Here is a 72,089-nt window from a genome sequence, read left to right on the forward strand (position 1 = left end):
TAACCACTACTACATTGCTACTTAACTAGCTAGCCAGTCCCATAGAAGGGGATTAATAGAAACTTAATTTGGAGTCGGGCTTAATGACCGTGATTTAATCCCAAAGAGGGAGATCCATCAAAACTTCAGTCATATCCAAAGAATCGTCGGCCATCAAACTGTAGTCTCCTGCCTCCAAATTAGAGCTAGACAAGTAATTTGGACTCGTGAATAATCTTGGTGAAAATAGCACATCATGGTCGAGACAAGCAATTTCATCAGCTAGCAATGGCTCCATTATTGTCACCGAATCAACGGGTTTGGAAGCCGGATAATCAATTGTAGCCATTGAAGATGATGCATTTAGGGCAACGTTATTGTCCAATATTTCCTGCTTGGGGTGAATAATAGGGTTTTTGGATTCAAAACTTATGAAATTGATACAATTGTTTTCAGAAGAATAAAACCTATTGATGTTAGGGGCGTTGTTGTTGTAGAGGTGAGGTTGGCATGTATGTTCGGTGTAGTAAGTGATCCTATATTTTGTTGGATTATCCGATATTTTTTGGACTTGTTTGGTCGCGTGGCAATTCTGATCTTCTTTGTATGCACACCTATAGTATTCCCTATTATATCATGGATCATTAAGAAACATAAATAATTAATGATTAGTGATTAATTGTGATTTGTTCTTTAATGACAAAAAAAATCCCCTTTTGTTCATATACAAATTCTTAATTGCAACTATAATTTAATTAGGTGATGTGATCAATAAGGTAAAAGACTATGTCACACCTTTATTATACCTGGGGTGATTTGTGTTGAGAATTGACTTCTTCCCATATTTTCTCCATAAATAGCCATCTGGTGTAAGATTTGGAGTATCAATTGTTCGTAACCTATAAAATCACAAATGAAATTTTAGAACTTTTAGTAAATTTCAGCTTCTTTTTTATTGTTATGTGAAAATCAAATTAAAACATTAATCATCAAAATACGAGATTGCCTCAAAATAATATATGCAACTCTTAATTTATCAGATAGTTCATTAGAATCTTCTTAGTAACACATACCTCCCGAAGTTTTCAACCAACTATATTATTCGAGATACACTGAGAGTGAGGGATAGCTCAAGTGATTAGAGTTTCTCTCCTGATTTCAAGACATCATGGGATCGATTCTCACTCCGTCCTTGTGGCTCTCTTAACACCAAAAAAATATTATTCGAGATACACTCACATACATGATTATATCTATCCTATGTGTGTTTTATTATTGGCTAATTAAATGTCCAAATACAAGAAAATTAAAGCAATAGGTCTAGTCAAACCTATATAAAACATAAAAACAACAAAATGTACTAAAATAGTAAAATTATCGTACCTTGTCTTTTATTCAAAAAAAAAAAAAAAAAACCGTACCTTGTCTTGGGTTGTTGACTTGTTTGTTGAACAAATGATGCATCCATTTCCATAGATTGAACAATCTTATTTAAGATGGAAATAGAAGTATCAAATGAATTAACAATGGCGGTCGAATAGTTTTTCATACATACCATTTTTGTTTCATCATTGAATTGACTTGTTTCTCCCTCACTAATTAGTTGATCTGGTTGACTAAGTAAGCTTCGTAGTTGACTTGTTGCTTCCCATCCTTTTTTCAATTCTTCTTTTACAACCATTTTTAGATCCATATTTTTCTCTCTTTTTTGCCAAAAAAAATCTAGCTAGTGAGAGTGCGAATTTTAGATGAGTTGCTCTCTTCAGATATATATATAAACATATAAGAAGTATAAACCAACGTGCGAAATGTAATTAACAAATCAGTGGCAAAGCAGTTACAACTAGCTTGTATAATAGTAGAAAGATAAGATAATTATTAAATAAATTTGGTATAATAAATTACTCCTTGATCATAGATAATTATGTTTACGCGCAAATGATGTGACGAACTCCTTTAATTTACAACTTATTTGTGTTAAAGGGTATATTATAATTTATTAGCAGCCGCCTCCTTGGGTCCTTCCTCACCTTCTCATCAGCTCTTTTGTTAGGTTCTAAAATACTACGTAAGAAATTTGGCCACATAGGCTTTAAATAGTCTAATTCTAGGATAGTTTTCAAATGGTTATAATAAAATTGCAGTCATTATACTAGATTAAATCTTAACCATTCATTAAATTTTGACTAATCCAAACCGTTTATGGGGTGATTTTGTAAAATATTTTGATAAAATAGAAAAAGGGGAAAAAAAACCTACCTTTAATTAGGGCTACCTTTAAATTTTGACTACACGTTTTTTTTTTCATTTTCTATCTTTCAATCTTACTGTGTATCACCCCCTCAAAAAAAAAAAATCTTACTGTGTATCAATCCCATATTGTTCAAGATTTTCCCAAGAAAAAAAAATTAGGGCTAAGATCCGATTACCGTACCGGGAACTGATAATTTGCGATTACTTTTTTAATAAAACAGATTACTACTCCTCACACATCCTGGGAAGATTGGAGTTGGGTGAATTTTTTTAAGGCATGATGATGATGAATGTTTAATTTGGGTGGGGAAAAAAATCCAATTGTATATTTGATGGAGATATATTGTCCTTTGTTTAGAGGTAGGGAAACCATTAATGGCAAATTAAATAATTTTTTTTTTTTTTAGTAAAATCCATTTTAAGTTCCCTCAAAAAAAAAAAAAAAAAAATTCATTTTAAGTAAGAAATACAAACATTTTTTTTTTCCAATTATATTTTTTTTATATCAAATCATTACATGAACAGACTAGATTGATCCCTAAAATTTGAAGGGTCAAGATTGAAAATAGTTACAATGACTACATTTTTATTGTAGCCATTGAAAAGTCTTCCCTAATTCTAGGGCTAATTAAATCTTATCTTTTGATCTCAATAAATCTATACAATATGAGTGTAATACATCGTTCGTTCAATCCATCTCTTTATGGGAGGATCAAATAGACGAAGGATGATTAGTCCCTCTATCCCCCGAGTGGTGGGGGTTTGGTCCTCATTGACCCCCCTCTCCCTTCCTATGATAGGAGGGCCCCTTCGTCGTATGATACAGGAGGTTGTCTGATTTCACCCTTATCATCGTATCATCAGTCTTGCCATATAAAAATCCTCATACCTTTTTTCTAGAAAAGTTATGTATTCACCAATGTGTTTGTGATAGATGTCTATCCTTGTGAAATTTCTTAAAATTTTCTGTTATTTTATAGTAAATTATAATTGGCTGTTGGGTATAATGATGATTGGGACTACACTTGTTAGAGAGGACCGCGTGTTCGATTCCCAACAATAACAATTGGGATGAGACTAGAACCCATAACTAATCTTCAAATCCGAATTAGCCCTAAGAGTGATCCGAATAGAACCCCAAAATAGTACACCCAATACAAACAACGTAGTTTTTACTTTTTAGGTAAGCAAAGGGCTGAGGGACCAAGGACGAAGATGCAGTTGTGGATTCTAAAACTAGGATAATAAATGGCTAAATTCTGTTAAATAATTAGATGATGACTCCTTAATTATAGATCAGTACGCGCATATGATATCTCGAACTTACTCGAATTAACAATTAATATTCAAGTCAATGATGCCATGTTTATTTATTGATATACAAAGTGCATCGTAAGAAATAAGACACGTATTTGCATTTGCACGCACTACATACCTCCCTTCGTCCCATAACACAAATAAAAGTATGATTCAATTATACTTGGTCAAAAATAGAATTTATATATAAAATAATAACTTGGTTTTTCCTGTTTAAATATGAGGGTGTTGACTTTTTACTTTAATTCTATCTTGAATTTTTGACTTGTTGCTTTACATACACCTTTCGTTTACTTCTTCATTCAATCACTCTTGAGAGTGAAAAGGTGAGCTGTCTTTATATAAAATCAAAGGGGCAAGTTGGGGCATGTTCACTTCAACTTAATTTCAGTTCAGTTTAGTTTCAATCACTTTAATTCAGTTTAGTTCACTTCACTTCACTTCAGCTCCTAATTTCGTTCTCTCATAAAATGTTCATTTCAGCTATATTCAGTTCAGCTCCAATTCAGTTCAGCTCCAGTTCAATTCAGCTCTAATCAGTTCCGCTCCAATCAGTTCAGTTCAATTTAGTTCAGTAAATATGAACAGGCCCTTGGAGTAGATGGAAAGCAACTTTTCTTAAGGGAAACCCTTAAACAAATATTTGGAAAAGGGGACAAAATCTATAATTCATATAACTAATGACATAGTTACATTGATCCAAAAGAACCAACACCATTTACATGACAGTTAATCCAATTACGGAGTAAACATACAAGTAAACGCTAGAGAATGTCTAATACTCTTAGGGCCTGTTATCTTCAGATTATTTTCAATTCAGTTCAGTTCAGCTCCAATAAGTTCAGTTCAGTTATTAATTTCCTTCTCTTATAAAATATTCAGTTCAGTTCAGTTTAGTTTAGTTCAGCACCAATAAGTTCAGTTCACTTCAATTCAGCCAGTTCAGTTCACTTCAGCTCAGGCCCTTAATTATATGCGACAATGAGTGAGTGTAAAAGAGTGTAAAAGATATAAAAGAGACAAATTAAATAAAAGATAAGTGCATACAAGAAAAAAGTGATTGAATTAAGATAGCTAACTACGACGTCAACTCTGAATGATCAGATGATGGTATTTTTTAGGCGTTCTAGAAATATCTATCTTTAGGTCGTTTAGCGGAGGATTTGAGTGGACAGAGTGGTTTTACTCGAGCTAGATTCAGATTGGAGGATCAGATTGTTCCTGTTGCTCGGGAGTCAGGACATATAGGTTGAGTTTGGAGTAGTTTAGGTTTTTTTAGTGTGTGTAAGTTTTTTTATTCATTTCAGTGATTTCACGTTATTGGTTTTGGTCTTCAGTTAAATTTGCTCTTGTTTCTTTGTGACTTGCCCCTTTCTTTCACTTGCACCTTAAAAAAAAAACTATTTCTGCCACTAAAAATTGTAACTATTTTAATTTTATTTTTTGAGACAATTATTTTAAAAACAAAGAACTTTTCCGGATGAAATGAGTATTTGTTTATAACAATAAGAATCTACGATAGATCTTGTAAAATAATTGACTATGACCATTCCTCGTAGCTTTTTCATGATGAGCATAAAAGCAATATAATCATCTTGCCATCACAATCCTCAGTTGTGAACATCCTGACTTGTGTTCTAAATTCTTGTGCAGCATACACCGTACCTTGACTAAAGACTAATTCAAACATCATGTATATTAAGTGGAATGACTATTAATATTGTTTCTACATATTATATAATCTAAAATGTTTTTAAAATTATTGTACATGTTATGTGCCTATGTCTTTACTTACCTTCCTTAAGACTCCCAAAGCATAACTTCAATATATATACTTAGGGCCTGTTCACATTTACTGAACTGAGCTGAATTGAACTGATTGGAGTTGAACTGAACTGAACTGAACTGATTGGAGCTGAACTGAACTGAACTAAACTGAACTGAATATTTTATGAGAGAAGGAAATTAGGAGCTGAACTGAACTGAACTGAATTGAACTAATTGGAGCTGAACTGAACTGAACTGATTGGAGCTGAATTGAATTGAACTGAACTGAAATTAAGTAAATGTGAACAGGCCCTTAGTAAGCATCATTAAGTATTAAAAGGCTCTTCAAATACTATATTAAAAGGCGTTTAAAAGAATGTTTATGTACTACACGTGGCGCTCTTCACTATTTATTTTTATTATTGCATGCGCTACTTGTCACTCTCCTCTTTATGTTTCTTATTGCATGCATATCATCATTATAAAATTTAAAAATAAAATTGTCAACAAGATTCAAACATGCAACCTCAAGTCCTCAACCTCTTAGGGCATGTTCTCATTGACTAAAATGAACTGAACTGAACTGAATATTTTATGAGAGAAGGAAATTAGGAGCTGAACTGAACTGAAAATAATCAGATAAGAACACAGCCTAAGTGTCTTACAACCAAGCTATGCCACATTTTATATTCTATATTGAATGCAAAATATTAATATATAGTGGGTGAAATATGTAAAACAAATTTAATACACAAAAAAAAAAGAAAAAAAAATCATTAATTTAAATATATACTAATAAATAGCCATATGTATGTATCAATTACAACAAAATTAAAGATATTGATAATTAATGTTCCCTCCGTCCCTAAATTACATTCCTAGTTCTAACATTTATTTCTCACATAATAAAGAGAAGTAGGAATGCAATTTAGGGACGGAGGGAGTACGTCTGTAGACACCCAAATGTGTCTCCCCAAAACCAAACCCAGTGATGAATACCTTTTGCGTCAAATGATTATCGAACGAGGTGAAAGTGTGAAAGGCCAAGTGTTGCGGTTGGTTTTTATTTAAAATTCTTTCTTTCTGTTTTCGAAAACAACTCTATTTTGTGAAAACAGCCAATCTAATTTAGTTTGGTCCACGACAAGGGTCCAATAATAGTGTAGTTGGAAGGGGCTTGCAAAGAGCTTTCCAACGATATATTATAAGCCCAATTCCGATAAATAATGAGGAAGTTATGGCCAAAATACTAAACTGAGCCCGGTTTGATCTTTACATGCGGCCCAATGATCTAGGGGAGCGCCCAATAGTAATTGTTATTCCTAAAGTTATTAGAATTGATTACAGTCTTCTAGAATTCTCTAGAAGGTTCTCTTTAGTCCTAATAGGATTAGAATTACTAATTATATTTTGATAAAGTTTTATTTGGAATAAAATATTATTTTATGAAAAATACGATTTCGATTTTCATACGGACTTTACAAATCAATTTTAATTGATAAGTGGACTCCGTATTTGAGAGCGTGTAAGCGACAGCGCCTGTCGCCACGCGACACGCCTTGTCGCCACGCGACAGACCCTGTCGCCTGGCGACAAGGTCGGTTTTGCGGCGACAGTGTGGAGTTTTATTGCTTATCAAATTCTACCTATTTCCGGACTGTATTCTTATAAATAGGGTCCTGAACCTCCGTTTTTATTCATTCACAACGATCTACAATTCACAATCAATCATCAATCAATTACAATCAATCATCTTTCTCTCTCAAAAGCTTTCTCTCTCTATTCTTTTTCTAAACCTTCCCTCTATCAAAATTCTGCATTCACGAGATCTAGACACACCTAGCCGAGTTCGAAGTTGCTTTCGCCCTAGACGTGAAAGGTTTAATTTCTGAGGGTTTGGTCCCTAATCTCTATTTCAATTATTTGATTTAATTGTTTGATTTTATATTTTCCTTAAAGTTACTAACGCGTGTATTTTGTTATTAGAAAGAGGTACGAGGCACTAAAGTATGTAGTCTTATTGATCTATTCTTGTAGAAAGCATGTTTAAATTTGTTTAATTCCTAGTATCATGTTACGATGTCTTTATTGCTTTCTAGTATCATGTTTAGGGTGCCTTTTACTCTTTTCTAATATCATATTAGTACCATGTTAGGGCTAAAGCTTTGATTTTTATTGTTTAGTGACATGCTAGGGTTTGTTATTAATCTTGTTAGTATCATGCCTAGGATCTTGCTAATAATATTTAGCTTTAACATAATTATGATTGTTATTATGATTATGATTATAATTATGATGATTGTTATTATGTTGCTTGATATTGATTATTTATTGTTATTACTTGATCACGCCTTTTATGCATGTTTAAAGGGAATTTGTACTTGTAATCACGCTTAATAAGATAATTAATAATCTTGTTTAGGGCTAATATGATTATAATTCAAGTGATCGCCAATAATAGTTTGTTTGTGCATTAAATTCAACCAACATAGATAAACAGGTTTAGGGTTAATCTGTTGATTGCATGTTAGTCAGAAAGCGCACATGAATACGAGAAGAATGAAGTAGAGGCCTATTTAGGGCAGGTTCAATCTCTTTTAGGTTGGATTTGTACCTTCATCCCCGAACCCTATTTGGTTCAAGACCTTTTGGAGTTGACGATCTCATGGATCGTTAAGGGGTGTAATCTTCACCTTGTGAACGGTTTAAAGTTCCTAAAACTTGTTGGCGACTCTTTTGCTTTAGCTTCCTTCCCTTTGGACACCACCATGCTTAAGTGTATGATCACAGTGGGGTTCAAGCTTGGGGTTAATTGGCTTGAAATATTCCCTACAGTGAACAAGTATGAAATAACAAATAGATACATCAAAATAAGACAGGATTATTAGGGAATTTTAAATTATACATGAAGACCATTATATTACAAAAAATTTAAATAAAACAAAGTTGTTACATACCTTCTATTCACTCCCTCTTTTTTTTTTTATTATTTTTTTTATTGGTATATATCTTTCTTCTTTTATTGACAACAATTTCACACACTTCCATTGCTGTACAAGTAATTTTAACAAACGATCGATTGAATGGATTTGACATTTTGACTCTTATAAACATTGCTAAATTTAGTAACCCTTGATTGCTTCCTTTCCCATGATAGGATAATCGGTATAACCCAAAACAGGATCATGAGTATAAAATGTAGCCCTAACATAGTCATTCATAGGTGCATTAACCTTAAACCTTTGGACTAAATCAGGATTAGCTAAAAAAGACCGTCCGTAAGCAACCAAATCAGCCTCCCCTTGAGCCACAGCTTTCATTCCTTGATCCTTAGTATAGCCACCACTACTCATATAAGTCCCTTCAAATGCATCCCTCAATTTTTTCGAGTTTTGAGCATCATCCTCAGCTTTTTCCTTAGCAACTCCTAGGGCTAACCTAGATCGAGTTGTATGGAGGTAAGCGAGCTTTGATCCCAAGTCGGATTGAAGTTTGTTAAGCCCTTCAATGATGGCTAGACCCAAATCTAGTGAGTTGAAATCAGTGGCTTCAAATCGATCGATGGAAGGTGAGATTCTCACGCCTACTTTGTCAGCTCCTATAGTACCAACAACGGCTTGAGTCACTTGCATTAGAAACTTGGTTATGCCTTTAAGTGATGATTTATTCGGCTTTTCGAGTTGATCATTCAATGTAATATTCATAAATTGGTCGATTAGGTATCCATCAGCCGCATGTATCTCCACTCCATCAAAACCTATAAGTTTCATTTGTAAAAAGAAATTATTAGCTTTCTTTTTACTTTTTTTTTTTTCCTTTTGAACGGAAGAAATTATTAGCTTAGGACAATTCATGATAGGATAGTTGTTTCTAGTTTAATCAAGGATAACCTACTCAATTAAAAGGTTCTCCACCACCTTTACCAAATATGCTTCCTTTATTGATTTTTTTTTAGTAGTATTATTTAGTGTGTACATTCGAAAAATCTATAACTATTTTTAATAAGTTGAAGAAAACATATCCGTGTTACTCAAATATGACCCTTAAGGATCAAATATCCCAAAAAAGGTACACTAAATTAATAATCAATGAAAGGTGCATACTAATGTTAATTTCGTATAATAAAGCATTAAGCATGCATATATATATATATATATATATATATATATATATATATATATATATATATATATATATATATATATATACCAGCACGAATGGCATTGAGAGTTGCTTGTCGATAATATTCTATAACCTCTAATAATGTTTCAGGTTCGCCGCCTTTGGCCTCTGGACTCCATTTGCCTGATTCAATCGTAACTGTTAACAACATTAACATAACATCTTCATTTTGGTATACTAGCTATTTACTTCAATACTTGCATAGTTGCATTCAATTAACTCATACAATGACATCATAATATGACATCATAGTAATATTATAAAAAGTGGGGGATATTAATTTAATATACATCAAGACGATGCAAACAAATTCCGATCTCACATGACTATATTTTATCGTATCTAGTATATAGTGTGTGAATAATGTAAAAATCAAAGGTCGGTGTCAACTAAATATAAAAACGGAGAAAGTAAATATATTTTCAAACAATTAACTTTTCTGTAATTATTAATACTCCGTATATAATTAAAGATATTAATAATCAAGATTGTGCATTACTAATATAGAAAAGCTAAAATAGTGAAAGTAAAACAAAGAATAAAAAAATACAGATTTTTTTTGGATAAAAGTTGAACTAAACAAAGATGAACTAATTGAATATGACGATGATGCTAGATGACAAATGATTGATAATGATGAGTGATGAGGATGAGTATAATTTAATGATATGATGAACATAATTAAGTTAAACTGCGATAAATTATACTCGTAATAAATAGTTGAACTAAACTGAATTGAAATTCTGAAAAATAAATTTATAATAACATGACCTAATATAATTGATTTGATGAATTCGAACCTTGATTAAAAACCTGACCGACGTGCCACAATTGACAAAAGATGATGGCGCCTTTACCATGAACTGAGTCTACCACTTTCTTCCATGATTCAACTTGTTGGTTTGTGTAGATTCCAGGGCAATGAGGAGGAACAAATTTATTTAGGATCCCAAACCAAGCTTGACCCTTAACATCAACCATTTTAGAGTATCTATTGAAAGAAAACAAAAAATAAAAAATAACGTTGAACTTTAAAATATATATATGAATACCATAATGTTTTAATGATTATAGTCGTCTTTTGAAATATGACTACTATAATAATATAATTACCGTGCAGTTACTGGGGCGATGAGGGTGCCTTCGGTAATGAGCAAACCACCAGGAGTGGATCGTTGGGTGTAATACTTCTCGAGTGTATCATTTGGTATTCCGTTTATGGCACGACATCTACTCATCGACGGCAAAACTATCCTATAAATTAAAATAGTTCCAATCATGATCTAATTAATTAGTATGCATTAGATCAGTCTAAATTCATGCAATTGTGCATAAAAAATACATAGTGTCTTATATTAATCGACTTAGTTTGACCTTTTTTTTTTTTTTTTTTTTTTTAACTTTGGACATATACTTTTTCATATGATTTTTTATAAAGTTAGAATTTTATTACCGTACAATTAAAATTATGTATTGACATGTGCATGCAGTGTATCTGGTCAAACTATGACATATATTATGAATGAAGGAGTACAATACAATCATTTTGAAAGAATACGTAAAATGTAATGGTATGACACCAAACTCAATCAAAAATTGCAGACTTATGTAATAGAGATAGAGTGTCCTATATATATACTTCATATAACAAAATGATTTTTGACTGTGATGTATTCTTTAGTGAATTTAGCTATGATTTCTTACTATATTAGATCGAATTTAAAGGAACTAACCTGTGGGAGAGCTTGCATGAGCCCAATTGGTATGGAGAAAAAAGGTCATCCATGGCCTTGTTTTTTGCCACAACCATTTCTATATTTTGAGCAATTTTACCAAAAAAGATTATTTAAAATGTTGAGATGTGAAGTCTTGCAACTTAAAATGATGGCTTTATAAAAGGAATTTGTGATGCAAGCTACAGATAAGAATTGCATACATTTAGTTGTTCATCACATCACTGGTAGAGTTCTATTCGAACTATTTAAATCGAATGACGTCAATTTAATTTCTTCTCCGTAAAGTAAGCAATTAATTTAATTCAACAACAATAATTTTTAGTAATTAATATCTCTAATATACTTCGTAGTTGCTTTAAAAAAAAGTAGTAGAATAGTTGACCTGGATTTATAATAAAGGTTAGCACATGATGAGAGTATTTAAAAAGAAATTAAACAAAAATTTGTAGAGTAACAAATTAATTGGGGTAGGCACTGTCCAAAGGTGCAAAATTTTCTACCGATATTGACACTGTTCTTGGGGATATTCTATCGCTTTGTACTAGTTTTAAAGCTATTTCTTTTTCTCATGCAAAACGAGACGGTAATTGTGTAACACATAATCTCGCTAAGCTCCTTCCTTTTGGAGTTGAACAAACTTGGGTGAATCATGTTCCCCAAGAGATAGGCCCCTATGTACTCATGGACTACCTTTCAACTGATTAATGCAATGCTTTGCTCGGTTTTTCTCAAAAAATAAATTTTATATATATAGGCAAATCTTGTGCACATTACATGATTTCATAATGTCAATCGAAACTATTAGAGGGGAAGTTTATTGTGTTTTAAACAGCTATATTCACATTCTTTTCACCCTACTCAATTAACGTTTAGTAAAAAAAGTTAATTAGTTTAGCAAAAAAAAAAACAAATTCTAATCTATATCTAAATTATGAATGCTCCCAAATTTAATAAATTTAAAAAAACACATCAACCCCGAAATGAACCCACTTGACAGATACCGACCTGAAAGACTAGATTTCATATTTGTCATCATAAGCGCGTAATCACTTTATGGTCTATGAGCAAATCCTTTTTTAATTACTTTTTGGTCAATGAGCTAACCCTTTTTTAATGACTTGCTTAATTAATTTGCTATTAAAATAATCATTCGTATCTATCTGAACTCTCACTGCAGACTTTGGCTGTTTATATTCTAACTAAAAATCATGCAAGTTGTGTTTGAATAATATTGTTGACATTAGATATGTTGCTTAACTTCTTCCTTATAATAAAGACGAAGCATCTCTTTATTATTGTACATAACACAATTTAGTTGTTATAAAAAACAACCAAAAACAGAAATAAAAATAATATAGAGAAATTAAGAAGTAAGACTGAGAACAAACATGGATATGAAGGTATTAGAGGAAGAGTTGAAAAAGGGTTGGGAAGCAACTAGTCAACTACGATCATTACTACTTTTTCCACCCGAATTAGAATGTGGTAATGGAAGTAGTAATGGAGATTATCAAAATCAAAGCTCCCAAAATGACAAGATCTTGCCATTTTTGGAAAGTCATTATGCCACCATTATCAATTCGTTTGACACTTCCATTTCCATCTTAAAGCAATTATCCCAATCTTCAAAACCCTCAATTAGTCAAAAATCAAAAATTGGTCAAAAAAGCAGGTGCGTTTTTTTTTTTCTATTACAATATATAGGTGTGTTGTTTTACAAGTTCCACTTGTGAGGAAAGGCTCTTAATGTATGTTTTCTTTTTCTTATGTATATTTAGCGAAAAATAAATTTCATTATAATTGTTAGTTAGTGATATGTAGCTCTTATTATTTAGTTAATGTTAAAGCGGAAAAACATCCCTTTTAGAAGAAAAAAAAAATAGTTGAAACACAAATATGGGGTTGATTTTATAAAAAGAAGGATCCATGATTTGAAACAAATCCAAAATGTTTCATTGAAAGTTGAGCTTGATCAACTCAATGTCCTTTGGGAATTTGAAGGTCTAGTTTTCAAACAAATGTTTACATATATACATCAAAGTTATTAGAATCGAGATTCAAATTAGGATCGATAAGGCTCGTTGGACATAATCAAGTTGTAAAGTCAAAAGATCCTATATGTTTGATTTGTAACTTTAGCAAATGTTCTTTTTTCAAGTTCACAATATGAAAAAGCAGTCATCGGATTGAAAAAATTAACATTTGTGATGCTTAGATTTTCTTATTATTAGTTGTATATTATGCTATAAGAAGCTAATTAGTATACCTAACGTGAAAAATTAAATCTTATTAAGATCACGACAGATTTCATTTAACAGGTCAAGGATGATTGAAACCTCTAATCTTGAGCCTGATGGGTACGCATGGAGAAAATATGGTGAAAAGCCGATCCTCAACACAAAGCATCCTAGGTATATACATTAGTCTTATTGGTTAAACACAAACTATAAATCTTTGAAATTATACTTCCCTCGTCACATTAAATTGCACAATTTGACTAAAACTGTGGAATCTTGTAAGTCAAATTGTTGCAAGTAAAAGTAAACGGATGAAGTATGAAATTGGTGATGCAAATCAATAATTAATTTGTTTATTTTGGTCTATCAATATAGGGAATACTATAGATGTGGATACAGAGATGATCAAAATTGTCAAGCAACAAAACATGTCCAAAAGATATCTGGTAGCCCTACAAAATATAGGATCATTTACTACGCTCATCATACTTGCAACTCTCTCCTACACAGTAATTTTGTCCCTCAAATTCACGTGTCTGATTCTTCTGAAAAAGAATTTAGCAACCTTATAAGCTTTGAGTCCAAAAACCCTACCCAAATCCTTAAACAAAACATTAATGAACCATCTTCAGCCCTAATTTTTCCATCTTCTTCAAATAGGTCATCTAAGGAACTTTCCCCACAAAATGGTGAATGCCCTTCATTGTGTAAGACAACTGATAATCCTCCCCCATGCTTGGTTGATTCCATGAAGAACCCTAACCCACAAGTAGTAAGCAACGCAGTCATTGGTGATGTCAATCAACAACAAGGTGTGGTGTTATCACCAAGTATGCTTATGAGCCCAAATTATAGGGCCACTTCATATGTGGACATCGACGGGTGCGATTTGGCGGCGGGTTATGAACAATTATATGATATGGATGGTGCATTGCAATTGCAAGACATCCCTTTTGCGGAGATGAATGTTTCGCCTATGTGGGAGTAAACCAATTTAACTTCATTCATCGTACGATTTGCATAAAAATTTGAGCAAGAATTTTTTTTCTTTTTTTTTTCCCATAAAAATTTGAGCAAGATTAAAAAGAAAGAATGTTGTTTTAATTTACTTGGTTTTAAATTCTATATCGTTGAGCTTTTTATCCAAATAATAAGCACAACCGTTGTTATTATAAAGTGGTACGATGCAAGGGTCTTTTGGGGAATGTTGAATGAGTCTTCGACGTTTTTTTTTTCTTTTCTTTTCTCTCTCTCTAAATTTTTAAATATTACCTGAATGAAACAATTGTTTGATATCAATGTATAATTAGGACGTACAATTTATTTACGTAGTATGTCTTTTAATTTTTTATCTTTTATGAAAGCGATTCTTGTTGACAATTCAGCAATCCTTATCCATGTTATTATTGATTGAGGAAGACTAGTTAAAGAAAAATTTAATCGTGCACTATTGATAATGGCCCGTTAAACAAGTTTAATTTGTAGTTTAAACATGTGCAAATAACTCGTCAACCTAAACAATTTTCAACCTCAAAACATAGGTTCAACTACTCCATGTACTATTCAGAACAATAGTTAAAATAAGTACAGTAACGTAAATGTCAAATAGTTAGTTGATTAAAGCATTAAATGTCGTATCCAATATCCATATATCAAACTCCACCTGTTTTACTTACCTATAATAGCTCTTTCAACAACAAGATCTCCCTAACATAGTTATTTTTTCCATGAAACGTACAAACTATAGAGTATTATTTTGAAATCCATTAATTGATACGGTCTTAAAATTCTGTCTACAATTTGTTTATTTAATTGGTTTATTAACATATTCGATGCGAATGGGGGCAAGCAAGGACCTTACTAAGTCAATCATAACTTTTATTTTATAATTTACATGTATGGAGACATTGTTGAATTGGTAAAAGCTTTCACTACAATGAGCAAAAAATGCTCATGAGCAAAAATATTGAGCAAAAAGCAAAATAAAAATGTTGCTAAACTAGAAAGGCTCATGAGGAAAACTAAAAATGCTCATAGGATGACCAAAGAAATTGATGACCAGTAAAGCATAGGGCCCTCATTAAAGACTAACAACTTAATCTTTTTTTTTCTTTCCTCGATCTCTAGGGTTGTTCACATTAGGTTAACTATACCATTAAGGCTTCATAGTACGGTTAACCATTATAACGGTTACTAAGAAATACGAATCGTAACCGTCCCGTTAAGGAACGGTTAACCATAACAGTTAACCATTTCTTAACGGTATCCGGTTAACCACTAACCATTAATTAAATTGTAAATAACACTTTTTTGCTCTTCCAATAGTTCTAACTCTAATATATAATTTAATATAAACATAATAAATTCCAACTAGTTGGATACAAACCGATAAAGATTGTTTAGGATTAACTTATATAACTATATATATTGTTTTTTCTCAAAAAAAAGTAAATAAAAATACTATTTTTTTTATCTTAACGGTTAACCGTTTACTCAAAACTATAACCGTAAGCGTTAACCGCTACATTTAACGGTTCGGTTAACCGTAACCGTTTATTTTTAACGGTACGGCTAATTAACCTATTAAATGTGACGGTTACACCGATTAACGGTTACGGTTTTTTTTTGCACACCCCTATTCCACACCCCCAAAATGATGTGTTTTGGGAAGCAAATAGAATACCCGACCATGTAGTTTGGATGGTGTGAAAGCAAAAAAAAAAAAACAAAAATTGGCTTACTAATTAAATCCATTGTCCAATTAAATCCACTGTTTAAGAATATTTTTGTCATTTTTATGACAATAAAACCAATACTTTTGACGATAAAACCATAAAATTTACCAAAATTTTCTTAAACAATATATTGACTATTTTACTAATTACGTATTATTTACATTATCATTTTAATATATTTAGACTTTAATTGTTCATAAACATAATTTATAGTAGTATAACTTCATTAAAAAAAAGAAAAAATTGTCCGAAATAATCCAACTTTTGGGGCGACCGCTAAAAATAATCCCGCCTTTGGATTATTTTTAAATAATCCGACCTTTATACTCCATCTGCTCAAATTGGTCCTAACCGGTCAAGTAACACCACATGGCGGCCTGTGATTGGTCAAAAAAATAAAAATAAATTAAAATTAATAATAATATCAATAAAATTAACAAAAAACTAAAAAAAAAATATTGAAGAATCAGAAAAGCCAAACCACCACCCACACTGGCCACTGCCAGCCCCCTCTCCCTATACCAGCTGTCGACGACCAACGATAACTTCCCTCCCCCCGTCGCTGGCAACCCTATCCCCTCCCTTTTCCCATTCCCGTCTCTAAACCCAACCTCCAAACCCTAAACCCAAACCCGAAAACCACCTAATTAAACGACACCCAAACTCGTTTAGGGTGGTTTCATGGATTAAGTATAGGGTATAGAGGTGTTGTTTCTGGGTACGAAAGGGGGAGGAGGGTCGATTCAGGTGGCGGACGAGGGGAGGGGATAGTTTTTGATAGAGGAAAGGGGAAAATGGCGTTGTATCGGACTGTCGGGGTGGAGCCCGTAGAGGTTGGGCAAAGGGAAGGTAGGGTTCCGATTCAAGTGGGGGATGGGGCAGTTTCCGATGGGGGGAAATGGGGAAATGGGTGGTGTTGGGGTAGTGGGAGGGGAAACCGGCCGGGATTGGGTAAAATGGAGGGGTAGGGTATCGTGGTCACCTACGCCGAGGAATGGAGGTGGTCGCCGGCACCGGGGATGAAGGTGATCGCCGACATTGCTTGCAAGGGCTGGCAATACGTAGTTGCGGGGAAGGAGGGTGGCTGGGCTTTTTTTTTTTAATAATTTGTTTATTTAATATAATTATAGTTAAATATTTAGTTTTTTAATTTTGGCAAATCAAGTTGTGACACGTGTAAATTAAACTTAATAAAAAAAATTACCTCTTTAACCGGTTACTGATCACTAGAGACCATTTTGAGCAGATTGAGTATAAAGGTCGGATTATTTAAAAATAACCCAAAGGTGGGATTATTTTGGGCGGACGCCCCAAATGTGGGATTATTATGGACAATTTTTCCTAAACAAAAAATAATTAATATGAATATGGTAATGTATAGAGAGAGAAATATTGGTGGGGTATTGAAAAATGTAGGAGAAAGAATGGTGAGAAAATATTTTTATCATTGATGGGATAAAAATATGACCTTAAAAATGCTCTTGAGTAAGAGGAGAGAAAGAGTGGATATAGAGAGAATGAGAAAGTGTTTTTTTTCTCATGTTAGTGAATGCTCTAATAGTATTATCATTACTACTACAATGTGAAGTGTGTAATAAACTTTTGTAATATTGTTAATTTTGTGATAGTGGGAGTAAAAATTGAACAACATTAGAATTAGGAATACATAGTAGTATAATCAAACATCACCATAATCCATAACTTATGTTCAAAATAATTGATGAATGATCGAATGATCGAATGATGACGTTATATCTTTTTGGTATGATGACGTCTGTTCTCTCACACTGCTGACGTTTGCTAACATACGTCATTTTAAAAGTTTTTTAATTAAGGCTTACTGTTGACCAACTGTGTTTAGTACTTGAAATTATTGATTATTAATTAATCAGGGGGTTGATCTACATCTAGATCTACCATTAATAAATATTATTTTGTCACTATTAGGCCTTAGGCTAATCATTTTTTGGTCGAAAATTTGGCATCACTAAAAACTACTTGTATCAAACAACTACTGAATTAAATTATTAATCATGCAGCTTTCAAAAACAAAAAAAGTTGTTAATCATGCTTGACTCACTTATTAGGAAAGATATGATATATTATTTGATTACAAGATATATTTTCTTATAGTTTATCTTAGGAAAAGATAATTAGTTTCCTAAGTTAGATAAGTTTTGGTTTCCTTGTTGCTCAAGGAGAGATCTTGTATAAATATGGATGTTGGGTGGAATATTATGATCAAGAAATACAATTCTAATTCTTCTATATTTTCTAAACATTATCATGGTATCGGAGCTAAGGTTGCTTCAATAAACAAATCTTGAAATTTTTTTTTAATTCACCATGGGTAATTCATCCCCACCAACCAACCGTGTGAATGGAAAGTGGATCGTGGATACCGGTTGCTCCCATCATGTAACCGGCGATCTTTCTTGCTTGGTTGACGTTCATGATGTCCCGTCTTGCAATGTTGGTCTTCCGGATGGCCAAAGTGTTGTGGCCATGAAAGAAGGAGTTGTAAAATTGACGGACAAAATCACTCTTTATAATGTTCTTTTTGTCCCAAAATTAAATTGTAACTTGATTTCGGTTTCACAATTATGCTCTACAAACAATTGTGAAGTCATAACTAACTCTATCACTTGTACTATACAGGACCAACGCACGAGGGAGGTGATTGGCACGGGTGATCTAAGGGATGGACTATACTATTTTCGAGAGGAGGCATCCATAGCGGCCGTTTCTATTGAAGACTCATCCAACTTGAAGCTTTGGCATAAAAGATTGGGGCACCCTTCCGAGAAAGTTGTAAAACTCCTACCTTTTCTCAGTAATTCTAGAGGTCATTTAAATAAAGATTGTGAAGTGTGTCATCGTTCTAAACACACTAGAGACAAATTTCCTTTAAGTGATAATAAAGCTTCTCGTATTTTTGAAATAGTTCATTGTGATTTATGGGGGCCATACGACGAACCCTCTTCTTGTGGTGCTCACTATTTTTTGACTTTGGTGGATGATTATTCTCGTGCCGTTTGGATATATTTATTGATTGATAAAACTGAGGTGTTTAAGATGTTTATGTCTACCGGCCACCGAATTATAATATTGAATTAATATTTCTACGCTACATTTTATATACCAAGTTTTTTTTTTTAATTTTTTTGGTGTTTCACCCAATTCACCCGTTGGGTTAATCCGGATTCGGAGATCATTTCTGAGTGGTTAGGTTCCAAACCCCTCCCAATTATTGTTGTGGGAGATCGAACACGGGTCCTCCCTACCAAGTGTAGTCCCAATCACCACTACACCAACATCCAATTGGTTTATCAAAATAGCTAGCGTATCTACAATTGTATTAAACACAAAATTATAGTATACAAATCAATAACATAACAATAAAACAGACACCGAGAATGACACATGTCACTTCTTGGTGTCGTTTTTTCCCTCCAAAAACCACTTTCTTGATTTTTCTTTTTATACCTTTTTGATTGATAGCTTATTTAAGACAATAAAATTATATATATTTAATTTATATATTATAATAGAAATTAAAGATTCTTTTTAGTAATATCGACATTATTTGCTTAAAATGATTTTTTTTATAATACATTATCAAATGGATTTAATTTATAGTACGAAATAAAAAAAAATATTCACATTATATTGCATCAAATTAACTTTAACTCATAATCTATAACTATAATGCTACAACTATATATTATATTATACTAGATGAAGCACGTGCAATGCACGGTTTGTTTGAATTTTTTAAAATAAATTTTTTTAATTAATGTGCTAAAATTGGTTATATATTTAGATAAAATTCCTAATATAAAAAGATAATATTTTATATTTAATTAATTTAAATTTAAAATGACATTCGCCAATTCTGCTTACGTGGCATTTGAATCATATAATTATAATTTAAATTTTAAAATCTCATTCGCCAATTTTGCTTACGTGACATTTGAATTATTTAATTGGTTAATACTAAAATTTATAATCCTACATGGCACACTAAGAAAATTAGATCATATGTGACTCTCTAAAAACTCAGGAAAAAACTCCCCTTTATATATATATATATTAGATATTAGATTATATTAAAGGTGACACCAGGAATGACATGCATGTATCATCTTCTTTTTAAAAATTTCCTGCCATTTTTTTTTTTTTGGCCAAAGGTTCCTAGAGAATATTTATACTATGCAATAATATTTCCCTAACTAATTGGTATTTATATTTTATTATTTAAATTATACACACTCAACAAAAATATTATTACTCTAATTAATACTATGCAATAATTAAACTAATAATAAACAATGAAAGTTACCGTGTATGACACGGGATCTAATCTAATTATATACTATTATAATCTGCAAAGGTATTAAGAATGGGAGGTGGCCATATATAGTTATACAAAAGCTAATCGAGCGGCGAATAGCTAGATTATCAAGTCATGGTGTCAAGCAATCAAATAACTTGATCACTTTCATACAATTTCTCTAGGTTTGGGTACTTATTAGCATACTAGCATAGGATATAAGATGTACTATGGTTGTTGTGTGACTTGTGTCATATTTTATTTCTCATTAATTTGTATTTCCTTCAATCATTTTTATTCTTCCCATTCAATTTTTTTTTTTTTTTTTTGAGATGGAAAAGTAAAAAAAAAATTAAAAAAATTGGAAATAACGTAACCTTATTTTACAATTATAGACATATATTGATTTAAAAATAAATAGTGCACATTGAATAATTTTAACTGTATTTAGTGAAAAGTGGGTTCAAATGAAAAAAATTACTCCATAATAAGGAAAAAAACGAGTAAGCCCACGCTATTAAACAAAGAAAAATGTAACAATTTAAATAAAGATGACTTTAATCCCTATTCTTTAAAAAAGTTCAGACAAATTCTTATAAATAGTATAGTGTGCGGGGATTTATACCTCTATAAATATTTTCTTAATTACTTATTTGCCTTTTTTAATGTTAATAATTGCTTTTTCTAAAGAAAAATTTGTCAAAAAACTACATTTAAAAAAAATCCTTTTTGTGAAAAATCCACCTTAAAATTTTTTTTTGGTAAGAACATGCCTTAATTTTTTTTATTTTTTTTGTGAGATCAAACCTTAGGCCGGATTCCGAGCATTAATCCTATTTTCCGACATTGACCACCTCACGTAAAGGTCACGTGCTACCACAAAACAACCTCCATTTAATCCCCCCTTCCCCTTTTCCCCCTCCCATTAGCTTTTATCTCTCCTTTGTTCTCCCAAATAACTTTTGCACAATTTAATTTTTGCACTATTCACAAATTATTTAACTTTTGCGTTATTTACAAATTTTTTACTTAAACTTTTATAATGTACTTCCTCCAATTTTGTTTAATTGACACTTTTTAATTTTTGCATTTTCACAAATTATTTGACTAGCTTTTATGATTCATAGATACAATAAAATATAGTCATGTGCAATTTTATTTGAATTCGCCTAAATATAAATTTTATTCATATTCATTGTTTTTAATAATTTTACATAAGAATAAATAGTGCATTGACATGCACGAAAAAGAAAAGGGGTTTCAACTAAAAATAATAGAGGTAAAATAAAAAAACAGTTTGTGTTGATTTATATGGGGACCCTTTAATTTGTCAACCATGGATGCACATTTGGCAGCAACCTCGCTCTTGTGTCAAGTTCTTTTTGTAGATTATTAGCGTACTTTATCAATAACTTCTTTTTTGTTTCAAAAAAAAAAAATCAATAACTTCTTTTTTTTTTTTTTTTAGACAGACTTTATCAATAACTTCATTTTTACATTATTGATATAACTCTAAACATGTCAAACGCATCAAAAACTGAAATGGCACGTAACATGTAAGTAGTAGAACTTTTATTACATTTAACAAAAATGCTTCATATTACATAATCATTATCCCATAAAATAGTTAACATTGTACTTTAATCCGAAGTACATAGCCTTAATCATACAATTATAACTAAGATGACAGGAAAGCAAGCAATAGTGATTCATAATTCTTATTTCCGCAATGAAACCAATTGCATTTGGATTTTTGGAAGTAGGTTGTTATTAGAATTTCTTAGCTACTAGGCAAAGTTGTTTTTCTTTATGCATAACTATGCCAGGGAGGACATTGCTGTCGATTTCTTCCTTGTTTAAGCCATTAGGCAATTCCCAATCAAATGAGTATAGCAAATTAGCTAGCACAAGCTCAAGGTTTACGAGACCAAAAGTGTGGGCAGGGCACATTCTTCTTCCACCTCCAAAGGGATACATTGGCATCATTTCTCGCCCTTTTAGTTCCACTGAACTCCCTATAAACCTCTCCGGCATAAATATTTCTGAGTCCTTCCAGCATTTTGGATCTCGTCCAATTACCCATGCATTTATAATTACCACAGTGTTGGGTAAAATATCATATCCTTCTATGACGCTTTTTTCAATTGTTTCGTGTGGAACAAGTAAAGGGGCTGGCGGATGTAGCCTAAATGTTTCCTTTATCACTGCCTTGAAATATTCAAGTTTTGGGAGATCATCTTCCAATATGCAACCTTTGTTTTGTGCCGCACACCTTAGTTCTTCTTGTACTTTTTTCATTGGAATGGGGTTCTTTATTAGCTCTGCTATTACCCATATTATCCCAGCCGTGGTTGTATTTGCACCTCCGACAAAAAGATTCTGCGAAAATTATTGGAATAAAATCTTTGTAAATATCATGTTGTAAAACAAATTTAATAGTTATTAACTATAATAAGAATAAGAAGATATATTAACTATTTATGCTTTTAATAAATTCCTAAAACCCTAATACTCCCTCCGTGTTTTTTTAAGTGTTACACTTCCTATTTCCGGCTGTGTTTTTTTCAGTGTTACACTTCTTTTTTGGCAAAAAGCTACATTAAAATATTATATCTCTCTCCTCTCATGGTCCCCACCCAAATACACTACTACTTTTTTTATTATATCTTTCCTCTCACATTCATTACTTTTCAATAAACTATTAACCCCACAATCTTTCTTTTACAATTTTTTAATACTTCAACTACTCCACTTACCTCTTATTTTATTTAAGTCAATTAAATTGCCTAAAACTATGTGCCGGTCAAACTGTAACACTTAAAAAAACACGAAGGGAGTAATAATAATAATAATAATAATAATAATAATAATAATAATAATAATAATAATAATAATAATAATAATAATAATAATAACAATAATAATAATAATAATAATAATTTATGTTGAGATTGAATAATCAAACAACATGTAAAATGAAACAAACATGGCAACTAACTTACAAACAGGGAATTAGATTTTGTTACAAAAGGATTAAGTTATATATCCATATTTGTGATCCAAAAAGTGAAAGCCTCTCATAGGTTGTGCTTTAATATTCTCTCCAATTTATTCAAATAATATACGGTAGTAAAAATAATTTTAGTTCGATTTTTTTTTTTTAACAATTTAAAGATAGGTTAAGAACTTAACATCATTAAAAATAACTACTAAAGAACACATATAATAGATATTAATAAAATATAAAAAAAAATCAATAAAAAAAAAGGAGAATTTGTAATAATAACCACCCCTAATGCCCTAAAAGCACCATTTGTTGAAAAAATCACTAGCTTTTTGAAAATTTGAAAATACCACCGTTAAAGTCAAAATCAATAGATATCACCACCCTTCTCTTATTCCAACCAGTTTTTGTTTTAGTATTCAATATACTATGTACGTAAGAAGAAATTAATCTATATATATATATATATATATATATATATATATATATATATATATATATATATATATATATATATATATATATATATATATATATATATATATATATATATATATATATATATATATGTAAGAAGAAATTAATCTATATATATATATATATATATATATATATATATATTTGAAACAAAAAAATGATCAGTAATTAGCCCTAAAACCTAGCTATCATTTCCTCTAATATGCCACAAATTTAATCAATTTTCCTGATTATTGTTTGAGACAGAGGGTTAATTATGTCGTCTTTGCTTTAAAATAGGACAAGTGTCATGAAAAACGTACGTACCATCAAAATTGCTTTGATGTGGTTCATTGTGAGCTTATATGGGAAGGAAGTATCATTCATGAGGCGGAGCAAAACATCAACCATATCATCTTTCGTAGATTCGAGCTTGTTGATTTGAAGATGTTCGTTAATGATTTTTTCAAGAAGTGCATTTAAGTCTTTAAAGGTTTTCTCAAGCTTAGAGGATTTTCCTGTTATCATATCAAGAAAACCCCCAAAAGGAACATAATCAGTATAAAAGAATCCTGTGAACATTGCTTCAGCTTCATGTAGAAGGCTGTAATATCTTCTTCCTAACACACTGTCGTCGTCGTATCTGCGCAAAATCCAAACAACATTAAACATCTTTTAGGTTAGGAACCAAGTAAAGAGTAAATGGTATGTAATTTAACAAAGTCGAACAGAAATTATCGATTTATTTCCTTGATTTTGATCTCATATAATTTATTGCAACAACTTGACGTTTATGGTTTTCAAGTAAAAAAACCACTAATAATCAATGTAACGAGATCACACACATACAGATTGTTAATTTGTACGTATTAGTAACCATGAATATTGATTATACTTATACATATCATTATGTTTACGTTTGATACCACGTGTGAAAATAGTATCCAAGATCATATCTATTAACTATTACTAAAACAGAAGATACTAACGTCATCGTTGCCCACGTGTAGCTCTCTTAATAAAAAAGTTCCCGCCTAAATGCAATGATAATGTCATCTTTTTTTTTTTTGGTAGAGCTATCATATTTAACATTTTTGAAATTTAAATATTACTCCTTCTACGTTACAACTAAAAACTATCAATTTATTGTAGGAAATTGAAACAATTTTATATAGTACACTAATAAATGACCTCCTACATTGAACTATGAATTAGACGACGTTGAACAGATACTATATTGTAATTTTGATGAAAATAAAAGATTTTAAATTACAAAATGTCGTAATTCTTATTTATATTCATGTATAATAGCGATTTATTTTTAAAATGTACAAATTTAAAATAGTTTTTATATAAACAATGCATCGCACGGGTTCTAACCTAGTATATAATATGTATGCAAATATGCATAGTTTCATACATACGTACCTCTTGCCAAAAGCAATCCTCCCGGAAGTTGAGCTTGCAAAACTAAGAACCAATTGACTCAAATTGACAATTTTGGAAGTAGAAGATAGAGAAGAAACCTCTTGAATCAACCTAGAGACTTCTTCCTGTCGTATTGGAGCGAACGACTCGACTTTCTTAGAGTTTAAGAGATGAACGATTAATATCTTTTTCATTTCTCTTATATAATCACTATATGGACTAAAAGCTACGTCTAACCCGTTGTAACTCAATTTCTTTGTTCCAGCCAACATTGGTCTATTACAAAAATTCTTATCATGTGTTTGGAAGATTTCTTGGGCCAATTTCGCCGATTGAATAACAACCATAGGTTTACTCATCAACCGTAGCGCGAAAATTGGACCGTAGGTTTCGCCTAATTTGGAATAATAGACGTGAGTATTTGAGGATTCAAATTGGTGGAGGTTTCCAATTAAGGGAAGCCCTTTTGGTCCAGGAGGAGGGCAAAATGGTTGTTTTTTTACCATTTTTGGAAAGTTTTGCAAGAAAAATGACAGAAAGAGCTGCCAATAGAATGAAGAGGAGTAACATTTTGTTTTGAAGAATTTTTTTTTTTTTTGGCTAATTGTTTTGTGTCTTTACCATGTAACTAAGCATGAGTATTTATAGTAAAATGAAACCTGTTTTTAAAATCTAGTTTATATACCACTTGCCATTTTTATTTTTTTTTATAAGAACATCATGTTTGCCTTAGATTCTGTTATGTAGGTTTTAATTGGCTAAATGAGGTAGTTGATTTTAAAAAATGAATTCAAACTTGTCGGATTATAATGATTCAAATTCTTTTTTTAAAGTTTAATTTGGCCCTATGATGATTACACTACTAGAATAACGCTATTTACCGATGGCAATCACCGACGGCCTACATAAGTCATCGGTATTTTGGACATTTTCCGATGGTTAAAGTTACTATCGTAGTTTTTTTTGTTTACCGATGGCTATACTATCGGTAAGTTTTTACCGATGGTGTTACTCCATCGTAAAAAAAATGGAAAAAAATAAAAAAAAAGTGCCAAGTTTCACCGATGGTCATTTCCATCGGTGATATCGAATAAAAAATACTTTATTTGTACCGATGGCCTCTAACCATCGGTTATGCCATCGGTAATTTGTTCAGATTTAAAAAAAAAAAGCCCAATTCTATTCAATTCGCAACTGCAATAAAACCCCAAGAGAGAGAAATCGTTTTGGGCGACGATCGTGAGGTCGAAAAGCGGTGGCTCTCAGTCACTTCTCCCTCTTCACCACCGGCCGCTATCAACGGCGTCGCGACAACCCTCCTTCAGCAACCCTCCGGCGACGCATTTCATTCGATTCCGTCAGCTGCACAATCATGTGAACTGGTAAGTAGTGTAAACTTCATTTTTTTAGTTAATTATGCATATTATACTCGATAATTTACCGACGGTTCATAAATCTTAACAGATTCGACAACCTAGTAGCAACTTTACCGACGATCTCTTCTCATCGGTGAGTAATTTGATTAATTTTCAATATCAATTGTCAAAACCCTAACTTGATAACAATGGTACATTTGGGTTGGCTTTGTGTATTGCCTCTGCTCCTCTTTGCATGTACCTTCATTTAGTTGAAAGGTTTTAATTAGAAGAGTTAATTGAATTTCAAATTATAATATGCTGTATAGTAATTCTACTGTTTTAATTAAGTATATTACATTACGTATCAAAGTAATTGTGGTTCCTCTGTTTTAATTCACTATTTACTGAATATTTTTGGGTATTTTAATTTATTGATTTGTTTGAAATAAATGATTGGTTAATGCATGTGGAATTTGCATATTTTAATTGTAGATAGAGATGGTCGATGGTGTAACAGTACAATGCATGGTTCATGCATGTGTTAAATTATTATGTGGGTGATTACGTTTTTGATAGTGGTAGAAAATCAAATTACTTTAGTTGTAAACTTATAATTCAATATCAAATGTTATGTACCTACTCTAGCACGACCCGACTAGATTCAAATTACACTATCAACGTGATCATGATAATATTGGGACGGTTCACGTCTTTCGATTTTATTACTAGTTGTAATGTTGCATGTCAGGAATTATAGCTAGTGTATAAGTTTGGAGAAGGGTGATGATTTGGTTGGAATTAGAAATGGGATTTGAGGACTTACTATAAAAAGTAAGGTGATTGGCTAATTATAGATTTGTAAACATTAAATAACTTAAGTTTAAGTTGATGTTTTATTGGTGTATAATGTGATGACTAGTGATTAACCATGGTGGTTATCGATATATGTTTGCACAATGATTGAAAATATATTTTGTTGTGCATTAATTGCATATTTTTTGAATGCTTTATTAATTTATATGACTTAGTACATGCAATGAATTGTGAATAATCATGTTATGGTTTATAATTTTGTGTATGGTTCTTCATGTACATGTCTCAAATTTGATTCAATAGTTGCATCATTATATTCCTAGATACCCGTTCAGGTCATACACATTAGGTGGTGATTGCATGACATGTTATTGATTCTAAGGAAAATTCAGGCTATGTGTTTCTCAAATATGTTTTCTAGGTACACATATAAGTATACAACATTGCTTATATTACGTACTTGGAGAACTATAGGGAAATGCTATCGAATTTCCCGTAGAATTGAAAACTCGGCATACATTCATTAGTGGTGTTACATGTCCAAAGATGGGTTGGGTTGGAGAGATAAGGACCCTTGGACATCATTCATATTAACTTCGTTTATTGCTTTATTTAATTGAACAACATGACAATTTTATTTGGATTGAACATTGTGATCATTTGGGTGAGATGTGTAGAATTTCAATAATGAAACGAACAGAGCGTAGCTGGATGTATGAAAGGTTAGATGGCCGAAACATTAGAAAGGAGTTCGTGAAAGGGGTTGATGAATTCATTCAGTTTTGTAAAGATCATCCAGAGAGCAGTAAAGTTGACGAGGTCAGATGCCCTTGTGTCATGTGTAAAAACAGGCAGCTACATGATTCGGAGACTGTAAAAGTGCACTTGTATAGCAAGGGTTTTGTACCAGACTATTACGAATGGATGTGTCAAGGTGAAGGTTTTCCAGGCATCCCATCCCCACAACCTAATCCATACAATCAAATGGTTATGGATGCCTTTGGGAATGACCCACCTAACATGGGTGCAGGGGAAGAGAGTCATGTTGAGGAGGAAGAGCCAAGCCCCCAAGCTAAGAAGTTCCTTAGTTTGTTGAAGGAATCTGAGCATCCTTTATATGAAGGGAGTACTATGTCTGTTTTGGAAATGGCGTCTAGAATTACAAGTTTGAAGTGTGAGTACAATTTGCCTCACAGGTGTGTGGATGGGTTTGCTTCTTTGATGAATGAAGCAATTCCTGACAACAACAACATGGGAGAGACCTTCTACGAGGTGAAGAAAATAGTGAACGGATTAGAGCTTCCTCACGAGAAGATACATGCCTGTCCAAAAGGTTGCATGTTGTTTTGGAAGGATGATGTGGACTTATCCAAGTGCAAAGTCTGTGGTTGCGAAAGGTACAGCAAGACATCAAAAGGAAGTTTAGTGCCCTTGAAAGTGCTTATTTATTTCCCGATCACACCTAGGCTGCAGAGGTTGTTTGCAACAAAGAACATTTCAAATGAAATGACATGGCACGCAAAAAATCCTAGAGTTGCAAACACAATGGCTCATCCTTCTGACAGTGATGCGTGGAAACACCTGGACAACACCTTCCCAGAATTTGCATCAGAAACAAGAAATGTGAGACTTGGTTTGTGCACTGATGGGTTTGCTCCTCATGGTAAGTTTGGGGGCCAATATTCTTGTTGGCCAGTCATACTAACACCATATAACTTGCCTCCTTCTTTGTGTATGAAAAGACAGTTCATGTTTTTGTCCCTTCTAGTTCCTGGTCCTAAAAACCCAAAGGGCAACTTGGATGTCTATATGCAACCACTCATTGAAGAACTGAAGCAGTTATGGGATGTTGGGGCAACCACTTATGATCTTTCAAAGAAGCAGAACTTCACAATGCGGGCCGCCATACTTTGGACCGTTAGCGACTTCCCGGCATACGGAATGTTATCCGGATGGTCAACTGCTGGTAAGAAGGCTTGTCCATACTGCTTAGACAAATCCAAAGCATTCTGGCTCGATCATGGTGGGAAAGTTTCATGGTTTGATTGTCACCGTCAATTTCTTGATCCAAATCACCCATTTCGGAAAAGCAAAACAGCTTTTTGTAAGAACAGAGTTGAAAAGGGGTCACCTCCGCATATTATGTCCGGGCTAGAGTTATGGGAATGCGTGAAGGACTTGCCGAAGGCAACTGATGGTCCGGCAGCTTTGAAATTGCTTAAAAAGGCCAAGAAAGGTTGGTTTAAGCAAAGCACTCTATGGGACCTTCCTTATTGGAAGCATTTGCTCATACGTCATAATCTAGACGTAATGCACATCGAGAAAAACTTTTTTGACCAACTCATTCACACACTCATGGATGTAAAAAAGCAAACTTGTGACACAGTGAGTGCTCGACGAGACATTGAAAAGTACTGTAGAAGACCAGAACTCCATGTTGTTACTGATGAAAGAGGTAAAGAGAAAAAACCGAAAGCCCCATATGCCCTCGATAAGGCCCAGAGGAAGGTCCTTTGTGAATGGATTCGGGAATTACGATTTCCTGACGGTTACTCCTCTAATCTGAGTAGGTGTGTAGATATGCAAACATGTAGACTCCACAGCTTGAAAAGCCATGATTGCCATGTGTTCATGGAAAGACTGTTGCCTGTGGCCTTCAGAGAATTGCTCCCTGCTCATGTTTGGAAAGCTGTGACTGAAATTAGCCAGTTTTTCAGAGACTTGTGTTGCTCCACAATAACACATAGCGACATGGACCGTTTGAAAAACAACATTGCTGAGATTATTTGCAAGCTAGAGAAAATCTTCCCCCCCTCATTCTTCAACTCAATGGAGCACCTACCGGTCCACCTCCCACATGAGGCAAGACTAGGGGGTCCAGTTCAATATCGATGGATGTATCCATTTGAAAGGTAATAGAAACTCATTTATGAAAATGTGTCTATGATGTTGAAATGGTAATAAAACTTGTATGTCTTTCTAGGTTTTTAAATCATTTGAAGCGCAAAATCGGAAACAAGGCTCGAGTTGAAGGGTCTATATGCAACGCCTACCTCACCGAGGAAATTGCAAACTTTTGCTCCAATTATTACCAAGATGGTGTTGATACCAAAACTAGAGACCTTAGTCGCAATGCAAATGTTGAGGTAGATTCTAACATGCTTTCAAACGACAAAATCCCAGAACTATTCAAGGTTGTTTGTGGTCAAGCTCCTAATCAAGGACGAATGCGTTGGCTTGATACTAAGGAACTCGAAAGGGCACACCTGTATGTCTTATCCAATAGCGGCATTCTTGATGTGTATGAAAGGTGAACATCTTACTTTTGTTATAAGATTTACCAAATATTTTACAGAAACGAAATAGATCGTAACTATGGTCAGTCTGTTAGGGAGTTTGAGGAACACATTCTTCAATCAAGACCTACTATGCGTAGGGAAGATGTCTGGCAGCAATTTGAAAAGCAATTCCCCGATTGGTTTCGAGATAAGGTAATAGGTTGTTCAGTTATGATACCAGTGGTTAAGTCTAAACCCATAACTTATCTAGCTAAAACGTTTGGATCTTTATAGGTTCTTCATGACAAGCCGGTTGATGATGTGTTGCATGCATTGTCGATGCGTCCTTTTAGTCGTGTACGCACATGGAGGCAGATGTTTGTCAATGGTTTTAACTTTCAAACAGAAATCAGCGGACGATACAAGTCCACAATGAATTACGGTGTATGCGTCACAAATACAGAGGGTGGACAGTATTTTGGCACTTTAGAGGACATCATTGAGCTTGTCTACACAGGTCCTGTGCGATCGTATAAGACCATATTGTTCAAATGCAAGTGGATGGACTCTGTTAGGGGGATGACTATACATGAACAATACAAGATCATTGATGTAAACCATACAAAAAAATACCCAAAGTACGACCCTTTTGTGTTATCTTACCAAGTTAGCCAGGTGTACTACGCACCCTACCCTAGTTTGAAAAGCACTTGATTATATAATGAAAGTCCTCTAGACTATAATATATATATATATATATATATATATATATATATATATATATATATATATAAAGGTTTCAACTGGATCTATCATAATTGGGTGAAAGTTGATCTCGCAACAAATGCAATTACAGTTTAATTTTAATCATCCGCAACGTTGAAATTTTGACGTTATTCACAAACACTCCTTTAATATAATCATCAATTACCAGTTATACATTGGGAAAAAAAACATAATCATATGTGATTAGTTATATATATATTTTTTGATATACTTATATTTTTACAATATTATTCCGTAACTTTTTTTACTACCTTCGAATTTTAGTTGCAACTTTGGGGTATTGTTTTAGAGATATAAAATATTTCAAAGTTGCAACTAAAAAAAATCAGAGGTAGTATTTATTACTAAAATATAATTACAGAAAATAAAATGTATAAAAATAACATAGGAAGTAATATACTCCTGTCGTTCTTTTTTAATTTTTCTACGACATTCCTTTTAGATAAGTTCTTTTATCTTTTAACATTCTCTCTATTCCTTTTATAATAAAGAAAAGGAAAACTTGGAATTAATAATTACACATTTGAATAATCTAGAAATAATAATTCCACCTTTTACCAGAAATAATTCAGAAATAATCCACAAATGATTCTACCTTTTATTTGGATTATTTCTTTACCATAAATTATTTTTAGATTAATCCTACCTTTTATTTAATACTCCACAAATAACTAATATATAGCACCCGTGTGATGCACGGTCTACTAATAATCTTCATTTTTATTTCACATTAAATCTTAAATTAATTAAATATAAGAATAACAATTGGTTTTTGTAAATTAGTACATGAATCATAATTTGTTTTCAATGTTAATCATAAAAAAATTCAAGATACAAACCTTTCAAAAGAATAAAATTAAATGATATGTATGGCCAAATGAAGCACTTATTTAAAAAAATTTACTCTTATTTTTAAATGATCCAAATTAAATACAACAACTTAAACTTAACATCTTTATTTTACATACTGTCAAAAAAAAAAAAAAAAAAAAAAAAAAAAAAAAAAAATCTTTATTTTACACTTTGAGTGTTATTCAACATTTTTTCAAATAGAGTGAATAAGTCATCAAACCCATTCAATGTCATTATTTTATAAACAAATATTGAAATATATGATGCATAATTCTCATATATGTACATCACTTGTAAAGAATACAAGATCTAAATCCACGCCTCACCGCTTTCTTTAATTGAAAATCACCTAATACTCGCTCCATGACCCACCGTGCCTTGTAATTATCCATCCGATTACTTATCCTACATTCCTACATGGCTACATCCCTAAATTTATAATTACAGATAATTTTTATTTTTCAAATTATTAGTGTACGGGATAATACCGGTAGTAAAACCTAATTAGCCGGTAATATGCAATAATAACACAGAAACAACTAATTAGTAAGAAAGCTCAAATGTCCATAACGGCCTTTCTAAACGGCCACGTGGAGAGCTGCTTCAGACCACGTAGGCACCTGCTGCCTATGGGGTCGGTTTGCCACCTATCGTTATAGGTGGCACCAGCTTGGTTATTTCTCTATATATACCCAAGCAAATGTTCATCCAAAGGTACAATCTTTTCTCTCTCTCTCTCTCTACTCATCAAAAACACTTTCTCTTTCCTCGTTCTTTCTTCTTACCGGATTGCTGACTTTAGCATCGGAGAGGTTATTCCCGGATAACCCCCGGGTTAGCTTATCTGTGTTGACTGTGCAGGTGCATAATTGGACGATAAACCTTTACCAACCCACGAAGATTATCTGTGCCGGAATTACCCGGAACAGTTGGCGCTAGAAGGAGGGGATAGTAATAACTTCTATCGTCCAAATAACCTTCGCCAGTCATGGAAGAAAATCAGGAACGCATAACACCGACAGCAGAAACCGAAAACCGTCAGTATGAAAGCAGCACTTTGAATGTCAATGCAAACAAGACCGTCAATGCAATACCCGAGATTGAAGTGGAGGATGAAACTCATCTTCTTCACAGGAATACTGTGAACACACCGGTAACACCAGAACGGAGCCGCGCACGAATGTTGGACCCCATGGAGGAATTTACCCCAGAGGAGTTAGAGGTAACGGCAAGGGTAATGAAGGCGATGTCCCGAAAAAGGAAGGAGGCTGAAGCTGCAGCCAACAGGGGGCGAAATAATACACCGGCCATTCCTGTGATTGTGAATCTGGCAAGCCAGTTCAACCAGGCGGACGAGCAACCGCCGCCACAACCCCAAAATCGAGGAATAATTATCCCCAGTGAACGCCAACCAACTCATGGGACGCCGATAGGAGATTCAGGGTCCCGACAGCAAGAGGTCAATAGCGGGCCGCTAAGGCGTGGAACCAGGACTATAGTCAGGCCGAGAGTATCACCCTTCACCCAGGAGGTACTGGATCAACAAATGGAAAGGATAAAAATGCCAGCATGTACCTTTGATGGGAAAGGAGATCCCGGGCGATATGTAGCAGCGTTTGAAAGCCATATGTTACTTTATACCGACACCGATGCGGTGTGGTGCAAGGTGTTCCCGACAACGCTCACGGGCCCAGCCTCGGATTGGTTTTCCAATTTGGAGAATGAATCTATAGATTGCTTCGATACTTTGGTTGAATTGTTTACCGGTCAATACATTAGCAATAGCGCAAGGCAAAGAACTTCCGGAGAGCTTATGTCGGTCAGGCAAAGAAGGGACGAGTCCCTTAGGGATTTCATAAGGAGATTCAACAGTGAGGCTAATACGATACCGAAATTACAGCAAGAAATAGCTGTAATGGCCTTAATGAATGGTCTATGGGATAGTGATTTCAAAAAATATATGGCGAGAAAGTCGTTTCCAAATTTAGGCGTGGCCTTTGGCAAGGCCTATGAATACATAAAAAGCGAGGAGTTGTTGAAAACCAGTAGCCAAATAGCGGCATCAGAACCCTCTCGAAGGCAGAACGACGGCGTTGCGCCTCACGCTTACATTGGCGGAACGAACAGATTACAGCAGCAATCAGGCCCACCAAGAGCCGCCAGGCCACCCAGAGGTCTTGGCCGGTACAACAGTTACACGCAATTGAACACACCTAGGGCCGCGATATATTCGATAAATCAACACCGAGAAGAATGGACGCGACCGGCACCAATGATAACCAAAGGTCGGGACACAAAAAAGTATTGCATGTTCCATAGAGATATCGGCCATTATACGGAGGAATGCACTCAGTTGAAGGAGAACATAGAAGACCTTATTCGAAAGGGCCACCTGTCTCAGTACCGGGCACAAGCAGGGTCAAGCCGGCAGCCAGCCCTGCAACCCAGACCAAATGAGTATCGAAGACAGGGTGACTCATCCATGCAAGATGACACCTACCGGCGAAACCACAACGGGGAATACCGTCAGGGGAATGGCGTGCCCAATCACAAAATCACCATAGAGGTTATTACCGGTGGTCCGGTACATGGGGGATCGGTTAGCGGGGCGAAAAAGAGTTTGTCTGAGCACCGGCACACAGTAAATGCACTAGGTATAGACGAACGCCCAAGGCCCGCGTCCATGCCGTCAGTGTCCTTTTCAGAGGCAGACGCCAAGGGTTTGGTTTTTCCTCACGATGATCCGTTGGTTCTAATTCTGACGGTCAATGGAGCCAACATCAAACGCGTGCTGGTCGATGGAGGAAGCTCCGCTAACATCCTGTTCGCAGAAGCATTTGATGCAATGAGAATAGGCCGGAAGTACCTCACCCCGGTATCGTATCCGGTTATCGGTTTCAACGGTTCTACAGTTAGGCCGGAAGGAAGTATAGCATTGCAAGTTCGGATTGGCGAGGGCATGGCGGCCAGGGATGTTATGACGGAGTTTTTAGTAGTTGATGTGCCATCGGCATACAACGCCATTGTCGGTAGACCCCTGATCCATGATGTGCAAGGGGTCGTTTCGACATATCATTTGACAATGGTTTACGTTTCAAATTTGGGGAAGACAGAGCGCGTTAGGGGAGGTCAGACAATGGCCAGAGAGTGCTATGTAACAGCTCTAAAGCAGCCCAACCGACAGCCCCAGGTAAATCAGGAAACGCAGAAAAGGGGGCGAGCTATATCTACACACGACTTAGCAATGGAGAATTTCGATACACGCCCGGCAGCAGTTCCCCGCCCTTCGCCGGGAGGGGAGACGGTAGAAATTGAATTACAACCTGGGGTATCGGGAAGGACTGTGCGAGTAGGGTCGGACATGGATGTTGATACCCGTTGTCACCTGGTAGAACTTTTACGGGAGAATGCCGACGTATTTTCTTTCTCGGCAGATGAAATGCCAGGGATTCACCCAGACGTTATAGTGCACAAGCTGAATGTGGATAGAAAGGCCAGACCGGTTAGGCAGAAAAAACGAAACTTCTCGACAGAAAAGATAGAAGCAATACAAGCAGAGGTAAACAAGTTGCTAGCGGCAGGGTTTATTGAGCCTTGTACATACCCCGAATGGCTAGCAAATGTCGTCATGGTGAGGAAGCCGTCAGGAAAATAGAGGATGTGCGTGGACTTTACTGACCTGAATAAAGCCTGCCCAAAGGATTGCTATCCACTGCCCCGAATAGATAGGCTGGTAGATTCCACTTCCGGCCATGCTCTGCTCAGTTTCATGGATGCTTTCTCGGGATACCATCAGGTCAGCCTGTATGCACCAGACAGAACGAAAGCGGCGTTTATCACTGATGCCGGAGTATTTTGTTACAAGGCAATGCCGTTTGGGTTACGAAACGCCGGGGCAACATATCAGAAATTGGTAGACAAAGTCTTCGCAAATCAGAAAGGGAGAAATGTGGAAGTATACGTTGATGACTCCATCGTAAAAAGCCGGTTGGCTATGGATCACGTTGCAGATTTAAGGGAGACATTTGAAACTTTGCGTCAATACCGAATGAAGCTCAATCCGGAAAAAAGTGCGTCTTTGGGGTTCGTTCGGGGAAGTTCTTGGGGTTTATGGTTAGTGAGAGGGGGATAGATGCAAATTCCGACAAAGTAGAAGCTATACTTAGCCTACCACAACCCAAATCGATAAAAGATATACAAAAGCTTACTGGCCGCATGGCGGCGCTGACAAGGTTTATTAGCAAATCAGCTGATAAGGCCTTACCGTTCTTTGTAGTCCTCCGGCAAAACAAAACATTCATCTGGGGAGAGGAGCAAGCAAAGGCATTAGAGGTGGTCAAAAGCCATCTAAGGTCTCTCCCCACCATAGCACGGCCGGAACAGGGAGAGAGCCTGCAGTTGTACATCTCGGCATCTCCGAAGACGGTTGCAGCGGTGCTGATTGTAGAGCGAAAGAGGGCTCAACTGCCGATTTATTTTGTGAGCCACGTTTTGAACGCGGCTGAGAGAAGATACCCTCTGATAGAGAAGATTGCATATGCAGTGGTAACAGCAGCAAGAAAACTTAGGCCGTATTTTGATGCGCATACCATTGAAGTATTAACAAACCAGCCGTTAGAGAAGTCCCTACAGAAGATGGAGACGTCAGGAAGGTTGCTCAAATGGGCGGTAGAGTTGTCGGAATATGCTATAATTTACAAGCCACGAGTGTCGATAAAGGCTCAGGCTCTGTCTGACTTCATTGTGGAAGCATCTTACACAGAAGAAGAAGAAATCAACGGATTGTGGAAAGTTTCCATTGACGGCTCCTCAGCATCAACAGGCTCCGGCGCCGGTATTGTCATGACATCACCGCAAGGTGACATATTTGAATACGCCATCAAATTCAAGTTTAAAGCCTCTAATAATGAAGCCGAATACGAAGCAGCACTTGCGGGGGTGCAATTATGTGTTGCAGCCGAGGCAAGGCGGATAGAGCTCACGACAGACTCACAATTGGTGGCAAGTCAATTTGACGGCACTTATGAGGCCAAGGAACAAACAATGGTGGCTTACTTGGCAAAGTTGAAAGCGGTAACGGCTACCTTGGAATCATTCGAAATACAACTGGTGCCGAGAGCGCAAAACACGCAGGCAGACGCCTTGGCAAAATTGGCAAGTTCAAGCTTCAATGATCTAGAACGTACTGTGATGGTGGAGCTTCTGGAAAATAAAAGCATTGACCCCGACAACACTCCAAAACAAGTGAATTGCGTGGTTAACGGCAAAGAATGGTATGATGGCGTACTGGCCTACAAGGTGCACAGCGTCTTACCGGCGAACAAATTAGAAGCCCAGAAAATAAGGAAGGACAGTGTCTGGTTTGTCATGTTCAAAGGAATGTTGTATAAAAGGGGGTTCTCGTTACCGTTGCGAAGATGTATATCGGCCTATGAGTCAGCTAGGCTGGTAGAAGAAATCCATGAAGGAGATTGCGGAAATCATGCTGGAGGCCGGTCAATGTCCTTGGAAGCGATGAAAAGAGGGTATTATTGGCCAACAATGAATGCCGATACCTTAGAATACGCGAAAAGGTGCGACAAATGTCAAAAATTCGGCCCAGCAATAAATCAGCCGCCAAACGACCTGACACCAATTTTAAATCCAATACCGTTTGCACAATGGGGAATGGACATTATCGGACCTTTCACGTCGGCAACAGGGAGCAGAAAATTCCTAATAGTAGGGATTGACTACTTCACTAAGTGCATAGAAGCAGAACCGGTAGCAAAGATAACTTCCTTAGCATATACAAGGTGAAATTTGCATATGCGGCTGTCTGCCATCCTCAGTCAAATGGGCAAGCGGAAGCCGCAAACAAGCAAATATTAACGGCACTAAAAAAGAAAGTGGAAGATGCAAAGGGCTTGTGGGCCGATCTGATCCCGGAAATATTATGGGCGAATAGAACGACAACAAGGGAGACCACCGGAGAATCGCCATTCAACCTTGCTTTCGGTTCTGAGGTTGTCGTTCCGGCTGAAGTAGGACTCCCTACATTTCGTGTTCAGCATTTTTGTGAGGATCAAAACGACTTGCTTCTACGACAACAGTTAGACTTCTTACCTGAAACTCGGCTTACGTCGGCCATCAAGTCAGCGGCATATAAGAATCGTATGAGTCAAGCGTATAACAAGAGAGTTAATTATCGGCCTCTAGAAGATGGGGATTTGGTCCTTCGTCGAACGGCGGCAACGGGTAGAGGGAATGCAGAAGGCAAACTCACAGCAAATTGGGAAGGCCCCTATCAGGTGTATGAAACGGTTCGGCAAGGATCATATCGGCTAATGACTCTAGAGGGAGTACCGTTAAAGAATGTTTGGAATACAAATGTCCTTAAGAAATATTACGTTTAGTTTGTGCATTTGCTTCTTATGTTAGGTACCGGCATGGCATGTAGTCATGATTTAATATTTTTGTAACCAACCTCCAGCTTGTAATTTGTTTTCATGATTTATGGCCACGGCCGTTAATTAATAAAAGAAAGTGCTATAACATATAGAGCCATCCCCTACTTTCGATATGATCTGATAAACAGCCTAGCTAGCTGTCTCTTTCATTCAAGTAAGGAGGAAGGTTGGATAACTATTGCGCCTCAAGGCAAGTTGAAATTGATGGTCTGATCTACTGTCAAATACTTGGCCTGATAAAGGCTGCGGATACTGGAAAATACCGGCAATAACAGACGGATAAGGAATTCCGAAATCAATTTCTACGGAAATTAATTGCGGAATTCGGGGGCATATGCCTAATCCTAAGAGTCGAAAAGACGGGAGGGCAAGTTATAAAATTCTTTCGTACAAATAAAAGAACGAATATGCAATTATAATACAAGTTACAATCTACTTGTAAATAGCAGTTGTAGAAATCGCAGACAAGCATAGTGTTACTTACGACATTAGAATCAAGACAGTTAAGGAACGTGCACACAGTAAAATAAGATCAACGGTAAAATTATTCAGAAAATGGGCTCAATAAAGAAACAGTCGAACGACAGCGCAGCTAAAACATGCAAGACGCTAAGTTCAAACATTACAGATACATGTTTTAACTCAAACAGGAAATAAAAATTGTTAGAACATACATAAGAAATCGACAGCCATCACCCAAAAAAGACAAGGGTCATATCGGCCAAAATACAAGTTTTAAAAACATAAAAAATTATTGTTGTTTTCAAGCAGAAACAAACATAAGCTGCTCAACAGTGAGCCTTGGAAATTACAGATAAGGAGGACCCGCAAGATTCCGGTGATGACTGCCCGCCCCATTAATCTTTCTTTGACCCAGGCTCCTTCTCGGGGGCAGGTTCAGAGGTGCCGACAGCAATGTCCTCTTTGACAGGACTAGCAATAAGAGCATCAGCAAACTCTTCTTCCGGCAAATCTCGCGGATCCAGGTTCTTCAGCACTTCGATTGGAGGGGGGTTGTCAAAATAATCCCCTTCGTAGCTGGTAGGAGAGAGATGCATGTCTTCACCATAAGCAGCCTCAGCTGCCTGCCATTTCTCCGCATCCCAGTTCTCGGCTTTGCAGACGCAACGGTGAGCAGCTACCCACCCACCAGTATACCGGTCCACCAGCAAATTCCGATAGTGGTCGGACTGTAGGAACCGGTTGACTGCTCGGCGCCTGATACCGGGCTTCTCCTCTTCAGCTTTTTTCAAAGATCCCTCCAACCCTGCCTTAGCCTCTTTTTCTGCTTTCAGCTCCTGCTCGAGGCTGGTAATCCTCCTCTGCATAGACTCCTGATTGGTCAGCTTTGTGTTTAGGGCAACCAGTTTGTTCTCCATAGTTTTGACGGTGCCTTTGAGTTTCTCTTTCTCGTTAACAGCAGCTTGTCGGGCGTCGTCGCACTTCTTGAATTTCGCTTCAGCTTGATCATGACAGCGCTGGTAATGACGGTACATATGTACCACCTCGACAGCCGAATTAACCGTATAAAGCAAAAAAAAAAAAAAGAAGAGAAGAAAAAAAACAACGTAAATATATATATAGTAACATAAAAAATAATAATAATATATAAATCAAAACATAAGTAATAAAAGTAGCAAGGGTCATGACGGCAATTATGTCTTACCCGGAGCATATCATTCATCATCTGACCGCAAGGAGCTATCAGCTTGTCGACAGGCCTGTCCGCCGGTGTGGCCAAATCTTTCAGCATTCTCCACCCCATGCTGCCTCCGGTATTGGGATCGTCGCAGATAACAGACTCTCCCCTATTCACGTTAATACGCGGAAACCACGGCTCGCCAGCACTGCCGCTAGGAACCAAAAACTCCTCAGCCACCTCGGTAGGAAGCTTTACATGGGGGATTTCGATATAATCCCCTGTCCGCACAGGTATAAAGGCGTTCTTGCTGCTGGCGGACTTCCCCGACAACAGAGTTTGTCGGACCCTGAGAGAAGACTCTTCCGCCGCTACCGTCTTCTCAGTTGTAACCACTTTCTCCGCTGCTATCACACTTGTCTCAGCAGGTCGGCGTAAAGTGATATTTAACTTCTTGACACCGGTAGGAGCGTCGTCCTCCAAATTCACAACGTTCAGATCCTTGAAGGCATCTGACGGCTTCTGCTGATCCTTAGCGGCCTCCTCCTGCTTTTGTTTTTTATTCGGGTCACGGCCGGAGAGGTCGCTGGACCTTTTCTGAGCGTTTGCTCCACCTCTTTTGACCGGAAGAGCACGGGGAACTCTGGTCCTGCGTTGCTCGTTGGAAGTCATGTCTTGCCGTCTTCTTTTCTTCCCTTTATGAGCACGTGTGCAGTAAACAGGTAAGGTATCGTAACTGTGCCTTGGATTGGGAGGGCACTGATACTTCACCCTGCCGTCAGGATATAAGCCCAAGTTGGCGAAGTCTAACTTATCAATACCTGCACCACAGCAAGCACGCAAGAAATGAATACGAGTAACAGAATTGTGAAGCTTAAATACACTAAAAATCAAGATACCGACAGTGAAAACAGAAGAAGACAGTAACGATGTACATAAAAAATAGTAACAATAACGAAGAAAACGAAAAAATAAAACAAAGCTGTTAATATGAGAAGAGTCGTACCAAATGCGTCAGTCTAGCAGAGACCGACATGAGACAAAGGGGCGTTACCCAAGATATAATTACAGTTGGGTAGCCACACCCCCGGTACAGCTTTATTCTTACTACCGGCCCTTACATATGTACAGTCAAAAAACTTACAAGCGTACTTCTCTATCTCACCTAATTTTCTACGCCTAATAGTATCAAACATGCTATGAGCGGGATAGAAACGCCTGCGAACTTTGTATTCTTCAGGAACACTTAAAAAATAGAAATTCTCCATCCAGCCTTTACAACTGGTCAGTTTCGGCCAAACCGTGCATTTACCCCGAGCCGTGAACAATGACCAAAACCCTGGTGACTGACTATCTCTCTTTAGCCAGTTAAGAGTGCGAAATAAATTCAAGGTAAGAGGGAAGTCCATGAATATCATTACCCATACCAGTGAAATAAGATTACGAATAGCAATAGGCGTTAGCTGCGCCACGCACACTTTCCAAGCCCTAAAAATTTTCTCGACAAAAGGATGTAGTGGGAACCGTAAGCCATACTCGAGATGTTTTGCATATACAACTATATGACCGTCAGGACAGTCAAGAGCAGTTTGACCCTCCTCGGGTAATTTCAAATCGTAGCTGTCAGGGAGGTTGAAGAAATGAGCACCGATACGGCAATATTCTTTCTCGGTAGCCTTCGCAAGCCATTCTGGGTCAACTTTTGTTGACAAAACCTTATACTCGGCCTTTAGCTCAAGGGGTTCTCGGTATTTTGGATCGTCGTTTTCAGAGTCATACCCCTCGTCTAAATTCTCTTCTTTTATGACGGCATCGCTTCTTTCCGCGGCCTCACCCTCCCTCACTCTCACCCTTTGCTCACTTACCTCGGTATCCTGGCTGCCATCCCCACTACCGGTCTCACCGGATCCCTCATCTCCACTCTCACCTACACCTTCATTTCCACTGTTGCCTACACTCTCCTCACCCATATCCTCAAGAGATCTCTCTACAGACTGTATGTGCTCCTCACCGATATCAGAATTTCCCTCAACCACAGGTTCTTTGCCTTCACGGTGTTCAGATTTTTCACATTCCTCAGGTTGATAACTAGTTCTTTTGGTTCTCGGCATTGCTGTTGTTTTACGACCTATCTTGCCTAAGTTTGACCCGTATTGAATAATCTCGAAAGTAGAATGCAACTGAGGGCAAATGCTTATCGGGTAGATTGAGATGATCTCAACGTCTTCCAAAATATTAGACCAGGAAGGCTGACAAGAATATTCAACTTCGGTCACCGGAGCTGGGGACAAGGGTGCAAACGGGTCAGCCTCGCCGGCCTTACCCGAAGTCGAGTTTTGAACAAATTTAGGCATAAACTTAACAAATACAACCACAGACACAACACTAAGGCGAAACAGGCAACTGACGCTCTAAATTACCAAAATAAGCAAAAGTTAGGGCTTTTTACCTCGTAGAATCAAATGAACTTCGTATGAGAGAACGAACAGAAGCACTGAAGTGAGAAACTTGAAAGACTTGGATCTTCAAGCAAGCAGTTGAAATCGTTCTCCTCTTGCTAATGCAAATCGATTGACGGAACCCTAAGTGTGTTCGCAGAAAATGCGTCGGAGAAAATTTTTGAAACAAACAGCAAATGAGGAAAATTGCTGATTTTTCGACGCTTAAATACCCCCATGAACAGTAGCAGTTGAAGTGACAGTTTGTGCATGCAATCCAACGGCTGGGGAAAAAACGCCTTTTCGCAACCTAAAACGTAGGATGAATGACACGTGCCCCACTCATTTTAACTCTTCCCGCCCACGAAATTTTGCAATTTTTAAATTTTTTCATCAAAGTGAGCAAAGTACCGAGATTTTTGGTAAAATCTCAGTCAGTTTTTAAGTGACCAAAGTACTATCGGTACTTTTCTCACTAAAGGGCCATATCAGAGATTTTTTTTGTAAAATCTCAATCAGTTTTTAAGTGACCAAAGTACTATCGGTACTTTGCTCACTAAAGGGCCATATCAGAGATTTTTTTTTTTTTTTTTTTTTTTTTTTTTTTTTTTTTTTTTTTTTTTGTAAAATCTCAATCAGTTTTTAAGTGACCAAAGTACTATCGGTACTTTGCTCACTAAAGGGCCATATCAGAGATTTTTTTTGTAAAATCTCAATCAGTTTTTAAGTGACCAAAGTACTATCGGTACTTTGCCCACTAAAGGGGCAAATCAGAGATTTTTTGTAAAATCTCAAACAGTTTTTAAGTGACCAAAGTACTATCGGTACTTTGCTCACTACAGGGGCAAATCAGAGATTTTTTGTAAAATCTCAATCAGTTTTTAAGTGACGAAAGTACTATCGGTACTTTCCTCACTAAAGGGGGCGAATCTTTCTAATTTCAAAATACTATCGGTACCTCATTTTGTTCTGATTCTTCTTATAATTACAAGTGAGCACGCCGGTTTCACCGACGACCTCACTTGGGGGGCTAGTTGTACGGGATAATACCGGTAGTAAAACCTAATTAGCCGGTAATATGCAATAATAACACAGAAACAACTAATTAGTAAGAAAGCTCAAATGTCCATAACGGCCTTTCTAAACGGCCACGTGGAGAGCTGCTTCAGACCACGTAGGCACCTGCTGCCTATGGGGTCGGTTTGCCACCTATCGTTATAGGTGGCACCAGCTTGGTTATTTCTCTATATATACCCAAGCAAATGTTCATCCAAAGGTACAATCTTTTCTCTCTCTCTCTCTACTCATCAAAAACACTTTCTCTTTCCTCGTTCTTTCTTCTTACCGGATTGCTGACTTTAGCATCGGAGAGGTTATTCCCGGATAACCCCCGGGTTAGCTTATCTGTGTTGACTGTGCAGGTGCATAATTGGACGATAAACCTTTACCAACCCACGAAGATTATCTGTGCCGGAATTACCCGGAACAATTAGAAACTTTAAATGTAGCTTTGGAAGGATTATTAGACTCATATCAATTTCTATAAGCATTTTATATTTTATTACACATATTAGAAGAATAATTAATTTACAATAAATAGAAATTAAAAGTACAAATAATATCATTCTATTTCCCATACAGCTAGGCGAATACAAAATCCATTACAAATAATTTTTGTCCTCATTCACCAAGGTATCCACACCCAGTTAATACTCGATCACCCACCCCATCACCTATCAATCTACTAATCTATTATACCTATACAATCCTTGCCTATTCACTTTATTTTCAAGGTATTTACATCCACTTATAATACATGTTTCATCACCTTCTTGTTTGATCAAACGTGTATCTTAATCATAACTTTAAATTGAACTTAATATATTTTTAAAAGCCTTTCAATTTTTTATTTTTTTATCTATTTATTTTTTGAGTCAAAAAGTCTTTCATATATTAAAACAAAAAAGAAATAAATAAACACAAAATGATAGTTATTAGCACCCATTAAAAAAATTAGGACATTAAAAAAATCTAAATTTCGTCAACTTCTTTAACGGAAGAAAAAAGTTTAACATTATTTCGTTATGAAGTACGAAGTATAATCTAAGGAGTTACTAACTACTTCATTGTCTAGACTTTGAAGTCTTTTTTTACTCCATACTTTTTAAACCCAAATCATAGGGTTGGCTGATCTACGTTAATAAATTAATTTAAGTAATACAATGACACAGCTTAAATTAGACTTGATGCGATATCGAATACTGAAATACGCGTTATTCATGCATTAAACGACGCAAGCTAATAATTTACTTCGGTTTCTCTCTTTTGGTATATGTTTATTTTCTAACTATCAAATTTAAATACTACATCCGTTTCTTTATATTTGCAACAAATGAATTTTTAAAATCTTATATAAAACACCCCTTTGTCACAAATAAAAAGAAAAAAATGTAGCATATACGAATAATTGAAAGGATCAAAATAAAAATAGATAAGTGGAATATTTATTACAATTTACACAAATATAACGATAATGATCATGTAAAACTTTAACAAGCACAAGTCGAACAAGCAAGTTGCTACCAGTTCACTGTCATATGATCTAATAACAGTTTACTTTAAGTCTTCAATTTGATTACTGTAGATAGTGTATGCTACCAATTGCATTTGGATTTTTTTTTTTAAAAAGGTTGCAATTAGACTTTCTTTGCTACTAGGCAAAGTTGTTTTTCCTTATGTGTAACGATGCCAGGGAGAACATTATTGTTGTCAATGTCTTCCTTGCTTAAACCATCAGGCAATTCCCAATCAAATGAGTATAACAAATTGGCAACCACAAGCTCAAGGCTTACGAGACTAAAATTGTAGCCATGGCATATTCTTCTTCCACCTCCGAAAGGAACCATTGACTCCACGTTGCGAGCTTTTAACTCTACCGAGCTTCCCATGAACCTCTCTGGCATAAATACTTCTGGGTACTTCCAATATTCTGGATCTCGTCCAATAGCCCATGAATTTATAACAACCGTTGTATTGGGTAAAATATCGTATCCTTCTATGTTGCAGTGTTGGAGTGTTTTGCGTGGAACAAGTAATGGGGCTAATGGATATAGCCTAAATGTTTCCTTCACCACTACCTTGAAATATTCAAATTTTGGGAGATCACCTTCTAATACACAACCTTTATTTTGTGCCGCGCTCCTTAGCTCTTCTTGTACCTTTTTCATTATATTGGGGTTCTTTATTAGCTCCACAAGACTCCGGCTGTACTCGTATTTGCACCACCAACGAAAAGATTCTACAAATATATTGAAATAAATGTTCACATATCATTTTTTTTTTTTTTGGTGTAAATGTGCACATATCATTTTTTTTTTTTTTGGTGTAAATGTGCACATATCATTATCTTGCAAGAAAAATCTCCTATAACCTTTGTAAAAGTCAAATAGTGGTACAACAAGAATTGTTTGGTAAAAAAAAAATACGAGTAAAATCTTTATATAAATCCTAAAACCATCGTATCTATTGTTTGAGGAATGTGAGAGGGTTGTGTAACGTTGTCTTGGTAGCTTAGATTCATGGAATCAAATATCTATATGGAGCAAATTAAAAGCTAATTTAACCATGTTTTGTAACTATTTCAATGTCTTCAAACTCCCTAATAAGTAATAAGGTAATTAAGGCACGCATGCCCAATCCTTCATGAAAAAACAAAAAATAGCTTATAAATGTCTTACATACATTTTGTTTGACTCATGGAGTATGTTTGATATTACATGATGTATGTTTACAATAAATTTGAAATTAGTCATGTTCATTCGATCAATTCCTATTTTCTTTTTAAATAAATTATTAGGAAGAAGGACAAAAACCTTATATTAGTTTTCTTAAAAAAAATAATGATAAAAGCATAATCAGTAAATCACAAACATAGTAACACAGCTATAAGGATTTTTTGGGTTATATCTACCCGTACATTAGGTTTTATTTCTTTCTTTGGATCGGAGTTTTTTAGTTCTGCAGGAAAAAAGGATTTTTGATGAGACTTAACTTGCTTGGTGCAATATTGCGAGTAGCGAACGTCAATTTTACATCTAAGATCGATTACTTTAAATTTTATCCGAATTCAAAACTATAATATATATCACTAGACCCCTTCTTGTATTGGAAAGTTGTATCAAACAAGTAGTGAAAGAGGGTATATGATGTCATAGTTAGATCTCATCCACAACAACCATAGTTTTTCCCAATTAGTATATCATTTGATTCAATTTATGATATTTTCGCTAGTTGATTTTGATTTCTATTATAGATGTTGTATGATTATTCTTATATTACTGAATTTTAAAAAATAAAATAAACATAACTTAAGGGCTATATATATAAGAAGCTATGAGGACATATTATGAGTGAATAAACATTAATTACAATAATTCACGCGCATCCATTTTAATTTCATAGTATACTAGCTTAGTATATGACATGAATGAAACCTATCTAGTTATCTTAGTTAATTTAACGTCCCTAGTAAAAGATTTTATGAGAAAAAGGGAGTATATATGTTAGTGTGTCGTCATATAGTTTTAGATTAATTGAGAATAGAACTAGTATCATGAAAAACGTTCCATCATAATTGCTTTGATGTGGTTCATTGTGAGCTTATAGGGAAAGGAAGTATCATTCATGAGACGGAGCAGAACATCAACTATATCATCTCGCGCAGATTCAAGCTTGTTTTTGCGAAGATGTTCGTTAATGATTTTCTCAAAAAGATCATTTAAGTCTTTAAAAGTTTTCTCAAGCTTAGAGGATTGTCCAAATGAGCTTATCAAGAAAACCCCCAAAAGGAACATAATCACTGTAGTTCATAGTTGTGAACGTTGTTTCAACTTCATGTAGAATGCTATAATATTTGCTTCCTAACACACTGTCGTCGTTGTATCTGTCCATTATTCAAACAACAACAAGAATAACATCATACTCTATAGTCTATAGTAATGAAAGTCCTATTGTCACAACACAAAAAAAAAAAAAAAAAAAAAAAAAAGTAATGAAAGTCTGCAAGACAAATTTCTTGATTCCTCATATCCGGAAATTCCTCATCATGTTAATTATGTATGAATGTTGATATCAAGTGAAATTAATAGTAATGTTTTATTCAAATTTATACTATGTATGATTAACACACTATACTCAGAGTAATCTTGCAAATATATATGCATAGTTTCACACGTACGTACCCGTTGTTGAAAGGGGTTTTTTTTTTTTTCTTGAAAGGTAAGAAAAAATAAATATTAGAAGCAGGTAGATAGAGAAGAAAAATAAACCTCTTGCCAAAAGTGATCCTCCCGGAAATCGAGCTAGCACATCTGAGAACCAATTGGCTCAAATTGACAATTTTTGAAGCAGAAGATAGAGAAGAAATCTCTTGAATCAACCTTGAGACTTCTTCATGTCGTATTGGAGCAAACGACTCGACTTTCTTAGAGCCTAAGAGATGAACAATTACTACCTTCTTCATTTCTCTTACATAATCACTATATGGACCAAAAGCTATGTGTAACCCATTGTAACTCAACCTTTGTGTTCCGGCCATTATTGGTCTATTACAAAAGTTCTTATCTTGTATTTGGAAGACCTCTTGGGCTAATTTCGCCGATTGAATCACAACCATAGGTTTACTCATCAACCGGAGCGCGATGATTGGGCCGTAGATCTTGCCTAACTTGGAGTAGTATTCATGAGTATTTGAGGGTTCAAATTGGTGGAGGTTTCCAATTAAGGGAAGCCCTTTTGGTCCAGGTGGAGGGCAAAATGGTTGTTTCTTACTATTTTTGGAAACAATTGAAAGAAAGATGACAGAAAGAGTTGCCAAAAGAAATCATTTTGTTGTAGGGTTTTTTTTGACTGCTAGTAGTTGTTCTTGTCTTTATCATGTAATTAAGCAAGACTATTTATAGTATTATTCATAGTGATTAACAAGTAACATGTTTTTAAAACGTAATAATTTAGATCCTTCTTGCCATTTTTTTTTAACTCAAGATCATAATTGCAATTTAATAACTCTGTATTTGTGGATTTTAATTCGCTATATAATAAGGTAGTTGATTAAAGAAAATATATATCATATTTGTCGTATGTACAGTGATTCGAAACTCTTTATGAAGGTTGTACCTATGATGCATGAACTTGATTATTCATGGGAGTATGGGACTATGCCAGGGGTGCGTGCTAGTGCAAGCATTTCAAACTCAAATCGGCCAATACTATGTCAAAACTCAGCTTAAGTTTGATAGATGACTCGAGCTTGGCTTGACTCGTACTTATCTCGACTCGAAACATAAATTATCTACGCACAAAATGAGTAAGCAGCTCTAACTCATCTCGATAAGCTCATAAGCAACTCAGTTTGTATTTTTATAATTTTTTGCTTAAATTATTATACTAATTCATCAATTTATTATATTTTACTTAAATTACTTACACAATTGTACTACGTATTACACACAAATAGGCCAAAAATATTATTGTAAAACCGTGTATCGCACAAGACTAACAATGTGGAGTTGGTAACTAAAAATAAGAAAATTTTATCTTCTTCTAACAATCATAATTATAAGGAAAATGCAATGTATAGCCCTTATAAGGATTATATTACTTATATATAAGAAGCTAAAAATGAAAAAAAAATTTAATAAATGAAAATGTAACGAACGTTTATTACACTGATTTGTGCGTGATTTTGTCATGTATTCCTAAATTAATACCAAATCAGAAAAGATCTTAAATGCTTATTCATATCCCTAAAGGCTACATATCCAATATTATCATGCATGGTCATGAACTCATGGTCTACTCTATTGGGATCATCCACAGTACAATACATGTAATTATGTTGCTACACATTAGTCCAACAGAAATCATTAGAACAATGGTTGCATTAAATTGAAGGACCTACTTGCAATTTGATTTATAAATAATTAATTAGAGCTATATGTTAGCCATTGTACTGTGGATCGGAGCTACATAGGTTGTAGCTAAGGCCAATAGAACTATGTAGTTTCACTCCACCCAATGTACATATATTGATTTATTGAATATTTTTTATGTATTTGTTTTTTGTTTTTATCTTTATTTTTTTATGGTTTATTTATTATAAAAGGAAGTAGCTTGTCATTGTAAAGGTTATAACTTAAATTATGTAGCTTGGGGAATAATGATGTGGCAACACAAAGGTATATGTATAATTATACATGTAACTAGCCATCGTGCATACTCTAATAACAAATTACTCCTTATATAATTGCTTGTACTGGTTTTCAAAAAAAAAAAAAAATTGCTTGAACACCGGATAATACGGAGCATCAAGTATGTAGACGATATTTGGTGATTGATTGAATGATGATGCTGTCTTCATTGAGTACTAATGACGTTAGTGTTTTTACGTTGCTGACGTATGCTTGCACACCTCAATATTCTTAACTCTATTTTACCAGCTATATACTTGTATATAGTATAATGGCCTTAATGATGTTGTTCTACATCTAGATCCACGTACAATAATAATTATTCGTAATATAATTTTGTGATAGGGCTACACAATTGTCCAAAAAGGCAAAAATAGGCAACAACAAAGCGTTAATCATGCATGACACCAACAACTGCCAGTGATTACCCCCTGGCATATCTATTGTCTAATACGGAGTAGATAAAACCCAAAATAAATTATTGAATAAATACTCAACAAGAATCATAAAAAGTGATATTTATAGTATAAATAAAAGTCTATTATAAGAACTTCGTTGATGATTATGTAGTTTAATAGTTACATTTTTATTGCTATATATTTATAGCATAAAAATAGAGACATTGATTTTGTCAAATAATAATAGGCATTGGACAATGTATAGGTGAGGGTGAGTAGAAAATGGCCTGGCACGGGATATATTCCTAAAAAAAAATAAAAAAAAAATTAAATATATTCTTGGGTTAACGTCGGAAATACAACTAGATATAGTATTTTACAATATTTACCTTATATATATTAATATTATGTAATTTCTTACAATATTTTTAACGATTAGGTAGTTTCTGACAAAATATACTTAACTATATTACCCTCATAAAACTTATTATTTACATTAAAATCTTATCAAATTTAATAAAGTTACCCCATACAACATTACAGTACAAGTTATCCCAAATTGACTAATTAAATTAATAGTTAACTTAAAATTGTTCTTTTGATGTACACTAATAATCTAATATACATGTAAATTGTGTGTACACGAAAGTTTTTGTTAATAAACCTTAAATTAACTGGTTGATTATCCACTGGCCACCTATCGTAGAATTTAATAATATTGAGCCGAGTATAACTCTAGCTAGTAATCTAAACTTTTTGAAGAATATATATAAATCGCGGTCGATCTTGGGCTTCAACCATCGGTTTAAATTTTTGGTTGAGTTGGTTCTTTAACATGGTATTGGAATCATCGTGACATAAAGGTCACGTGTTCAAATCATCTTCTCCACCCAAGGGCTCTCATGTGAGGGGGTATGATAAATATATAAATTGATCTGGGGCTATAAAAAATAATTCATAAATTAATTATGAAAATATAAAAAAAAAATTAAAAAAAAACATTTATAATTAATTTTGACATAAAAAATAAATCGAAATTCAACCAATAAAAATTAGTAATGGTTGTCATTTTAAGGAGTGAATTTTCACATATTCAGATATCTAAAAAAGTTTATGAGTAATTTAATTAAACATGCATGCACTTTTAGTATCTTTTCAATAATGCACTAGGGCCTGTTCACATTTACTTAATTTCAGTTCAGATCAGTTTACTTCAGCTCCAATCAGTTCAGTTCAGTTCAGCTCCAATCAGTTCAGTTCAGTTCAGTTCAGCTCCTATTTTCCCTTACTCATAAAATATTCATTTCAGCTCAATTCAGTTCAGTTACAATCAGTTCACCTCAGCTCTAATCAGTTCAATTCAGGCCCTGTGAACAGGCCTTAAACACTAATTAAATTAACTATAACCCCAAATAATGTTTTTTTTGGCATACACTTAAAGTAACTATATCCCCATTTACACTTTGCTAATGTTTAATTTATTTATCACCACCCATTTATGCATAATAATCATGAGTAACTTTCTATAAACATTATCAACAACCTCAATAAATATAAAGACGTTAATTCACAGCATCAATTGCATTTTCATAATAAGTATAAATCAATACAAGTTCAACACAATTATAATTAATAATTATGACTGTTGTATCGTTATTGTGTAAAATGTAGTACATAATAATACACTGATCCATCCTAATTACATATATATATCCTTAACCATGGAATTAATACTAAGCATGACATAATTCATGCTTATTTATTATGACTATATGGATATTATATTTTTGTAGAATAATACGAAATGGATATTGTCGATTTTCATAAGTATGCTTTGCACATCTAAATAGGTTGCATTTGTAAGCATGTTTCTATTATTGGAATTTCTTTGCTACCAAGCAAAGATGTTTTTCCTTGTGCATAATGAGACCAGGAAGCACATTGATGTTGTCAATATCTTCCTTGTTTAAACCATTTGGTAATTCCCAATCAAAAGAATATAACAAATTGGCTAGCACAAGTTCAAGGTTTGCAAGACCAAAATCATATGCAGGGCACATTCTTCTTCCTCCTCCGAAAGGAATCATTGACATCAAATTGCGCCCTTTTAATTCCACTGAACTCCCAATAAACCTCTCCGGCATGAACATTTTCGGATCCTTCCAGTATTCCGGATCTCGTTGAATAGTCCATGCATTTATAATTACCGTAGTATTGGGTAAAATATCATACTCATCTATGATGCTTTTTTGGCTTGTTTCACGTGGAACCAATAATGGGGCTGGTGGATGTAACCTAAATGTTTCCTTCACTACTGCTTTAAAGTATTCAAGCTTTGGGAGATCCCTTTCCAATATACAACCTTGATTTTCTACCGCGCTTCTTAGCTCTTCTTGTACTTTTTGCATTGGAATAGGGTTTTTTTATTAGCTCTGTAAGTGCCCAAATTATCCCAGCTGTTGTGGTATTTGCTCCTCCAACAAAAAGATTCTGCACAAATATTGGAATACCATTAAAAAAAAAAAAAAACTACGACAATTGCGCATGCCAACTGAAAAATACACAAGGGTTTCTAATTTTTGGTTGGATATGAGAGGATTGTATTGTCATGTTGGAGTTGAAGTTATGGTTGGGGAAAGCATAAAGAACATTTAAGAACGGACGGAATTAATATATCATAGGGCTGTAGTTTACATCTTTAGCAATTATGAAATGAAACCTTACTTAATTGAATATAAGACCTTTTTTTTCTTTAATTAGGAAAAGTGAATATATGACCATCATATTAAAAACTCCAACAATTTCGTACTATAACAAAATCATGCATGCAACTTTAATGCATTTGTTTTATTGTGAAAAAAAAAAAAAAAAACATGCATTCTCCTCTTTTGAGTTGAAATATTTTGACTTTTAACTCACGCTTAATAGCTTGCTATACCAAGGTTATGTTATTTTAAGGATTTTTTTTGTAAATTACCATCCTAAAATGTACCATGTATTGAAATAACTATCCATTTTTTTTGAAATTAAAAATAACCACCCATATTTTATAAAATATGTAGGTTTTACCACCCGACCTATACTCCGACCAGTTTTCCGAGCATGGACCCCACATAACGGCTGTTTTTTTATTTTTATAAAAGTTGTTTCTCGATTTATTTCCTCCCTTGTTTCACAAACTACTCCCAAACTTAAAAGTCTTCATTTGTTCCACAACTTCTACCAATTTTTACTCCAAGTTTTGCAAATTGACAAGCGAATCCTTTGAAGAACACACTTAAATTTTTTTACACCAATTTGTACAGCAAGATAATTGAAGAACGCCCTTAATTTTTATTTTTTTTAGTTATTTTGCAATGTTTAATGAAGTAGAATTCAAGTTATACGATATTTGTTGTTTGGAATGTGTTTTATTAGGAATTTAATGATGCAATCGTTGTTTGATTCATTCAATTTAACTTGAATTGGAAATTAAGGTTCTTCATAATGAAATTGTGGGGCACATGCTCGGAAAACTGGCCGGAGTATAGGTCGGGGTGGTAAAACCTACAGTTTTGTAAAATATGGGTGGTTATTTTTAATTTCAACAAAAATGGGTGGTTATTTTAATACGTGTTACATTTTAAGGTGGTAGTTTACAAAAAATCCTTATTTTAATGCATATATAACTACTTTTACTACAAGCTAAGCTTGGTCTAGTGGTAAGGATTGTACCTTCCAACTTTGAGGTTGGGGTTCAATCTAGTGGCACTTTGAGAATGGGAGATCCTTTACCCTTACCCCCTCACTCTCAAAGTGTCTGACCCGCAAATACCGGACTAAAAAAACCGTGAGGGTTGAGGTTTGACCAGGGTCCTTTTTCTTACCGTGAATAAAAAAAATAAAAAATAAGAAGACGGCACATTTCCTGAGACACAATTTTGACCATTAATATCTTTAATTGCCTATTAGTAAAAATTGTAACAAAATTGTATTATGAAATTAGACATTATGACTAATTTAATGATATATTATATAATAATATTTATTTATTTCATAAAGGTGAAAAAATTAAGTCAACCATGGTATGTGAATAGTACAAAAATCAAGTGGATGTATTTAAAAAAAAAAAAACAGAGGGAGTAATTTAATTTTTAAATTTAAAAGGGACGAAGAGAGTATATCATTGGTATCGTGAAAAACCTACCATCAATATTGCTTTGACGTGGTTCATAGTGAGCTTAAATGGAAAGGAAGTGTCATTCATGAGGCGGAGTAGAACATCAACGACATCATTTCGCTTAGATCGAAGCATGTTTGTGTTAAGATGTTAGTTAATAATTTTCTCAAAAATTGCATCTAACTCCTTAAAGGTCTTCTCAAGCTTAGAGGATTGTCCACTAAGTCTATCAAGCAAACCCCCAAAAGGAAAATGATCACTAAAGAAGAAGCCTATGAACATTGCTTCAGCTTCATGTAGAAGGCTAAAGTATCTACTTCCTAACACATCTTCATCGTCGTATCTGTGCATTCAAACAAAATTATATAGTATAAATCACGGAGTTATATTAGAATATGAATTGAATCTACTATAAGCTCCTTTTAACGACCATCACAGGGGTACTTCAATTTTATTATCATTGGTTAATTATATAAAGAAAAGCACATTTAAGTTGATTCTTGTTAGATGTGTCTCAAATTACATTATAACATTAACAAAAAAACTACATAACAAAAATAATACTTTGTACATCTTTAAACCGAAGAAAGTTTTATTTTTAAAAGAGATGGCATAAGAAAAGAAATACTTTCTCTGTTTTTTTTTATTATTGCACCATAGGGGTTGGGTACAAATATTTTGGTAGTGAAAAAAAGTAAGAGAGAGAAAGGTAAAAATATAAAATTGTCCATGTGACATATTGATAAACTAAAAAGTAAGTGTGAAAAAACAAGGGTATGTTGGATATTTATAGTGTGAACACAAATAATTTTTTTTCTAAAGAGGAAATGGTGAATATTTGTGAAACAACCTAAAGAGGCAAGTGGTGCAATAATAAAATAACGGAGGAAGTATATATTATCGTTCTGCTAGAGCCTCAATGAAGATCCACCCCTATTAATAGACGACAATATAGTACGTACATGTAGAGGTGTCAAAAGCACACCCAACCCGACCCGATTCGAAACCGATCCGAAAAATATCCAATTCAGATTTGGACTCGCGTGGACATAACAATTTAGTATGACTTAACTTTAAAAATTGACCCGACCCGACCCGGCTATATCAGACACGATCCGATCATCCGAATTGCACCCCTACGTACATGCAAACATGTACAATAAACAAAACGTACGTACCTCTTGCCGAAAGTGATCCTGCCGGAATTTGAGCTAGCAAAACTTAAAACCAATTTGCTCAAATTGACGACTTTAGAAGCAGCAGATAGAGAGGAAACCTCTTGAATCAACCTTGAGACGTCTTCATGTCGAATTGGAGCGAACGACTCAACTTTCTTAGAGCTTAAGAGATGAACATTTAGTATCTTTTTCATCTCTCTCAAATACTCACTATATGGACTAAGGGCTATGTCTAACCCACCGTAACTTAGTCTTTTTCCTCCGGCCGATAATGGTCTATTACATAAGTTCTTATCATGTGTTTGCAAGACCTCTTTGGCCAACCTCGCCGATTGAATCACAACCATAGATTTACTCATCAACCGGAGCCCGATAATTGGGCCATAGATCTTGCCTAACTTGGAATAGTAGACATGGGTGTTTGAGGATTCAAACTGGTGAAGATTTCCTATCAAGAGAAGCCCTTTAGGTCCAGGAGGAGGGCGAAATCGTTGTTTTTTATTATTTTTGGAAATAATTATTGCAAGAAAGATGGTAGAGAGAACTGCTTGAAGAAGGAAAAAGATTAGCATTTTGTTGTATGAGAATTGTACAAGGGGTTTTTTTTTGTTTTTTTTCTTGGCTAATTATTCGTGGTCTTTACCATGTAACTACGAAAGACTATTTATAGTAAAATGTAACATGTTTTTAATATATATTGTCGATCATATATGCCATTTTTCATCTATGTGGTATAGTTTGATTGGTTATATATGATGTAATTGATTAAAAAGATAATACTTCCAACTTGTAGTATAGCTACTCGATTAACAAATTAAAGTCTTGTTAGACTCCAATTTATTAATCATTTTGTTTGGACAAATAACTGGGTGAATATTCATCTCCAAAAATAAAAATGTTATTGCAAAAATAACTAGGTGAATATTCTTCCGTTCTTTTTAACTTGACCCGCTTTGACTTTACACTATTCATCACCCTCCTTTGACCGTCTTTTGTTGATAATATGTAAGAAAAAAATATTGGCATGGAATCTTTTTAAATTTGTCTCAAAATACTAGATATAATATATAACTTTTACAATTTACTTGTAGAAATTAAAATTATTGATCATTAAAGTTTTATATTGACAAACGTGATAAAAGAAACATGTCAAGTAAAAAAAAAACAATAAAAGTATATGACGACATATAGAAATAATTGTAACTTTAATAATTATTTTGTATGTCATAAACTTTTATGGCATAAAATGACATATACTATAATAACTTTTTGTCATTTTATGTTATGAAAATTTTATGAAATGAAATTTTTATGACATAAAATGATGTACGTAGTATTACTAATCTTTACACTATAAGTGACATAAAATACTCTAAAAAATTTATGTCATTTAGTTATATGTCATTTTAGACAATTTAATTGACTTAAATAAAATAAAAGGTAAGTGGGGTAGTTGGAGTATTAAAAAATTGAAAAAAAAATCATGGACTTAATAGTTTAGTGGAAAATAATATAATGAATGTGAATGGAAAGAAATGATAATAAAAAAAAATTAGTAGTGTGTATGGGTGGAGACTATGAGTGGAGAGAGATATAATATAACAATGTAGTTTTTTTGTCAAAAAAGAAAATGTAACACTTACAACAAACACGACCGCATTAGGTAAGTGTAAGTTGTGTAACCACTTACAAAAACACACAGAGAGTAGACAATTTAAAAACTTTATACTCCTACCGTCATCTTTTAATTGTGATGTTTCACACTCACTTATCACTATAACTTTATTTACAGCTGTCAAAATCAAATTTTAAAAATAAAATTATTTACTTATCATAAAACGCTAATATTTTGAAGCTAAGCATTGAGATGATGTTCACAAAATTAACATGACTATGATTTTCTTAACGTCACAAACGAATAAAGTTAATGTGTATGAATAGTGAAAATGTCTAACATGACAAAAACAGATTTTTTTTTTTATTACAAAAATTCAAACAATAACTTTAATGAATATACTTCTTCTATTCCACTCACATGTTCTAATTAATATATATTTTTCTTTCGAAGGAGAAAAATCCTCTTAAAGAAAAAGAAAAAGAAAAACCCTTTCTTTCGAGGGAGAAACGTTCTTCCTAAAAGAGGGAGAACTATTATAAATCCAGGACAAACTAAAACAAGAGGAAAGACACACAAAAAAACAAAGTTTTGGGCTTTAACATTGGTAAAAACCAACGAAGCCCCTCCAAATTCAACAGTAAAGGCTAGGGTTTTTAGAAAGAGGAGAGGGGAGAGAGGAGATATGGAGTACAAGTACGGCATTGATTGTTTAAATGCAACATACCTTCTTTGCACATATTAAGGAATGAATTAAACAATGTAAACGGACAAATTATTCAAAATAATATATACACTTAATATATAAATAGATGAATTTATAAAAGTGATTTTTTACACCAAATTATGAATACAAACACTTAATAATAGAATGAAAGGAGTAAGGTATTACTCCGTATTTGTTTTAAAAGTTGGTTGACGCGTGCGTAGCACGCGGCAATCCAACTAGTAATAGTAAATAAAAATTGTATTTATTGACAAATATTTTATGATAAATATACATTACTTATTAGAACTTTAAATTATTTAGGGACTGAGAGAATTAGATAAAATAGTTCAGTTGACTTACTTCGTATATTAGTTTTAGATCTTTTAACATTTAATAATAATATTAAAAGAAAGCTAAATTATCTTCTTTTGGTGTTAAAACTCCATTAATTTTCTTAGAGTAATACTAGTAAGATTTTACTCATTAAGGACATATAGGTAGATTTTTGTTTTCACTTGACTTATTAGTCTTCACCAATCTTTTTTAATATCGCATCTTAAAAAAAATATTGTATAAAATTAAAATATAATTAAATAGAAGTGTTTTTAGCCAAATAAGAACCATGTACGTATCAATTGGAAGTGCTAACTCAACAGCCTACACCCTTATAAATGGGATAAAGCCCGGAAATAAAGAATAAAGGAATTTTCACCCCTTAATTGGTCTAGAGCTTGATAAATCCATCAAACTTGACTACTAATTGAGGCCTAAAATACAAAACTTTAGTTGATCTTTAATTTGATCTGTTAAAGAGGAATATACTTGCACATTCGTCAACATTGAAAGACAAAAGTATTTGACTACTAACATATCAATCAAGATTCCATCCCTAAATCAACTAATAACATTAGAATAATACTCCCTCTGTTCCTAATTGTTTGCTCCACTTTCCTTTTTAAGGTGTCTCCAAAAGATTGCCCCATACTACTTTTGGCATGTTTTCCCACTTACACTCTCTCTATCTCTCTCTTCATTGATATTTGTGTCAACCCATGTGCACCATTTTTTGCCCAAAACCTTAATAAAGTAGATTTATGGTTTGGGGCAAACAATTGGAGACAGAGGGAGTATATAAAATAAAGTAAAATAAACTGATACCACATGGACTAGTACGGCACCCGAAATAATATACTTTTGTAGAATACTCTTCCTTTGAATTCAATTTGAAATAAATTAATCTTATATGATTATCTCATATATAGGTGTTTTTTTACTTATATATGGTGCCTTATTTTAATATCTTAATTGATGTGGAGGATCCTAATCAGAGGTTAATTCTTCATGATTTTTTTATTCTAATATTTACAGTCAATCATTTGGGAGTAAAGGAGAGTGTGTGTAAGGGAATTCTTTACTCCCAAGCACTCTTATGGCCTTACATGACAAGATTCGAACATTAGATCGTTAGGATTGATCTAAGCATCTAATTAAGTGGATATACATTAGGTGCTTGGGTATGGATGATTTTATGGTTGTCAACTATCCTTAGAATGACAATCATTATACTAATTTTTTATTGGCTAATTATGATTTTTATAAAAATCAAAATTTATTATAAATTATTTATCTTATTTTGAAATAATTATTGAATTTTTTTTTAATAATTTTCATAATTAATTTAAGAAATTTAGCTTTTATTATTACTAATAAAAAAATCATAAATTAATTTGAAAATTTTAAAACATGTGAAAAATCTATAAATAATAAATTTTTAAAATAAGAAAAAAAAACATTTATAATAAAATTTGACATAAAATAAAATAAAAATTAATATAATGGTAGTAGTCATTTTAAGGATGATGTTACCTATTGAATTTATACACATGTTCTAACTCTTCTAGTCATATTTTCTGTGGGCCACGCGGCTGAGGAAAGGGCAAACACTTATTACACAAGTGTAAGGGTTAATTAAAATAAAGCTAAACAATGGTTAATTTACCTAAACTACTCTTTTTTTTCCTTTAAAATATTTGTTCAAGCTACAATCACAATGTGAAACTTATAACTTCTTTTTTGTCTATATTTGGACTTTTCAAAGCGTGTTTTTTCTTTTTCAATTCTAAGTATTTTATTCAAGATTCAATCACAGTGTAGAACTTAAATAATTATTTTGTGTATAATTATTTTTTTTTTTTGGACTTTTCAAAGTCTTTATTTAAGAAACAATGATCACATTGTGAAATTAACCGTAAACATTAAAAAAATTGTTACAGTAGGCAAATTTTTAAACAGGGAAGAAAAGCTGTCCAACTCAATCTTTTAATAAAACTAGCTACATCATCTCAGAGTGTAGAGAGTGCCCTCTTTGTGGGAATAACAGAATAATTTGAGTTTATAGTCTAGTATTGATCAAGTGAATAATTTGTTTTTTTTTTTTTTTTTTTTTTTTTTTTTTTTTTTTTTTTTTTTTTTTTTTGTGAAGATCAAATGAATAATTTGTGTAATTAGTACTTTATTATTTAGGTTAATCAAATGAAAGTCATTCTAACGGCTACAACAACATATTCAAGATTTCTAGTGAAATAATGTGCATGCAAGAAATAAATACCCCACGATAGAAGATTTTCCTACTCCGTAGTAACCGTAGTAGTCTGATAAAGGAACACTTATTTGACTTAATTTGTTGTGTATTTGTAAAATAACTTAAGTTTCATAGCATTGCTAGTTGATCTCAGCGTAAATTTTCAAAACAATATTTTTATTGAATTATTTATAAATTGATGTGTTGAAAAATAAAAGGTTAAAATAGTACATCTATCATTATATACATACTGTATATATGGAAGACCTTACAATTTATACCACAACTTTTTAAATTTAATCTTGACATGCATATTAAGGGCAAAAAAAATGCATATTAAAGTTTCATCAAAAAGGTTTTGTCAATTTTAAAAGTCATTTCATTTTTTGCATGGTGTACAGTGTCACATTCTCAGATGATGGTATGTCGCATTTCTATTGTTTTTGATAGAGAGCATATAACTTTTCCATTATACTTTATTAGTTAATTTTTTTGATTAAGTTGTCTTTTAATATGGTAAAAGAGCCAGCGTGACAAGGTCACAAGTTCTAATCTTATCCACCTTTTTTAAAAAGTGGAATATCAAGTCGATCGTCCTCCATATATTTTCATTACACATTATAAATTATAATGTTTGTTGGTCACAACTCATTACTTCATTTACTTGTACTTCCTCCATTTTTTAATAGTTGTAACACACACTTTTTCACGGTATTTAAAAAATGTAGGGTTTACATGATATAATACACTTTAAAATGGAATGAGTGGTTGTTAGTAGTGTAATTTAATGGACCATATGCTTCAGATAAGGGAAATAGTATAGTTTTTCCCTAAAATAACATTCTATTTATAGTGTGTTTGCAAGTATTGTAACATTTTCATTTTAGAAAAGTGTTGCAAGTATTAAAAAATGGAGGAAGTATATATTATCAATAACCACAGCCACAAACTTGCGTAAGATATGTTACATAATACGAGTAATACTTTGTCCATAGACCATAGTACATAGCCTTAATCAAAGAGTTAAAACTAAGATGATAGATGAGAGACAAGAGATTGAATGAAACATGCATGTATGATTTCAATATCTTTGCTACTAGAATTTCTTTGCTATCAAGCAAAGTTGTTGTTTCTTATGCATAATAAGACCAGGGAGCACATTGGTGTCGTCAATATCTTCCATGTTTAAACCAGCAGGCAATTCCCAATCAAAAGAGTATAACAAATTGGCTAGCAAAAGCTCAAGGCTCGCTAGACCAAAATTCGCGGCAGGGCACATTCTTCTTCCACCCCCGAAATGAATCATTGACATTGTTACTTTCCCTTTCAAATCTATTGAACTGCCTATAAACCTCTCTGGCATAAATATTTCCGGGTCTTTCCAATATTTTGGGTCTCGTCCAATAGCCCATGCATTAAGAATTAGTATAGTATTGGGTAAAATGTCATATCCTTCAATAATGCTTTTACAAACCGTTTCACGTGGAATAAGTAATGGGGACGGTGGGTGTAACCTACATGTTTCTTTCACTACTGCTTTGAAGTATTCAAGCTTTGGGAGATCGCCTTCCATTATAAAACCTTTATTTTGTGCCGTGCTCCTTAGTTCTTCTTGTACTTTTTTCATTGGAACGGGGTTCTTTATTAGCTCTGTAAGTGCCCAAATTACCCCATCTGTTGTCGTATTTTCTCCTCCACTAAAAAGATTCTGCAAGTACATCAGATTTTATTGGTATCACCAAATAAATGAACGATGGTTCAAAAATTCAAACTTAAAAAAATAAATAAAAATTTGCACATTTAGTTCAAAAATTATGTATGTGTTGAGTCCAATGTTTTATACTCTATCAAATGCATATAAAATCCTTTTCATCCTTTTCACTTGACTATGTATATACAAAGTATAAATATTCATGAAACACTTACCATTAAAATTGCTTTAATATGGTTCATTGAGAGCTTATATGCAAATGAAGTATCATTCATGAGGCGGAGAAGAACATCAACTATATCTTCTTGCTCCGATTCAAGCTTGTTTTTGTTAAGATGGTCGTTAATAATTTTTTCATAAACCGCATCTAAGCCCTTAAAGGTCTTCTCAAGCTTAGAGGATTGTCCACTTAGTTTATCAAGCACACCCCCAAGAGGAAAATGATCACTAAAGAAGAAGGCTGCGAACATGGTTTGGATTTCGGATAGAAGGCTATGGTATCTGCTTCCTAACTCTTCTTTGTCGCTGTATCTGTGCATTTTCAAACAACAAATGCACCAATATTATTCATAGATTTTATGGAGTTATAGTTGTATACTTGTATTGAAATTTAATAAAGCTAAAGGTGTTATATGTCAAGTGGTTTGTGTTCTAATACATTAGCCAGGGATTTGATAATTAGTACTCCCTTCGTCCCTAAATTACATTCCTACTTCTCTCTGTTATGTAAGGAATAAATGCTAGAAGTAGGAATGTAATTTAAGGACGGAGGGAGTACTCAAATCATGATATAAATTGCAACAGTTTGATCACTTAAATGCAATGTGTTAAGAGAGACTGGTTAATTAGTCCTCAAATCATGATATAAATTGCAACAGTTTGACTTAAATATTTTCGGCACTCTAATTAAGTGCAAATAGGCATTAGTGTCATACGTACCTCTTGCCAAACATGATCCTGCTAGAAGTTGAGCTTGCATAATTGAGAGCCAATTGACTCAAATTGACGACTTTAGAAGCAGAAGATAGAGAAGAAACCTCTTGAATCAGCCTTGAGACTTCATCATGCCGTATTGAAGCGATCAAATTGACCTTCTTTGAGCTTAGGAGATGGACAATTAGTACCTTCTTCATCTCTTTTGAATAATCACTATATGGACTAAGGGCTACGTCTAACCCATAGTAACTTAACCTTTTTCTTCCGACCGTGAATGGTCTATTACAAAAATTCTTATCTTGCGTTTGAAAGACCTCTTGGGCTAACTTTGCCGATTGTATGACAACCATAGGTTTACTCATTAGCCGGATTGCGATGATTGGGCCATAGGTCTTGCCTAATTTGGAATAGTATACGTGAGTGTTTAAGGGTTCAAATTGGTGGAGGTTTCCAATTAAGGGAAGCCCTTTTGGTCCAGGAGGAGGGCGAAATAGTTGTTTTTTTACCATTTTTGAAAAGTATTACAAGAAAGATGATAGAAAGAGCTGCCAAAAGAAGTAAGAGGACTAACATTTGTTTTGAAAATTAGTAATTGTAGTAAACTTTTTTATTTTTTTTGGCTAATTGTTCATGTGTTTACCATGCAACTAAGCAAGACTATTTATAGTGAGATGTAAACATATTTTTTAAGGGGTTTTTCAATGCGGTAGGCCATACCGTGTAACGGGGGTTACTGGCTTTGTTCGGGGCTACTTGTATGGGTTATTCATTCATGAATTACTTGTATTTTTTTTTCAAGGGTATGGGTTACTTTAGGGGTTACCTATTCAAGGGTTATTTTTAGAGGTTACTTATTTAAGAGTTACTGGTAGGAGTTTCTTACTCAGTCGCTTAGCGCGAATCCCGTGTGAGAGTAATCCCTGACGGACCGAGTAACTCTTGAATAAATAACCCTATAATTTACCCGGCCTTGACCAAACAAGTAACCCCAGTATAAGTAATAATTCAAGAATAAGTAATCCCTGACCAAATGAATAACCTACTACAAGTAACCCCTGATCGAACAAGTAACATCAAAATAAGTAACTATTTGACTCAAGTAACCCCTGACCGAACGAGTAACCCCCTACAAGTAACCTCATACCAAACCCCATATCAAACCAGTAACACCCTACAAGTAACCCTGACCAAAACTAGTAACACCTTACAAGTAACCCTTGACCAAAACCAGTAACACCTTACAAGTAACCCTTGACCAAACCAGTAACACTCTACAAGTAACCATTGACCAAACCAGTAACACCCTACAAGCAACCCCTGTTGCACCATGTGGCCAGCCGCATATAAAAATTTGTGAATTTTTAAACCCAATTGCCATAGTTTGAATAAGACTATCACATTTGCTTTTATATTCGATTTTGTGTGGATTCTAATCGGCTATGAGTTAGTTAATTAACAAAAAAAAAAACATACTTAGTATATATCAAACTGGTATTATAGTGACTTAAAATTACTCTTTTTTACTTGTGACGATGCATTCATCAATTATAAAATTAAAGTCTGGTAGACTCTAATTTATTAGGGTTTCAACCTAGCTAATCATACACATCTAACTAATTGGGTGAAAGTTTTTGGGATAGTACTTACATGTAATTGTTGTTTATCTCAATTCACACTTATTAATAACTAGTTGTGTAGCAGGCGGTCTCCCAATCACAATGATAATTGTCCGTAAATCATGTATATGGTGGTGTTGTTACATTTCAATTAAATTTGCAAAGTGTCTAAATTTTGACAGCATTTTAATTATTACAGCATTTTTGAATTACATTCGTTTATTTAGAAACAAATTGGTATTTAGGTACGAAATAAAAAAAATAAAAAAAATTACCCTTTTTCAATTCCATATTCAAATTGAATGAAATTGTTTAACACTAATTAGTATTGGTGCAAACTGGTCACACTAAAAATATACTTAGTAATATTCTTTAATTATGAAGTTCATTCTATTTCAACATCGTCTTAAAATTTATTTGCTTAATTTGGAAAACCCATTATTGTTTTTGATTTGTATTTCAAGAGTATGTGCTAAACAAAGGAAGTTTTGTAATCACTCGTTATATATGTTTTATGATTTTAATATGCAATTAGTGAAAATCATATGTAAAAAGGTTGTATCCTGAAGTAGTGGTCTTCAATCTACTACTAGAATTAAATGGCACACATTTTGCATTGATAGATTTAGTCAAGAACTATCAATTATAGACAAACAAAAACGTTTAAAATTGTGTCACAGTACAAGTGAAATATGTATAGTAGTGTCCAACATTGGTGTCCTACTCCGTACCACATAAAGTAAAGTAGTCAGTTTATCATTTGTCTAAGATCACCTGTGTTGTATTGATTCCTTTATATATACTCCCTCCGTTTTTTTTAAATGCATTATTTGAGAATTTGCACTATTTATATGTTATATTTGACTAAATTTTTCACTACTATATAATTTATAAACATGGTCATGTAATATATTGTTCGATTTGTTACAATGTCTACTATCATAATATAATTTTATTATAATTTTTACTAATATCTAATTAAAGATATTAATGGTCAAATTTGTGTCTCGAAAAGTGTGAAAACTCAAGTGATGCATTTAATATATATATATATATATATATATATATATATATATATATATATATATATATATATATATATATATATATATATATATATATATATATATATATTAAATGCATCACTTGAGTTTTCAAAACTTGAGAATTGTAAGCAAATATATTATAATGAATGTTATTTTTCAAATTAACAGGATATTTTAAAATATGACATTAGAATTTTCCAAAAACAAAAACAAAATTAAAAAAAAAAAACAAAAAAGAAAAAAAAATACCTTAAAGTGAACCAAACCGGTTCAAAGGAAAATAAGAAATAAGTAATTTCCTTCCAAGTCAATAATTTAACTAATTTTGGAATTAAAATTTATAATTAACTGTTTTGGTAAATACTTTTGTAAAATTAGTCATTATGGCAAAAGACTCATCTACAATTAAAACCTTATTTGTCCCTTGATCTTTCAAATGGCCAGGCAAAATAAATATACATATATAATATTGATCAATATTGAAAGAGAGAATTTGAATACTCCCTCCATTTTTAAATACTTGCTTCATTTCTTTATGCGCGGAATTTTAGGAGAAATTGGAAAAAGTAATAAAATATGAAGGTAGTGGGGTTGATGGAAGAATAAAAATTATAAAAAAGCAAAGGTAGGTGAGAGAAATAGAGGAGGTAGAATATGAAATTAATAAAATATAACTTATGTTGGATCCACTAGTTGAGAGAAATAAATTAAATATTGTAAAAGCTTTTCAAATAGAGAAATAGAACAAGTATTAAAAACGGCCGAAAATAAAAAGTGGAGCAATCAGTATTTAAAAATGGATGGAGTACCTACCAATTCAATCAAACAAAGTGCTATTCCTAAAATAATTGATTAATTAATTGACATCTAGACTAGCACCCTAGTATGATATGTTATTCACCTTTTACATGTTTTTTCTATTTGAGATAAACTAAATCTAATTCATGTACGGATTTTTCAATCAACATTTAGGTGTTGTATATTCAATCATAAATTTTTGTATGCGGCTGGCCACATTGTGCGATAGGGGATACTTGTAGGTATTATTTGTATTCTGGGGTTACTTATAGGGTGTTACTGGTTTTGGTTAGGGTGTTACTTGTATTCTGGAGTTACTTATAAAGTGTTACTGGTTTTGGTCAGGGGTTACTTGTAGGGTGTTACTGGTTTGGTATAGGGGTTTGGTCTGGGGTTCCTTGTAGGAGTTACTCAGAGTACAAGTAACACCTCCAAATAACCCCAAAATACAAGTAATCCCTGACAAAACCAGTAACACCCTACAAATAACCCCTGCAGCACCATGTGGCCTGCCACACTAGAAAAACCTCTGATATTCAATTAGAAAAAAAGACGTCTGTTGTTATAATTAGAGTGAGCCACAGAGGTATTATTAATTACAATAAATTAAAATTGGAAAGAAAACTTCGCTTGTAATTTACTTTCTCCGTTTTGTAATACACAACGCTTCTTTAAAATAGAAATGTAACAATAATTGCAATTTACAACACATTATAATTGAAAAGTTTTTTTGTTAAAAGTTATAGAGTTGTATTATTTTCCTTGTTTAAAACTCATGGGACATGGCTCACTAAAGTCATATTCCCATATTAAATATTATATTAAATTTTATGAAGGCTATTTTTCTTAAATATTAAAAAAAGAAAAAAAAACGTGTATAGTAAATATAAAAAACGAGCAAGTATTACATCGATAATTATGCGTGATGTCGGTTGTTGATTTGACATTACTACGTACTGGTATATTTTTTACATTATTCTTTTATTGTGCTCGCGTGGCATTGGAAAAGGCAAACTCTAGAAGTCGTAGAAAGAGCAAACTCTGAGTACTCCCTCCGTTTCTTAATACAAAGTCTCATTTCCTTTTTGAATAAACAAAAATACAATATCTCTTTCTATTTAAATGTAATATTTTTTAACATTATTACTCTTTTTTTGATGAGTTGTCATCTTTATTGTACTTTTAACATCAAATCTCAACACTTTCGCTCTCTATCTGTTAAATTATTCCCAACTATTGTATCTCTATCTAACCCCACATGCACATATATACTTTTAATCATTAATTTTAAAAAATTTATAACTTTCTTAATTCCCGCACATATGTATTTTAGTTTTATCCCCCATGAAAGTCTTTCTTCCTCAACTTCCCCTTTTTATCTATATTATCTATGCTAATATATTAATAAAAAAAAAATAAAAAAAAAAACATTGCTAAGAATGTCCATGTGTCACATAGTCCCCTCATTGTGCCACATCACCCATTCTACTCCATAATGACAATTATACTTGAGGGAGGGTATTCACTTACCTCCCCGCCCCTCTCAAATTGTGTAGCTCGTTAATCTATGCTAGGTTGACCCGTGAAAAATTCTGGCCCGATAAAACCCTTCATCTAAACTGTAAAAAATATCCTTCAAGCTATGTAACCCCCCACTACCAATGTTCAACATATTTTAACCCTCAGCTCTATTAAGTGGAAAGGAAAAAAGTAATAAATAATCCTAGCAAATTTTGAATGATCCCTTAATAAACTTATACAATGTCAGAACTTCCTCAATAGCTCTAGTATCAAGTTGGTTCCTTGCAAGTGGTGGGAAGAACCACCAATATCCAGTACCCATAACAAACCCAACCGTCAACGGCCCAGTTATAGCCCAATGAAAACCCAACTTTTGGCCCAAAAAATCCTTCAACAAAAACTCCAACAACACACAAAGGCCATGCAACATAAAAAACCATGTAACTTCCCACGAGGGACCCACACTTGCCAAATAATAAAAAATTAGCTCATGCATTAGCCCAGACACCAAAAACGCCACCATCACACCAGCGAACGAGGCCCAATATAGGCCCAAATAATTGGACAAAAATGCCCTAGTTGGAAAATATATAGTGTGACGCAATATATCTGTTACGATGAGGTTCCACCTCCTCCCCCAAAAATCACCAAGAGAAGTTGACAAGTAAGGCTCATCGGATGGTGGAAGTAGCTCCTCGCCCATGATGGACCCCACAATTTTATTGACGATCCCCATAAAAACATCAATAAGTAAATATAACATACAACCATGCATTACAAAGAGCAAACCTCGATTTAACATCTCTTTGTAAATGTCACAAATAGCTACCATAATGGTGGAAATTACCATCTTCCACCAGGAATTTGATAGAAAAAATATAATGGGTTTTCTAATTTGAGACGATGGGTATTTATTATTTATTTTAATGGAAAAAGCGGAAATTAGTATAAAATTAACCAATGATAAGTGAGCAGATGATAGAGGGCCGAGATTGAAAGAGTATAAGAGAAGTTTGAAGTTAGCGAGCCATGTAATGAAGAAAACTGTGATTCCGGCAGGGAGGATTGAGGAGAGAGTAAGGGGTAATACGGCAAAAAGGGTGAAGATTGGAAGAAGAGAGAAAAACCTAAGTTTACCTTTGGGAATTTTGGATACAATATAATAGCAATAACAAAGAGAAGCTAATACAATTGACCATAATTGGAGCAATGCCTTTGCTTCACTTTCTACCATCATTGAGTTTTTTTTTTCTTTTGAATTTTGGCCTTTTGGGCTTGTTTGCCATGTTAAATTCTTTTTATGATTAGTATAAATTTAAAATTGTATGACAAAGTTAGACGTCAAAAAATGTATATGTAATTGATAATTATTGATTTAGTTTATGTGTTGTGTTCTTGTATATGTGTTTCCTACTCCTATTTCTTAAATCGGTTTTATCCACGCATGAAATGTTGGCCTTGCAAAAGGTGTCTATGAAGGCGTGTGTTTGCATGTGCTTTTCTTTTTTAGCTTACTTCAATTCATATGAGAGATCATAGATTGTCCTTCTGAGTTTGATCATGTAAACTTGATGTTGAGATAAGAAATCTCAACTTGCAAATAAAGAAAATGATATACTCCCTCCGTTTCATAATACTTAACACAGTTTTCATTATTGTCCGTTCCACAATTTTTGACACATTTCTAAATATGAAATGAGACCATTAATAAAAAATTATTTTCCCATATTTTCTCTTTCCTCAGTTACCACTTCCACTCCACTTACTCTTTTCTTACAATGTAAAAATACGAAAGAGAATCTTTTATATAATAAACAAATGTTTTAATGAACCCACTTATAGTTTTCTTAAATTACGTGTCCACCCCGACATCCCAAGTATTATGGAACGGAGGGAGTACATATGACAAAATATAATGAATAATTCTCTGTCATTCTCATTGATATAAACGGCCACATACAAAAGTATATATAGAGTAGGATACTTGGAGGGCAAGTCCAAAATAACCTAAAGATAATCACAAAATATATTCACAATATTTATCTTTCCTAATACCCCCCCTCAAGTTGGAGAGTACGGATCTCGGACACCCAACTTGCGAAGTAGAAACTCAAATTTAGCTTTTCCCAAAGCTTTTGTAAAAATGTCATCCAACTGAACCGTCGTAGGAACATACGAAGGTATAATCGTCCCATCTGTAATCGCATCTCGAACAAAATGACAATCCGACTCAATGTGTTTTGTTCGCTCATGAAACACTGGATTCTGCGCAATATATAACGCAGACTGACTATCACAATAAAGGTGCATCCCATTCTCATGTCGAACACCTAAATCTCCAAGTAGTCGCTTCAACCACTTTAATTCACAAGTCGTTGCATTCATACAACAATATTCTGCTTCTGACGAAGAAAGAGCCACCGTAGGCTGCTTCTTGGTTTTCCATGACACTGGAGACAAGCCAAGAAGCACAAACCAACCACTTAAGGATCGCCTGGAGAGAGGACAACCTGCCCAATCTGAATTACACCAACCTTCTAACTGTAATGCACTATCAGATCTCAATAAAATACCCTGTCCCGGGCTCTTCTTCAAATACCTAACAACTCGCAAAGCTGCTTCCTAATGATCAATCCTGGGTTTTTGCATAAACTGTGACAAAATGTGTACAGAATATGCTAAATCGGGTCTCGTAACAGACAGATAAATTAGTCGCCCTATGAGGCGACGATATTTCTCAATGTCATGAAAATACTCTCCCTGGGATAATGCTAACTTGTGATTTTGTTCCATAGGGAACTCTGCAGGTTTAGCATCAAGCAAGCCAGCCTCATTAATTATATCCAGTGCATACTTCCTCTGGCAAATAAAAATTCCCTGTTTATTCCGGGCTACCTCTAGCCCCAAAAAATATTTCAACACTCCAAGATCTTTCATCTTGAAACAATCTCCCAAATATGATTTAAAACTGAGCATAGCATTTTTATCGTTGCCTGCAACAATTAAATCATCTACATATACTAACACATTAAGCTGTATTTTACCCTTTGTCAGAGTAAACAAAGAATAATCATAATATGACTGTTTAAAACCATAATTTTTCAAAGCTGTAGCAAGCTTTGCAAACCAGCATCGAGGGGCTTGTTTAAGCCCGTACAACGATTTCTGCATCCTACAAACTTTGTCAGAGTTATCTTTCTCAAAACCAGGGGGAATTTTCATATATACCTCTTCTTCCAAGTCACCGTGAAGAAATGCATTATGAACGTCCATTTGATGAACTTCCCAATTTTTCACTGCCGCTACTGCAAGAAAGGTTCGAATAGTCACCATTTTTGCCACCGGAGCAAATGTTTCGTTGTAGTCTAATCCTTCAACCTGATGATTGCCAAATATGACTAATCTTGCTTTTAATCTCTGCAAATTCCCATGCTCATCGTATTTTTCTTTGTACACCCACTTGCTTCCAAGTGCCTTTTTACCCGGTGGTAGCTTCTCTAGTACCCAAGTACCCTGTTCTTCAAGTGCCTGTAT

General features: G+C 34.0%; 6 protein-coding genes and 6 pseudogenes across 6 annotated transcripts; 4 read left to right on the forward strand and 8 right to left on the reverse strand.

Annotated features, from left to right (window-relative positions):
* Nucleotides 1-94: 94 nt before the first annotated feature.
* LOC145576944 (putative WRKY transcription factor 70) lies at nt 95-1,672 on the reverse strand. Its single transcript, XM_081634644.1, has 3 exons — nt 1,401-1,672; nt 786-878; nt 95-605 (listed from the first exon to the last, which is right to left on the reverse strand). Exons 1-3 carry the CDS (start codon nt 1,670-1,672, stop codon nt 95-97), a joined length of 876 nt encoding a protein of 291 aa, XP_081490770.1.
* A 6,735-nt stretch (nt 1,673-8,407) lies between these two features.
* Nucleotides 8,408-11,308, reverse strand: LOC145575776 (12-oxophytodienoate reductase 3-like). The gene is made up of 5 exons (XM_081633585.1): nt 11,232-11,308; nt 10,612-10,752; nt 10,356-10,489; nt 9,526-9,621; nt 8,408-9,073 (listed from the first exon to the last, which is right to left on the reverse strand). The coding sequence occupies exons 1-5, from the start codon at nt 11,306-11,308 to the stop codon at nt 8,439-8,441; spliced, it is 1,083 nt and encodes a 360-aa protein (XP_081489711.1). The 3' UTR covers nt 8,408-8,438.
* A 1,297-nt stretch (nt 11,309-12,605) lies between these two features.
* Nucleotides 12,606-14,459, forward strand: LOC145575777 (uncharacterized). Its single transcript, XM_081633586.1, has 3 exons — nt 12,606-12,906; nt 13,553-13,645; nt 13,847-14,459. Exons 1-3 carry the CDS (start codon nt 12,623-12,625, stop codon nt 14,457-14,459), a joined length of 990 nt encoding a protein of 329 aa, XP_081489712.1. The 5' UTR covers nt 12,606-12,622.
* A 7,850-nt stretch (nt 14,460-22,309) lies between these two features.
* Nucleotides 22,310-25,933, reverse strand: LOC145575779 (6,7,8-trihydroxycoumarin synthase pseudogene; annotated as a pseudogene).
* Nucleotides 25,934-28,285: 2,352 nt separating this feature from the next.
* LOC145575780 (uncharacterized) lies at nt 28,286-31,590 on the forward strand. The gene is made up of 4 exons (XM_081633587.1): nt 28,286-30,510; nt 30,582-30,866; nt 30,954-31,089; nt 31,171-31,590. The coding sequence occupies exons 1-4, from the start codon at nt 28,286-28,288 to the stop codon at nt 31,588-31,590; spliced, it is 3,066 nt and encodes a 1,021-aa protein (XP_081489713.1).
* A 1,912-nt stretch (nt 31,591-33,502) lies between these two features.
* LOC145575781 (uncharacterized) lies at nt 33,503-36,169 on the forward strand. The gene has a single exon (XM_081633588.1). The coding sequence runs from the start codon at nt 33,503-33,505 to the stop codon at nt 36,167-36,169; it is 2,667 nt and encodes an 888-aa protein (XP_081489714.1).
* Nucleotides 36,170-36,729: 560 nt separating this feature from the next.
* Nucleotides 36,730-38,909, forward strand: LOC145575782 (uncharacterized). The gene is made up of 2 exons (XM_081633590.1): nt 36,730-38,087; nt 38,267-38,909. Exons 1-2 carry the CDS (start codon nt 36,730-36,732, stop codon nt 38,907-38,909), a joined length of 2,001 nt encoding a protein of 666 aa, XP_081489716.1.
* Nucleotides 38,910-45,736: 6,827 nt separating this feature from the next.
* Nucleotides 45,737-46,267, reverse strand: LOC145575783 (cytochrome P450 71AP13 pseudogene; annotated as a pseudogene).
* Nucleotides 46,268-52,559: 6,292 nt separating this feature from the next.
* Nucleotides 52,560-53,093, reverse strand: LOC145575784 (cytochrome P450 71AP13 pseudogene; annotated as a pseudogene).
* Nucleotides 53,094-54,994: 1,901 nt separating this feature from the next.
* LOC145575785 (6,7,8-trihydroxycoumarin synthase pseudogene) lies at nt 54,995-56,369 on the reverse strand (annotated as a pseudogene).
* Nucleotides 56,370-62,023: 5,654 nt separating this feature from the next.
* On the reverse strand, nt 62,024-63,771 carry LOC145575786 (cytochrome P450 71A1 pseudogene; annotated as a pseudogene).
* Nucleotides 63,772-68,757: 4,986 nt separating this feature from the next.
* LOC145575787 (putative long-chain-alcohol O-fatty-acyltransferase 5 pseudogene) lies at nt 68,758-69,842 on the reverse strand (annotated as a pseudogene).
* Nucleotides 69,843-72,089: the final 2,247 nt, after the last annotated feature.

The sequence above is a fragment of the Chenopodium album genome, chromosome 13, assembly GCF_948465745.1.
Source record: "Chenopodium album chromosome 13, dcCheAlbu1.1, whole genome shotgun sequence".
NCBI lineage: Eukaryota > Viridiplantae > Streptophyta > Magnoliopsida > Caryophyllales > Amaranthaceae > Chenopodium > Chenopodium album.

Excerpts from the sequence above, each read along its gene's own strand:
- LOC145575777 (XM_081633586.1), top strand. The coding sequence starts at position 12,623 with ATGGATATGAAGGTATTAGAGGAAGAGTTGAAAAAGGGTTGGGAAGCA. Across the intron at positions 12,907-13,552 it reads AAAATTGGTCAAAAAAGCAG|GTCAAGGATGATTGAAACCT; the intron begins GTGCGTTTTTTT and ends TTCATTTAACAG. Across the intron at positions 13,646-13,846 it reads CTCAACACAAAGCATCCTAG|GGAATACTATAGATGTGGAT; the intron begins GTATATACATTA and ends CTATCAATATAG.
- LOC145576944 (XM_081634644.1), bottom strand. The coding sequence starts at position 1,672 with ATGGATCTAAAAATGGTTGTAAAAGAAGAATTGAAAAAAGGATGGGAA. Across the intron at positions 879-1,400 it reads AGTCAACAACCCAAGACAAG|GTTACGAACAATTGATACTC; the intron begins GTACGGTTTTTT and ends GTGATTTTATAG. Across the intron at positions 606-785 it reads CTCAACACAAATCACCCCAG|GGAATACTATAGGTGTGCAT; the intron begins GTATAATAAAGG and ends ATGATATAATAG.
- LOC145575781 (XM_081633588.1), top strand. The coding sequence starts at position 33,503 with ATGGAAGAAAATCAGGAACGCATAACACCGACAGCAGAAACCGAAAAC.
- LOC145575782 (XM_081633590.1), top strand. The coding sequence starts at position 36,730 with ATGGCGGCGCTGACAAGGTTTATTAGCAAATCAGCTGATAAGGCCTTA. Across the intron at positions 38,088-38,266 it reads ACCTTAGAATACGCGAAAAG|AAGCAGAACCGGTAGCAAAG; the intron begins GTGCGACAAATG and ends CTAAGTGCATAG.
- LOC145575776 (XM_081633585.1), bottom strand. The coding sequence starts at position 11,308 with ATGGTTGTGGCAAAAAACAAGGCCATGGATGACCTTTTTTCTCCATAC. Across the intron at positions 10,490-10,611 it reads ATCGCCCCAGTAACTGCACG|ATACTCTAAAATGGTTGATG; the intron begins GTAATTATATTA and ends TTCTTTCAATAG. Across the intron at positions 9,074-9,525 it reads TCTCAATGCCATTCGTGCTG|GTTTTGATGGAGTGGAGATA; the intron begins GTATATATATAT and ends TGAAACTTATAG.
- LOC145575780 (XM_081633587.1), top strand. The coding sequence starts at position 28,286 with ATGAAACGAACAGAGCGTAGCTGGATGTATGAAAGGTTAGATGGCCGA. Across the intron at positions 30,867-30,953 it reads GAACTCGAAAGGGCACACCT|AAACGAAATAGATCGTAACT; the intron begins GTATGTCTTATC and ends AATATTTTACAG. Across the intron at positions 31,090-31,170 it reads CCGATTGGTTTCGAGATAAG|GTTCTTCATGACAAGCCGGT; the intron begins GTAATAGGTTGT and ends GGATCTTTATAG.